The sequence below is a fragment of the Tetrao urogallus genome (genome assembly GCF_951394365.1).
Source record: "Tetrao urogallus genome assembly, chromosome: 2".
Classification (NCBI taxonomy): Eukaryota; Metazoa; Chordata; class Aves; order Galliformes; family Phasianidae; genus Tetrao; species Tetrao urogallus.
The window spans coordinates 106,139,335-106,193,087 of NC_136814.1; the positions used below are offsets into that span (position 1 = coordinate 106,139,335).

General features: G+C 50.9%; 4 protein-coding genes across 6 annotated transcripts; 3 read left to right on the forward strand and 1 right to left on the reverse strand.

Moving 5' to 3' along the window:
* Window positions 1-2,015: 2,015 nt before the first annotated feature.
* Window positions 2,016-23,196, forward strand: GATA4 (GATA binding protein 4; the record flags this gene model as incomplete). 2 transcript variants are annotated; one of them, XM_079532669.1, is made up of 6 exons in its annotated part: window positions 2,016-2,541; window positions 19,417-19,586; window positions 20,530-20,655; window positions 21,466-21,553; window positions 21,813-21,955; window positions 23,014-23,196. In XM_079532669.1, the coding sequence occupies 6 exons, from the start codon at window positions 2,016-2,018 to the stop codon at window positions 23,194-23,196; spliced, it is 1,236 nt and encodes a 411-aa protein (XP_079388795.1). The 2 variants fall into 2 exon arrangements, with proteins under 2 accessions (XP_079388795.1, XP_079388796.1); XM_079532670.1 differs by having other exon boundaries at window positions 19,420-19,586.
* Window positions 23,197-28,872: 5,676 nt separating this feature from the next.
* On the forward strand, window positions 28,873-31,559 carry NEIL2 (nei like DNA glycosylase 2; the record flags this gene model as incomplete). The annotated part of the gene is made up of 4 exons (XM_079550407.1): window positions 28,873-29,010; window positions 29,499-29,830; window positions 30,598-30,794; window positions 31,243-31,559. 4 exons carry the CDS (start codon window positions 28,873-28,875, stop codon window positions 31,557-31,559), a joined length of 984 nt encoding a protein of 327 aa, XP_079406533.1.
* A 947-nt stretch (window positions 31,560-32,506) lies between these two features.
* FDFT1 (farnesyl-diphosphate farnesyltransferase 1) lies at window positions 32,507-42,368 on the forward strand (the record flags this gene model as incomplete). Of its 2 annotated transcripts, XM_079532668.1 has the most annotated exons (8): window positions 32,507-32,608; window positions 33,690-33,787; window positions 37,499-37,682; window positions 38,468-38,596; window positions 39,199-39,390; window positions 40,322-40,498; window positions 40,924-41,076; window positions 42,147-42,368. In XM_079532668.1, the coding sequence occupies 8 exons, from the start codon at window positions 32,507-32,509 to the stop codon at window positions 42,366-42,368; spliced, it is 1,257 nt and encodes a 418-aa protein (XP_079388794.1). The 2 variants fall into 2 exon arrangements, with proteins under 2 accessions (XP_079388794.1, XP_079388793.1); XM_079532667.1 differs by lacking the exon at window positions 32,507-32,608 and having other exon boundaries at window positions 33,492-33,787.
* A 2,971-nt stretch (window positions 42,369-45,339) lies between these two features.
* Window positions 45,340-50,224, reverse strand: CTSB (cathepsin B; the record flags this gene model as incomplete). The annotated part of the gene is made up of 9 exons (XM_079532671.1): window positions 45,340-45,437; window positions 45,526-45,654; window positions 46,064-46,180; window positions 46,792-46,938; window positions 47,506-47,591; window positions 48,346-48,464; window positions 48,708-48,822; window positions 49,899-49,984; window positions 50,099-50,224. 9 exons carry the CDS (start codon window positions 50,222-50,224, stop codon window positions 45,340-45,342), a joined length of 1,023 nt encoding a protein of 340 aa, XP_079388797.1.
* Window positions 50,225-53,753: the final 3,529 nt, after the last annotated feature.

Below are 53,753 nucleotides of genomic sequence, written 5' to 3' on the forward strand. Positions count from 1 at the left end.
CGGCTGATGGTGCAAGAGGCACCAACCCCCCCTAACCCCCCCCCCCACACACACACACATATACACACACACACCCTTCCAACACCACCACCTCTTTCCTCTCATCGCCGCCCACTTCCACGTGACGTGGGCAAACCACTCAGCGAGTGGGACTGGGGAGCTGGGCCACACTGGGGAGAGGGGAAAAGTTTGGGTTTTTTGGGGTAGGGGGAACGCGGACAAAACCCCATTACCCCTCTGCACCCCATCGGCGCAGCAGGAGCCCGGCATCCCTTTGCCCTCTGCCTCCCCGAGAACGAGGGGTGCCCCAAGCAACAGGGGCTGCCCCACACAGCGAGGGGACCCCCCCGGACCCCCCACCACCTCCTGCCCCCAGCATTAAGGTGGGTCTCATTCCCCATCCCCTCTCCTCCTGCTCGCTGCAGCCTCGTTGAGCCCCTTCCTCTCGGCCTCCCCCAATAACTTCCTCCTATTGTTTCTTCGGACTCAATTTTGGTTTGGGTCCTATTATTATTATTATTATTATTATTATTATTATTATTATTGCTGACAAGACAGGAATTTACTCCTTTTCCCACCCCTCTGTGGGATCCTGCTCCTCTTTGGAGACCCCATGGGAACCGGGCTCATGCTAAGCCTGCAACACAGCATCCTATCCGCCCTCTGCACTTTGGGATGAAGCAGAGCCCCCCTAAACCCCCTTTTTTCCCCCACCCCGCTGCCATCCTTACCCGCTCCTGAAGCACTGCAGGACTCGGCCTCCAGCTTCTCCCCCTTCCCTCGGCCGGTCTCCTGCTGTCCTGCCGGGTATCAGCCCTTATCTCCTGGTTATCTCTCCCGCTGCTAAATTCAGCCCGGCAGAAGGGGTTCAACCTGGGGGATCTGCTGGTTCAACCCAAATCCGCCCCAGGAGTTGGTTCTCTGGCCGTAGTTCTCCACTCCAGACGGCCCTGGGTTTTCTAGGATCCATCCACTGCACAGAAAACAGCGGCTCATTTTGCTTTGCTCCCCTTCCGGCGGCGTTTGGTGGGGTTTCGCCTTCGCGAGCAATGAGTGGTGAGTCCTGAAACTGAGCTTTCTGCCCCCAAAACCAAAGGACCAAAACGCAGTGCCTGCTCCATCCTACAGCCCAACCTCGGCGTCCCCAGTGGGTCTCCCTCGTGTGAAAAGAGCACTGCAACCCTGTGGGAGGAGGAATTGGGCAGGGGGCTGCTCCCCACTGAATCAGAGGCACCGTTCAGCCCCCACTCGTGGCTGTGGGGTGACACGGCCACACGTGGGGCAGGGCAGCTGGAGGCCAAGCAAAAGCTTAATTTAATTCCCACCTGCTCCCCCCCCAGAGCCCTCCCTGCAGTTCTCAGCCTCCCCACATCAAACACCAGCCCCGGGGGAGGGGGGGGGGGGGGAGTTGGCCATTAGCAGCTTAAAGCACCGGCCCTACCTGCGGGACAAAGGTTTTGCTCCAGGGCTTCTCTGTCTCTCACCTTTCCCGGCTGCTCCCCCCTTCCCTGACTTCTCCATCTCACCTCCCCCCCAGCCCTAGGCCCTGCTCTAACCTCCTTACCCCCCCCCACCTCGCCCCGAGGTGGGCTCCTGCATCCCCTTCCCATCGCCCGGTGCTGGTGTAGGACGGGCCGGGGTGGGGGGGTGGGGGGAGGTTGGACGGGGAGGAGACTGCCCGAGGGTTTTAAGCAGCCCGGCCCCACTGTTGAGGGGGGGGAGCCGATGGATGGATCCCGGTGGGAGAAGCTAAGGCCAAGCAGAAGCTAAAGGGGACCGGGACTGCTGGCTGGGGACCTGCTGAAGGTGGGGAAGGTGGGTGGTGGGGAGGGGTGGGTGAAGGACAAAATCCCATCACCGGCCACAGTTCGGTCAGGGCTGCGAGGTTGGACCCACGCAACACCGCTCCATCCGCCTCCAGCGCTGGAGAAGGGAATCGGGGTGGTTCGCCGGCTCCCCATCGCTCTGGATTGCACTCGGACACCCATCTGGGGTTTGGGGGGCCCCGCTGCGAGATGTACCAGAGCTTAGCCATGGCGGCGAACCCTGGCCCCCCGTCCTACGAAGGGGCAGGTGGCTTCATGCACGGCGCTGCCGCCGCGTCCCCCGTCTACGTGCCCACCACCAGGGTCCCCTCCATGCTCCCCAGCCTGCCCTACCTGCCCAGCAGCGGCTCTTCCCAGCAAGCCAGCCCCGTCTCCAGCCACTCCATCTGGACTCAACCTGGAGCTGAAAGCGCCGCATACAACCCCGGATCTTCCCACCCGCCCGTGTCACCTCGCTTCTCCTTCTCCACCAGCACTCCCATCCCCTCCACCTCATCACGGGATGCAGCGGCGGCTTACAGCAGCTCCTTGAGCCTTTCTGCTAACGGGAGGGAGCAATACGGCCGGGGCTTCGGCAGCTCCTACTCCAGCCCTTACCCAGCGTATGTGAGCCCCGAAATGGCCACCACTTGGACTTCTTCGCCCTTCGACAGCCCCATGCTGCACAACCTGCAGAGCAGAGGGACGCCCGCGGCCGCCCGGCACGCCAACATCGGTGAGCAAACCACCCTGAGCCAGGGGTGGGGTGGGAGAAGGGAGAAGGGAGAAGGAAGAAAGGAGAAAGGAGAAGGGAGAAGGGAGGGTTTCACTCTGTGTGCTCCCCAAATCTTTATCCGTGCATCCTTTTCTCTGGCGGGTTTCGAATGCATCTCTGCTGGAGATGCAAAATTTTGGGCTTCCCCGTAGGTTGTGCCGGGATGGACGCAGCCCAACCGTTGCAAAAAGTCCTCAAGGGATGCGATTCCAAAAGAAAAAAAATGTGAAAGTTAAATGGAGGTAGGCCTGGAGCGGCCAGAAATCACGTGCCGAGCTCCCATGGAAGGGTTTGCTCTGCAAATAGCTCCGTGAACATTCTGGGACCATCCCATTGCAGTTTGCAGGAGCACACAGGCAGCCCCTTCCCGGGCTTGGTTTTGGTGCAGAAGGGGGAAATTCAGGGACTGAATGCATGAGAGAAGTTCAGTGTGTGAATCTCAGCTCTCTGCTTTGTGCTGTGTCCTCTTTGTAGTTTTTGGGAAAACTGGGCTGGGAAAAAATGACAGAGGTGAAGCAACGTATCCACTTTCATTCTTACAGCCGCTGGCACCTGGTTTTGCTATTTTGGGGTCCCCCCAGGTGGCTCAGCGCAGCTGAGTGCCCCAGAATTGAATTTCAGAGCCCCCATTGCCAAAAAGCCATCCGGGATCCCTTGAGCCGATCCCCGCCTGCGGCCGACACCCGAATCTCCATAAGCAGCCCCGTCCTAACACCAAAGAAATCGCCCCACAAGGCTTAACATATTGCTGCTGTATTTTGGATAGAATAAAAGGAGAAATGGAGAGAAGAGTGGGGCCGAGGGACTGCCCTTATAAATCTCCTTCTGTTGCCCATGGTCTCGTTGTGGAGCTATTGCTGTTAGCTTTGGGTTTAACAAAACGAAAGGCGAACGGCTCGCATTCGTCGGCTGATAAATTTCAGGATTGCACTTTTTAACCTGCGTTTTAGAGAGCACTTTTCCCACCTTGTCCCATGGGATTTTCTCAGTCTTTTGCATTATTTTTAGGTGTTATCAAAGTGAAAGTCGGGTGTCGGCGAAGGCTTGGCCTTGCCGATGCCTTTTGCGTTTCTTCGAGCATTAAGAGATTGCTCAAAATGGGGAGCAGAGCAGGGATAGAGGCCATTGAGGAAGGGATGTGGGGAAGCTGTGCGATGGTGGGTGTGCAGGAAAGCCAGGAGCTGCCGAATTGGATCATTTATGCATTTGTATTTGACTACCGTGGCATCTCTTCTCATGGGAAAAAAATATACCGCCTTTATGCAGCGGTCACGAATGACTTCTGAGCCATAAAAAGCGCTTAAGAAAATGAAATGATCAACAGGAAGACTTGCAGTTGCAGAAATACCGGGCAACATTCAGGTGATTTGGGGGTTCCAAGCCCTGTGCTGAGCAGAGCTCTGTGCTGTTGCCCCTCGGCTGTGGCCTCCCCGTGCTTTGTGCCGAGCTCTCACAGCACCGCGCCGATGGCACGAAGCTGCCCAAAATTCAGGGTGCAGGCAGAAAGGGGGATGGCGTGGAAGGCAGCTCCGTGGTGGGCAGCTTGGGGTCCAAGCTCCTTCCTTGGCCTTTCCTTAGGATATTTCTTTCTCCGCACAATCTCTGGGTGGAAGCATTGCCCTTGGCGCAAGGCTCTGTGAAACCGAGCGGTCCTTGCAGCACTTTCATTTTCCTCCTGTGATTTTGCTGAGTGGAAAATGCCGCCCTACGACCGCTTTAATTGCAGAGCAGTCCGTCAATACCATAATATTAGTTATTATTATTTCTAACGAAGCTCAAGCGCACGCATAGTTGGGATTGCAGACTCAGACATGTAGTCTACGCGATTGGGAACGACATTTATTTCCCACTGATAAGCAGGGCTGCAGGAAAAGCTCAGTGAAACCGTACTCGAAGGTGATAGAAAACAATACTAAAAGAAATGCTTTCTTGCTTTTCCCTAATAGGAAGGATTTGGGGGGCCATAGCAGCTCTGTGGCATCAAACAGCAGTCTGGGAAGCGTAAATAAATATAGGGAAAAATAAAACTGATGCGTGTTCACGATGCCCCATTTGGGCTTCTGGAGGTATGTCTGGGGAGCACTTCATTACCCCGCAGGGAGGATCAGAGCTGGCAGCCCAAGGCCGTGAACTTGCTGCAGGTGTGGGATGGGACATGGGCAATACCCCTCCAGGAGCCCCTCCTGCTGCTCCCAGCTGCCCCAAAATACCTGAAATCCACCCTAAAACCAGTGCAGGAGGGTAGTTTGCCCCTTCCCCCTGGCCAGGCAGAGACGAGTGTGGATTGAGGCGATTTGCAGCAAGGGGACGGCGGACAGATGCTGCTTCCCCATCCCACTGCAATTTCACCGCAGTGTGATTATGTTTCTTTCACTGCAGCCGGTGCAAACTTCTGCAAAACAGAAGAAAAATGGAAGCAAAATAGAAGGGATTTTTGTTTGTTTGCTGCTCCATTTCTTCTTCTCGCTGTTTTTTTGATTTTTCTTCACTTTTTGCTCCAGCGTCCAGAGGAGGCTGAATTTTGCTGCCGTGCTTGGGAGCACTTCAGGGCATGGGACATTTTGTAGAATTATGATGGGATCATAGAATTGCAGAACTGCAGAACCACCGAATCACCAAATTACAGAATTGTAGAATCGAAGAATTGTAGAACTGTGGAGCGGTGTAATCATTGAATTGTTGAACTGTAGAGTTGTAGAATCATAGGAATGTAGAACTGCAGTCAAAGGATCACAGAATCACTGAATTGTAGAATTGTAGAGTCATAGAAACATAGAACTGTAGAATTGTAGGATCATAGAATCATTGACTCGTAGAGTCACAGAATCATAGAATTGTTGAATCATGGCATCACAACCATACGTAGGGCAGCTGCTGGCCCTTTGCATTTCATTCCATCTTTTGCCAAGTCCCCGACCAGGCACTGCAAAGATCAAAGCCCCGAGCAGGCGCTGTGCTCAGTTGGAAAATGTTTTTTCGGTGCTGTTGGGAGATTGGGAACCAGATCTTAACACTTTCCCATAGGGATGCGAAGAGCTTTTCCTGGTAGCATCCCCAGGCCAGCATTTCCAGTGACTCATCGCTTTCGGACACCCCCTGCCCTACCCGCAGATGCCCCGGGGCAACATTGAGAAGGATGAGCTTTGGCTTTTGCTCAAAGGCACGGCTCTGAACGCTTTGGCTTTGGGCTGAGGAAGGCATTCCAGGATGCTTTATTCCTCAACTTCTTTCCCCTTTGCAAAAAAAAATCACCACTAAGAGCAAACTGATCAATCACAGCCCTCCACAATTGTCACCGCGGCCATAGAGCACGGTGTGGGACTTGAGGGCAAAACCAAACAACTAAGGGATAGGGATGCAGGATTTGAGCGTGCTATTAATTTCTTTACCCCCCAGGCATCCCCAAACAACATATTTAAAACTGCAAAGAAAGTGGCAACAATAGATCAATGATGTAGATCCGTCATTGGAAACGGCGCTCGATACAAACAGGCATGTTGCACAGAACAGCTGCGGCGCAGTACGTGCTACATATAAGATCATGTACTACACATTTTGTATATATATTTATGTGTATATATTTGCAAAGCAGAGGAATCGAAGGCAATGGGAGGTGGCTCCAAGTCTAACACTTTAACAAACCAGGATTTGTTATTTTTTTCTCCTTTGAACACAAATTTCAAGGCGCGTTTTTATCCCTGTAACAAAAGCAATGATTTATTTCCTCAGAGCACAGCCCATCATTCCCTCTTTCTGCATTTATCTCCATCAGTTTTGGGGTGAAAAATATGAAATCCTTGGAAATAGAGGAGGGTTTATCTGGGGGTGTTTAGCAGAGGGAATTGGACCCGATCCTGTTGCTCCTGTGCTCTTCTGATGATGGAGGAGCCTTGGCTCGGCTGGCAGTGGTGCTCTTTGCTTCTCTAAAATGGAGAAATATCCCTTCCTTTTTTTCTTTTTTGAATGGAAAAACCCAGTGGTTGCAATGTTTAGGGAGCTTGGTACCATTGGCTTGGAAAAATCTTTCCTTTGCAGCAATGCACGGACCAGCAATAAATCCCAAGCCAGGTGAAAAAGCAGCAGGAGCACTGAGAGGTGAGCAGGGATCCGTGCCTGGAGGTCGGCAGTGTTGGGGCTGTGAGAATAGGGATGTGAAAAAATGCAATTTTCAGCATACACGCACACAAAACCAAGAGTTAAGAGCTTTGTTCAAGTATAAAACTCCAAACTTTCAATGCTTTTTCATTGGCGAAGGGCTCTGCATTGAAATTTTTGCTCCTTGAGACCCGCTGAGCTTTGGGCAGATCGGGAAAAGAGCTGCAAGCAGGCCTCTTTTTTTGGACATTTTGTCCCCAAATTCCTTTCCACATCTATAAGCCTGGCGTGCCCTTCGGTATCGTTTGCTTACCAAAAAGGGGTGCAGAGATGGGGCTCGTGGGGCTGCTGGGGGCAGAGGCAGACGCGCCGATGTTTGCAATGCGGCCGCGCTGCCGAAACCCGAAGGCCGAGTTGTGTCAGGACGGCTGGCTGGGTGTGAGGGACGTGTGTAGTTATGCAGAGGATGGGGAATATTCAGCTCTTCCCCCTGCAGATGGGTCCCGAGCTCCCGCTGCTTTCGGGCTGTCTGGCAGGAAGGTGTAAATCCGCCTTTTGCACGCGCCTGCGAAACGCCGCTTAAATAAGCGGGGAAATAGGAGAGAACGTGCTTCTGCATCCCAAATGATGCCAAATAACGCAATCGAATTTCAACATATTGTTAGAGGGGGGTTTGCTCATTTGGGGGGGTGAGGGAAAAAGCAAACCCTTGGGCCAACATTGCCCAGAGCTGCCTATTACCGTCCTGAAGCACGGCGAAATACTAAACCCCTCCAACCTTCCACGAGCTGTCCTCACATGATCGGTCACGGCGACCGGTCCGAGCTGTAAATACATCCATAATGACAAATTAAAGCCAATTATCTGCCATTCCTGAGCAGTGAGGTCCTCAGACGCGGGTGCTCACATGTGCGTGACAGCGGCCGAAAATAATTCCATCGTCATTGCCTCCTGCAATGGGGGACGAGTGAACGGAGGGCTCTTCTGGAAATCCCTGCGCTGTGCACACTTTGCAAGACCTCCTGTGAGGTGACTGCAGGGATGGGTTTTTTTCCTGGGGGTGTTCAGATTTTTGGGGTTTTGCTTTGGGAAAGCAGAGCGCGGAGGAGAGGTCCCGGCAGCTGGGCTGTGTTTGCAGCATTTCCCGTGTGCCCGAGCAAAGCCAAGCCATGCACTCAGCTGGGATTTCTCTCTCTGTGCACAAGCAGGAGTTGGGATCTCTCCCCCAGACAGAGATTCCTGAGCCTAGCAGGGATCTGACCCCGTCATCGGCGCTGAAATGGCTCAGCCTTCCTTCTGCTGTTGGCAGCGCCTGGGTTTTAAAGCCAAGTTTGGGGCAGCACCAACTGGAAGTGAAAAGTGATTTTTTTTAAATTTTTTTTTGTGTGTGTGTGTGCTAAGATGTGCTTAGTGATATTTCTTTTTCCTGGCTGTTTTCCTGCACGGTGATGGGTTTTGGATAATTCTCTTTGGTGGCTCTGGTCACCCATAGCCCCTGTAGGACTCAGGAGGGGCAAAACTGTGTCTTTCTGCTGCTGAAATAAGGAAAGTGTTGTGAGCTGAGCACCCTGCCCCAGTGCTCAGCCCCTGTGCGCTGCCCCGTGCCTCAGTTTTCCCACTGGCTCCATCCAGGTATTCCCCGCCCGCTCTCAGGAGGTGTGTTGTGCTCATCACGGGCACCAAATTTCCTTTTGGATTTGCATCTGGAATGCAAACATTTTAAAAACTGAAAACAAAACAAAACAACACCACCACAACACCTTGCCTGCTCTGAGTTGAAAGCATTCCCATCTGAAAGCAGGAGGCTGGGATCTGGCGCAGAGGTGCAGACCATTGCAAACAACTCAGGGACCTGAAGCTTTTCTCCCCATAAACCAGAAGCACTTTCTTTTTCCTTTTTGGAAAGTGGCCGCAGGGTTTGCATGGTGCAGCACGAAGGGGTTTTCTGGTTTATTTTTATTTTTCACGACCCGTAAAGCTGGTGAGCCCCTTATCAGAGCCAGCTGGGCTCCACAGCTTTGGGAAGGAATCGGAAATTCAGCTTGTTTGTGAAGGAGGGGAAAAAAAATTCATAGAAAGCCAGGGAAAGTGAGTTTTCCATTGGTGGGGAAGAGGCAGCTGGAGCAGGGCTGCGTGGGGCTGAGCTCTTCCCTCCTGGTACTGGCTGCTTCTGAATCTGGGATCACAAAAGCCCTGTCTGGAAATGGCTCCTAATCCCTGAGGATGAGGTGTGTGTCTGCTGGGAGCATCTCAGGAGGAATCCTGCCTCCATCTTCTAGAGCCGTGTTATTATTATCTGGCTGTAGGTGTCCCTGTTCATTGCAGGGAGTTGGACCAGATGGCCTTTAAAGGTCCCTTCAGCTCAAACGATTCTGTGATTATGCACGAGGCTTTGCTTTTCCAAGAAGGGGAAGAGGCAGATTTGGGGGCAACAGGAAAGCTGGGAAACCTTAATTCCTGTGCGCTCGCACTCCAGAAGAAACAAAAAATGCATACATTTGTTTGCAAGCCAAGCTGTTGGGTTTGTAAGCCAAGGAGCCGCCGTCATTTAACATTCAGGACTCAAAGTGCTGGGGCTGTAAATAAGAGCAGCAAGGAAGTGAGACCCAGCCATCAGGGCTCCTCTGAGCCACCCATTCGGCTCCAGGTGTCTGCAATGGGTTTGGGAAGGGCTTGCTGGCCACAGGGCTGGCTGCTGGGAAGGCTGCTGAGCTGGGACATGCTGGGTGCTGCAGCTGCTGGGGGGTTTCTTCTCCTCGTGGTCTCCTGGGCTGGGAGGATCATAGAATCATAGAATAGCTTGGGTTAGAAGGATCATTCAGTTCCAACCCCCTGCCACAGGCAGGGCTGCCAACCACTGAATCAGGCACTAGATCTGGCTGCCCAGGGTGCCCTCGTGCCCTGAATTCTGGGCACAACTGAGGTTTTTCTGCACGGCTTTCTCTATTCAGTCCTTCCTTTTGTCCCCTCCCAGAGGACGGGCAGGCTGCGTGCCCCTCGCCCCCTCTGCAGCCATTTCTGTTTCCAACACCCCGTCAGACTCTGTCACCTCCCTTCACACGCGATCAATAACAACGAGTGAGCAGGTTAATTATAATCACAGAATAAACGCCGCGGTCTCAAAGTTCGCTCCACTCGAGCAGCATTTCAAAACGAGTGGACGACGCCAAGAAACTTTCATTGATTCGTCCGGGACAGGTGTGGGAGTTTGAACCTGTCCCCAAGCTGATCTGATTCAAGACTACTCCATGTTGGTCCTTATCTCGACTTTCGCCTATCTTATAATGCCTGTTATTTTAGATAAAAAGTCCAATCAATTGGGTTAGAAAAAACTGCGAGTTGCATGATGCCCTGATAAGTCGGGTACCTGCCTGGGCTGCACTTTCTGAGCGCTGAGCTGACCTCTGCAGATACTTTATCACAGAATCGCTCCGTCCACGGCCCCGCTTGGCTCTGAGCTGCCTTCCTATCCAGAAAGGCATCAAACAGGAGAAGGGACAGGCATTAGACAGAACCACCGTCCTGTGTAACACCAGGAACTGTAGACAAAGGCTCTGCTTGTGCCTGGCTGTCTTCCTCTGGGGGTCCTATGTCCCTAGTGGGACTTTGAGCTGGGCTCCAAGCCCTGAAGTCCAAATGAGTGAGCTAAAAATATGGGGCAGGGGCCTCAGTGTGCACACAAACATCACATTTAACACTGTCATGGGGCTCTGACATATCAAGCAATATATAGCCTCTGCAGTTCATCTATTACTACACATGGTATATACATATTTTATAGCATGTAAGACAGGCATTTATATATGTGTGTATGCATTATATTTGTGTATATGTAGTATATATATCTAATACTACACATAGTTATGTTCTGTATAGCCATAGAATAATAATTCTAATAACAAAAGCAAGGAGAACTGATTAGCAATGCTCCCTGCTTGGCTAAAGCAGCATTCTGTAGGATATAGTATATCTGTATGAATGGATATGTCTATGAAGCTTGTATGTGCATACATACAAACATGCACATATAATACACATACAATAATAATAATACAGCTAGTTTTATTCCTACAAGCAAGATTGACTCAGATAAATATCCTACATAGAACTGTAGAATCATTAAGGTTGGAAAAGACCTTTAAGATCATCTAGTCCAAGTGCTGACTGATCTGCACCGCTCTGTACAAACAAAATCTAAAATAATGAGTATCTGGAATGGCAGCGTGGCAGAACTGCAGGTTGCAAGGGATGCCTGGAGATGTCCAAACCCAACCTGCCCAAAGGAGGGCCACCACCTTCATTGGCTGTGATCTGCATTAGCTCTGGCTTTGTCTTGATGGAAACGCCCAGGAGTAAAAATGCTCTCACCTCTCTGGGTATCCAACTCACCTCCTAATGAAACTCTTACCCTAATGCCCAGCTTGTCCCATGTGTCTTCTCCCACTGCTGAGTTTGCCTGTTGTCAGCATATACCCAGATAACTTCTCCCTAATACTTCTTTGTCATGGCCCTAAATAGCATCAGTTTCCTGGCCCCAGAACTGGCTCTGGCTTTAGTCCACTCAGGTCACTTCTATAGACAGATAAATGGCTACCATCAAACAGATGCTGCAGTAGATGCATGAGCACAGAGCATTGGGTTCCAGTGGTTTAAGGACCTTCAGCTCGATCTGTTGGGCTCCAGCACCCAAAAGCACATGAAGACTGTGTCATGCTGGAAGATGAACCAGAGGCATTAGAAATCCAAAGTTTTCCTTGGCTCTGATGCTCTACATTTTTCCACCATCATCCTTTCCCCTGCAGTCAGCAAAGTAAAGCCTCTGCTAAGGCTCTTATTTGGAGATGGGATGTATTTCAAGGAGGAAAGCACTGGCTGATTTTCCTTTGTCTACTGAGAGAAAGACCATTTCCAGGTCCCTGCTGCCAAACAGACCCCATCCATGAGCTCTCCATGCTAATCTGAGATTTGTTAAAAAATATTTGGACAGTCGATAAGCAGAGGAATCTCCTGTTTATCAAAGAGCCCCAGATATTTACAAGTGTAAGAACTGTAAGTAGGATGAAGAAAGGGGAGGTCACCTTGGTGGGTGGGATCAGGTCTGCATCCCAGCAAAAGAAAGCAGACCTTGGAGCTCACTTGTGAATGCCTTTGCCATCAGCACAAGTTGTCGTTGAAGGGGCGGCCAGCGAGTTCTCTGAACAGCAAGAGCTTTTGCTGTGCCCTTTTGGGATAAGCTTTTTGCAGGATGTGATGGATGGGTTTGTGCCTGGTGGTGCCAGCAGCTGCTGATGGGGCAGGAGTAAGCAGGTAGGAATGGGTGGGGGGAACAAATGGGTCTGCTTATTGCCTCTGTTGTGCTCAAGTAGGGTGCTGATGTGGCTGTGATCTAACATGTGTCCTGTCTGTCTGTCATCAAAATAGCCTTCGTCTTGCACGTGTATGTGCACTAGTGTCTATATGTGACATATAGTCAGTGGACACGGGAAAAGGATGGCCTTACTCTAATGTAGCACAAGGAGTGTTTGCTGGACCCCCAGCCCATGTGCAGACACAGGACCTTACATCGTCAGGAGTGTCTGCATATCTTTCTCCTGGACAGCAGGCTGTGTGTCTTTTGGGTTTGAGCCATGGTGCTTCAGCGTGTGTGTGTGTGTCCCATGCAGCTCTGGTACGATATTTAGGCTTGAGGGTTTGGGACCTGGTGATGCCGGAGAGCTTTTCCAAGAAACCAGCTTGTCTCCAGTACCACCTCTTACTCCTTTCTGAAACCATATGCTGAGACATTCCTGGAGCAGTGCTTTAGTTTTCTCCACTCTCCCTTGCAGTGGACACACAGTGGGGCATGGAACAGCCTTTGTTCCTTCACAGTAGGTAAGATCAGTGTCACAAGGAGATGACTTGATCAAGGGAAGCTTATTGCAAAGCCAAGGCTGAACCTAACTCCAGGCACAGGATTTGACCAACCTTCCTCTCATGTCCCTCTAGCACATGATTTCAGCTGGTCCTTTGGCTGCCTCTACTTCTACTGTCCTTCAAACTGGGGAAAACATATCCACGAAGGAAAGGAATATGCTTGGCTATTGGCAAAGCTCTGTGCCATAGACCTTGGCTCACCACAGGCAGAGCAGGGAGCTTTGCAGAGGAGGGACACAATGTTCCCTTTGCCTTGACATGAAACATTTGGCCTGGGAACAGTTGTGCAGGAAGAGTCTCGCTCTGGTGTTTCACAAGGCAGAGGGGAAATGCATTTTGCCTTCTCAGAAGTGGCATGTGGCTCAGCCAGATTGTAGGTAGAAAGCTTCCTATGCAATGGAGTGGGGCCCTTGGGCTTGCAGGGGTAATGCTGCTTAGTCTAAGCAGCCAGTTCATGGTGGGGAGTTCTCCCCTTCCACCATTCTCTGCAGATCAGCAACCACACAGATGATGTCAGCTGTTCACACAGATCACAAGTGAGTGGGGAACTGCACTCCCAGCAGCAACTGGCTCACTGATGGGGACTCTCAGGCAGGCAGTGTCCTGCTGTCTCCCTGCCAACCACATATCTGGGTCCCATTTGTCTCTAAAACAGTGGGTAAGTGGGCAAATCTTGCCCCAAACCTCCCAAAGGGGAATCAGACAGAGAATAGGAAGGGGGAGAAAAAGCCAATGGGCAGAATCTGTTTTTACGGAACCATGCTCAGCTCCACTAGCTGATAAAGCACAAAGGCTTTCTGTTTTCCTCCATCTGCATGCCAAGCTGATGATGCCCCCATAGAAAAGGGAAAGACTCACTGACAGCTTTCTCTTGGCTGCAGATCTCTTTCAGGCATAAAAATGGGCTCTTTTATTTACAGTCATTCCCTATTTCTTCTGCTTTTGTCTCTCCTTGTTTTTCTGCTGCTTTGTTTTCCTTCCCAGTCCAGCGCTGCTCAGACACAATACTGGAACAAGAAGCAGTTTGAACAGCTGTGATCTGAGCAGGATGTTTCTGGTGGTTTTCTTTAGCACATAAAGCTTAAACTCCTGGAGTCCCGTGCAATTCATGGGAGACTCAACCCATGTAAGAGATGTGACTTTCAGCTCCAACAGCTGCAGCAAAACACTGATTAAAAGGACCCCAAAAGGGTAAAACTGCAGGAAGGACTTCCACAATGTCACTTTTTTGATGGAAACTGTTTTGGGATTTAGGACAAATTATCCTGAACAGACAGGAATGGTAAATCCCATTTCTCTCTACCATGCTGTTGTGGCTGTCCCTTGAATCAGAAGGTTCTGGTGACTCGGGACCTTCTCAGAGCCCAGTGTGTCCACGTGCCTGAGTGCCCAATGTCCTGTGCCTCAGCTGCCAGTGCCCCCAGGAGTCCATTTGGGATTCTGTATACACAGAAATGCGGCTCTCACCTCTTATCATAACAAATTGTTTTAGGAAACCGCTTCTCTGCAGAGAAAACTGCTCTCAGGCTCTGTTTAGAGCCTCTAAGTGCCTGCCTGTGTTTGAAGGACAGCTTCTCTTTTTCTGAGTTGCTTCACTGGCTTGAGAAGACACTTCTGCAGGGAGAAATGTTGATATTAAATATCCCTCCAGCTGTAAACAAAACTCCAGTGCTATATTAATGGAAGTCTCTTTCTCCCTAGCAAACAGAGAGGGGTTGAGGGCAGGAAGGGGCTGGAGGGCAGAAGAAAGGAGATGACCTTGTTGCTGTTTCTCATGCAGGTCTGACCTAAATGTGTGCAAGGAGGGCTCTTTGTCTCCTTCTAGAGGCTGGTTTGGGAGCAAAAACTTACAAACTGGCTGTTGGTTCTGGAGGAGTCAAAATCTCTCCACCAGAGGTGCTTCTACTGTTTTATTCCTTTGTGTTCACCTGCTGAAGGTGATTTCTCCCAGGATGTGAAATTTAAGGTTGTTAAAGAAAAGCCCTTCCTCACAGTCGGAAGGTCTGGGCCTAGGGATGGGTACACTGGCAGAGTTGGGGCTGGGAGAGATGGTCAAAGGACCCAGTGAGGGATGTGCAAGCTCTCTACAGACTCAAGCCTTGGGCAGCCGCCCCTTGATCTCCTTGGTTGTGTGAGAGCATCTCATTCTCTTGCCTGGGAAGGCAGAACTACTCAGATTTCAAGAAGGCTGTGTCCTCTGTGGAAGGAGATGCTGCCATGCCCCAGCCATGCTGGCTGTAGATGTGGGCTGCCTAGCATCTCTGATCTGCTTTCTCCTCTAGCCCTGCATTATCCTCACTGGTTGCTCTCTGTGGACCTGGCGGTGGATGTAAAGAACCACTCCCAGTGACTAAGGGCCATATGCATGAATGCTTTTTCCCCAATAGCCCTCACTGCCCCACTTAAAGAGTTGCTCCCAGCTCGTTAGGGACAAAATGTCCCATTGTGGAAAGTATTTCTGCCATTAGCGTGCTCAAGACGTCACCCAAGATTAGGAGACTGTTGTGCAATACGCAATTGACATTTCCTGCCCTGGGGACCTTGCAGCCTTCATAAGCAGTAGGTGTAAGGGGAAGAAGATCTGTTGTAAGCTGGTGACTGGGACCCGGCCAGGACCAAACCCACCCACTCAAGCTGGCTCATTTAGCATGGTTCTGTGATCTGCTCTCATGCGAGCAGCTCCTTCATGGACTAGGGGCAGGGTTTGACAAAGCATTAAAATAGAAAGCCTTTAGCATTAGCCAACACCAGGCTTAGGGATCCAACCCATAAAAAAAGGCCCAAATGATCACAAGACCGATATAATCTAAGATAAGGGTTGGGCAAAGTCACTCTGGGAGCTGAGCCTTCAAAGAGGAACACGAGACTTTCTAGCACACGTGGCAAGGGAGGCTGTTCCAACACAGGACTGTTTCTCTCCTAGCCCAACTGGCAAATGTTATCCTTTCCTTAACCCTGCTCCATACTTGGCTTTGGGAGGGGGACTCAATCTTTCGAGGAGGACCTCCTAGCAGAAAGGCTATTATAGAAGTCACCGGACGGGCCCATAAATCTCCATTATCAGCAGTGGCTCCTGCACCATGAAACGGAAATCATTGCCCTGAGTGCAACTGGGGGAGCCTTTCCTTCCATTCCATTGTTCAGGTCCCTCTGGGAGCCGTTCAGGCAATTTGCTGCCTGAATAAACGTTTCCTTTCTCGGCTGCTAGTACAAGGTGAGGGAACGAATAAGTGTCAGGGGATCTCATAATGCCAGGATTTAGAGCTCCAGCCCCAACACAGCAGCCAAGAAAACACATTGCTGCTTCTCATGAGGAGCCTCCAATCTGCTGTGCCTTAAGCCCTGTAATTTACAACAAAGGGCAAATGAAGCAATCAGCAAGCACGCCCCAAACTGGGTGCAGATTTGGACACCACGATATAAGAAGGACATAAAACTATTAGAGGGTCCAAAAGAAACCTATGAAGATGGCTCCAGAGCACTAGGAATGGCCTTGTCTCAGTGATGCTGTTCTCACAAGAACCCATGCATGGGAAGGGGTTCTTCATCCCAGTTATGCCCCTGAGGGAGGGAGGCAGGCGAAGACCATTGCCCAAACCTTCAAAAATGAGCAGCTGTTTTGAGTGCTTGGGTTTCCTGTGTCTTGGATGTCTGGCCACGTCAAACTGCGTGGGTTACTGCTGGTAAGGTCATCTTATTATTTTACAGACCCACACATAGGGCCAGTTCAGAAGACTCCTCTTCACAACTTCAGCCCTGAATTTAGTGATGCTGTGAAATTAGAGCACCTCTTTTAGGGAGCAATCTAGTCTCTTGCCTTTTCTCCATTGGTGCCAAAACGTGTTAGCCTCTTATTCACCGAAAGGTGCTCACTAAGACTGCATTGTCTTCTCTGAGCCAATCTTGAGCAGTTTCCAAGACACATCCTTCTAGAGAACATCCCTGCTGAGAGGAACTTGCCATCACCAAGCACGCCTTGAAGAAAGAGGGGCTATTTCTCTTCCAGGTGAGACTTGTTGAAGTCAAGGAGGCCTGACACGACTCTAAGAGTGGCTTTAATGCACTCCACAGATGTCATGTTGTGACTCAGCGCTGGGTGGTGCATGCAGGGGACGCACCCTTCTGCTATCTCCCCATGAGGCTGTCATTAAGGAGAGCCACCCTTGCACGGAACCTCAGCGTGACCTGGGAACAAAGTCTGCTCCTTCTCCATCTCTGGTTATTCCTATTTATTAGCGTTTCACAAGGCTCGCCTTTGTCTGCAGCTGAGAGTGGAAAACCATATTTGTGCTATCCTAACCAAGGGTTAGTCCAGCTCTTGACATTTCCAAAGTTTTTGCCTTTTTCTTGCTTTGATTAAAAACTCAGATTTTGGTTTTCTAGCATAAAATTCTCCAAGAAAGATTTTGTAATTATTATTCAACGGCACAACTGAAATCAGCCAAGGGTTTTAACTGTTGTCTTTGGATTACCCCTGCCATGCCCAGTTCTCCCTGGATTGTGTCAATGACTCTCGCTGACCTAGTTTTAAAGAGGAAAGCATTTTCTCACAAGATGAAAATCACTCTGAAAATAAAGTTGCTTTTTTTGGGAAGAGGGGGAAATGATTAATGCAAAACCTCAGAAATTTTGTAAGATGAAAAAAAAAAAAACGGTGAAATGTTTTCCTTTCTTGAGATTTTTCAAGGAAATGAGTTCCTTCCTGACCAACTCTTCCAATTCCTCCTCTTTTCAAAGGAAGTTTATTTGATCTGGATTTTGGCTGTGACTCAGTGATGATTTTAAAGGGCAAAGTGAGGCATTATGGTTGTAGCATCCCTGAGTCCACATGTACAAAAAACACTTGGAGTGATTCCCATCTTTCCTAAAACACCAGCATTGCTCAAAGGTAATGAGGTTTCCATAAGAGGCTGAGAAGATACTGGATTCCTTCACTTCTGGTTCCTGAGCTCTTTAGGTATACCCATTTCCTGTCTTCTAGCGTTTCCCCATTGCCACATAGTGTAATCTCTTGCCATTTTTAGCCTGGTTCTCTAGAGAAAACTAAGCTCCTATGAATCCTTTTCCATGCCTGGTTACCACTCCCACCTCAGTCATTTTTTAATCCTTTGGTTGCCCAAGGAGGCTGTGGATGCCCCATCCCTGCAGGTATTCAAGGCCAGGCTGGATGTGGCTCTGGGCAGCCTGGGCTGCTGGTTGGTGACCTGCACACAGCAGGGGGTTGGGACTGGATGAGCACTGTGGGCCTTTTCAACCCAGGCCATTCTATGATTCCATATAGACATATAGTTTTCTCCTGATTTTCCAAAAAAAGTTCATAGAGCAGGAGAAAACATGGCTGGTGTTTGAATGTAACCCTCACTAGATGGCAGAGAATCCACATGCGACCGAGACATAGATCTGCAAGAAATCCAGTTCTGTTGGTTTGCTGTTTGGGGAACTGACTTCCAGCAGAAAGCTGAGATTCTTGTACAGGCAGCAGGGGGGCAAGCACAGTGTATAGCAGTGTTGGTACCAGCATGCTGTGAGTTAATGCTATTCTGGTATGTGGTGGTTACAGGTCTCAGTGCAAAGCTTTTGCCATCCTCCAAAAGTCTCCTTTGTGATGCAGTATATTGGGAACCATGCTTTTTCAGAAGCCTGGTTTACTCCCAGTCTACACCAAGTGATGGAGCCTTTTGTTGCTATTTGTTCTTTTCTTCTTCTCTCCAATTAATTTCTTATCTAGCCTTCCTTTCTGCTGCTGATAGCAGAACATGTGAATGCCTTGGTTACTGTGTCTGGGTGGACGGGAAATCCAGAGGCAGGAATGGGTTTGTAACTCCATTTTCCAGAATAAATACCCTCCCCAGCCTGATCTCAACAGCTGATATTCTTCAAGTGGGATCAGCAGCAGCAATACGCATTTTCAAGGGCCTTGCCAACTGGATGTAGCTACATTCTGTGCTTGTATTTCATTAGGTGAAGTGTGTTGGGCTGATTGAGTTCTTGGCTTCTAGAGGGCTTTGTACATGAGGGTGAGCTGTCTCCCCAAGTGGTGACATTGTCGAGGTGCCCTGAGCTCTGCAGCAGCCTGCAGATGACAAGGATGGGACGCAGCCAGAAGGATGGGGCTGCCCCAGCCTTGGGCAATCACCTTACCATCATGTCACAGCCACAGCTGAGCCACGGTGGAGGGTGAACCTGGACTGTGGTGAGTGAATGCACCAGGATAGAGATTTGCATCCAAATCTGTGACACCTCTGTTTAGGAGCTGCTTCTCGCACCAATAGGGCAAAGGCATGAGAACATCTCTTTTCCTTGGCTCTCTACAGCAATTCTGCAAAGGGGCTGAGTAAGGAGCAGAGCTGTCGGGAGCACAGACAAGATTCTCTCTGCCCAGTGAGGGATGCCTGGGCAATTCTGCTCTGTGAGTCCAGGCTTGTGTTTTTCCATAGTCACAGGCAATTTGTCTGGACTGTAAACACAGCCGTTTGCCTGCCCCAATCTGTTTGCCCTGGCTATGTCCAGTTTTGAAAATTGGATAACGTCAGAGCAGAAGGGAAGGTTTCTATTTCTGTCTCCTTGTATCCGTGTCCCAGCACATCCCTGCTGCCACAGAAGCCTTCCAGCCAACACTGTGACAGGGAAAGGGGTTTCTCTTCCCAATAATTCTGTTGGCTTCCCTGTGGAAGGAAAGCTGTTTCTTGCACTTTATAAACTCTGATTGCTGGTGATTTCTTTGAACATCACTGCTGGGTTCAAATATTGAGAACCAGAGCAAAAAAAAAAAATCACGTACAGTTGCTTAACTAACCAAACATTTTCCTTTCTCTCCCATCATGGCAGCAGAATTTTTTGATGACTATTCAGAGGGGCGAGAATGTGTCAACTGTGGGGCCATGTCCACCCCGCTCTGGAGGAGAGATGGCACAGGGCACTACCTCTGCAACGCCTGTGGGCTCTACCACAAGATGAACGGCATCAACCGGCCCTTGTTCAAACCTCAGAGGAGGCTGGTAAGTCAGCAGCACACGGCGTATGCGGGGTAAGGCTGTGTGCAAGGATGGAGACAGCCAAGGTCAGGCTGGATGGGCTGTGAGCACTGGCGGAGCTGTGGGTGTCCCTGTTCAGTGCAGGGAGTGGGACGGATGGCCTTGAAGGGTCCCTTCCAACTCAAATGATTCTGTGATAAACCGGTGACAGCTAGGTGGTGATGTCAGGCATATTTCCATTCCATGGTCTCTATGTGCCTAACGTAGGTGGGTTTGGTCCAGGTTTCCAAACTCAGCAAAATTACATTCTGTTTGATGAGATATTGATCTAAGATATTGTACTGTTCAAACTAATTGTGCTCTCACTTCATGGTGGTCAGACATCTTTTCTGGACACCCTGTTTGCTGCCGTAATTGGAAAAGCTAAAGCAGAGCTTCTGGGGCAGGTGATCATCCCAAAGGCTATGGGGTCGGGATGGGACATTCATGGGGAATGGGAATATCTTGGTGTTGATATTCTGCCCATCCCAGCCTGCTTTGGAGGGGAGTTTTGGGAAGGGCTCTGCATCTGTGCCCCAGAGACACGGGGTTGTCACGGCCCCCAGGCAGCAAGGAGCCAGCAAGCCTTCCCTCACAGACTCATCTTCCATGTGGCTTCATCCTAAGCCTGCTCTGCACTTCACGTAGCACAAAGCTGACTCTGCTCAAACCCAGCCATTCCCTGCAAGTGCCTAAAATGACACTTGTGGTTTGAGCACAGCCACGGCCACCCAGCGCCCTCTGGTGAAAAGCCCTTCCAGCCATAGGCTGAGCCAAGCTGGTGGCGAGTTGGACTGGATGTTCCTTGTAGGTGCTGCCCTTCCAGCACTGGGTATTCTATGATTCTGTGACTTGGAGCAAACTCGCTGGGATCTGAGATGCTGCCGGAAGGCTGACTTGTTTCTTTTCCCTCTATTTTCTCTCACAGTCGGCTTCCCGTCGCGTTGGCCTCTCTTGTGCCAACTGCCACACGACCACAACCACGCTCTGGCGCAGAAACGCCGAGGGAGAGCCTGTCTGTAACGCCTGTGGGCTCTACATGAAGCTCCATGGGGTAAAACCTTTATTCCTTTTTATTCTTACGGGGAGGGTGCCCAGAGCACAAAGGTGACCCACAAATTAGGCCCAGATTCTTCCCTACCTAAAAGTCCTTTAGTGAAATACCTGCCAGTGGGGACTTTGTGCATACAGGGAGTGTCTGATGTATCTAGAATAGTCCCGTTGGAGTCAGAGGCAAGCAGAACTTCAGGATGCAAACCTCCAGCCCTTCTCCCACCAGTCAGTGGCAACCCCAAGTGGCAGAGATAGAGTCCCATTCTGATTCCCATTGCTACTGCTAGGGTTTTTTTACTCAATTCCATGCTCTCAAGGTTTTCCTGCTTCAGAACAGATGAAAGTGCGTTCATGGGAGAGAGGCCAAAGCTGGAAAACAAGATAGATGAGAGGAAGCCACTTAACCCAACAAATTCTTTCTATAAATCCCAGTATGTTTCTGACTGTGCAGTTGGTGAGCTCAGTGGGATCAGTTCCTAAGGGAGATTTCCCCATGCAGATTGGGTAGCTTTCCATAAATAGGTATTGGCCAGAAAGACATCTTCATCTCCAAGCTCAACAGGAAAGTAAAAAATCACTCAATATCTGTGCTGTAAAAAAGCCCATCTATTCCCATTCGGAAGCACACTTTGTAGCTTTGACATATCTGTCCATACAGCAATGCTAACCAGTGGCTTTGGGCTCCATTTTGTTGTTGCTTTCAATTAAATCAGCCGGGTTTTGTGGAGCTGATGAGGTAGAGCTGGAGTCGTGTCGTAGGTGACTGTATGGATGTACAGAAACCAATGCACTTGTATATCTGGGTTGACAGGTTCCAAGGCCATTAGCAATGAGAAAAGAGGGCATTCAGACAAGGAAGCGTAAGCCGAAGAACCTTAACAAAACAAAGACGCCAGCAGGTAAGCATTAAAAAGGAGAGCCAACTGTGTGTGTACACACGTGCAATCGTGTTTCTGGCCACTTGGATTTATGCTGCACGATTCAGACACCCAACGACAAAATGGGCTGATTCTTCAAAAAATGGGGAACGTTGGCATGTCTTTCAGCAGTAACAAAGGCCTTTCTGCTACTTTTTTGTTTTTAACCTACAGTAACTTTGAGTGCTTTGAAGTGAAAGGCCCTTGGGAAAAGTCCAATTTACCACCTGCTTTCCCACAGGTCCATCCAGCAGTGAGAGTCTTACCCCGACCACGAGCTCCACGAGTAGCAGCAGCAGTGCCACGACCACTGAGGAAATGCGCCCCATAAAAACAGAACCAGGGCTCTCATCTCATTATGGGCACCCCAGCCCAATTTCTCAGGTACAGAGGGCAGTGGGACAGAGATGGAACTGAGAATGGTAGATAAGGGGAGAAGAACATCTTAAAAACCTCTATAGCAAGAGGTTGCCTCTTTTCAGTGAAGTTCATAGTAGGAAATCTGGGATGGGGCAAAAAATGCACATTCTCGTCACCATGTTTACGGCACAGTGTGGATGCTCAGTGATATGCAGAAGTTCTGAATGGCCAAAATTTGTAGCAGCCCTGTTGAAAACGTGAGATTTCTTGTAGCTGGGCAGCTGCATAAGTCACATCACAATAAAATACCCATTCTCTTTGTAGGACTTGAGTTGTCCTGAGCAAGAAAAGCTTGGCAGTAGGACTCTAGTTTATCTGCACTGGTTGGATGTGCATTGAGAAATGTAGTCACACAGCCCTAATCTAACCCAGTCCCTGCAAAGGTAAATCCAGGCAGCAGGATGGCAGGGCTGTAGGGTACAGTGGGTGCTCTGCACCTTATCCACCACTAGATGTCTTAGGATCAGCACTGCATCCACGCGTGGTGAGTGTCCTGCTGAGCAACACCCAGGTCTGGAAGCTGATCTCTGTGAGCCTCTGTGGGTTTAATAATTATGCCTTGGCTAAGGATGCCCTGCAGTGTAGCACAACTGATAGAACAGAAGTGATAAATGATAGTTGCTCTCCTCTTGAGTTCGTATGAGGAACAGCAGTGTTTAAAAAGAAACAACCATGGAGAAAATGGTGTGTCATTGGGCTGGACTGACCCTGTACCTGCAGCCCTTTGCAGCAAGGTTGTTTCTCCTGCAGTCCACGGGAGGGCATTTGTGATCTAGGAATACCCAGGGCCAATGAATCCTCAAGCCTTGGGTGGTAAAATGATCGCTTGTGGCACTCAGAACAATTTGTCCCCTATGCAATACTGGTAAAAGGCAGGGTCTAGAAAAAGAAGGAGAGTCTGCCCAAAGCATCACGCATAAGCTACAATCTATGGCAAATCCTCAGACATGTTACTACTCCACATGAAGGGCTCCTCTATTATTTGAAGCTTTTTTTTTTACCAGGTTTTTCTTCTTCTGCAGGCATTCTCGGTCTCTGCCATGTCTGGACATGGATCTTCAATTCATCCTGCAATTTCAGCCCTGAAGCTTTCCCCGCAAGCTTACCAGTCAGCCATCAGCCAGTCTCCACAAACCAGCTCCAAACAGGACTCCTGGAACAGCCTGGTCTTAGCTGAAAACCATGGGGACATCATAACTGCATAAACTGGTCTTCCACCCATAGACTTGAGGCTGATCCACTGGAGAGGTGAAGAAGATGCCACGTAATAATCATGTCCATGTTGTTTCCCTCCTCCCCTGCTCTCCTGCCGTGGTGAGATGTTCCAACAAAGAGGTAAAGAGGACTTACGTGAAGTGTAGGAGAGCTCTTACAAAACAAGCCAAGACTCAAATCTCAAAGTAACTAATGGATTTGAAACCCTTTTCCTCCCTTCAAACAAGTTGCCTTTTATTTGATTGCCACCACCTTCTAAGAAATAGCCAGAAACACAAAGATGAACATATTTTTTTGTGGGGGGTTGTCTATTTAAAAACATTTGCCATTTGAGACTTGAGACAATGGTGGCACAGACACATCTTTTTCTCCTGTCATCATCCATGTGTTTCCTGACCAGAGGGAATGCCATCGTCGTTACCCCATTTCAGTGATCTTCCACCAAATGGAGCCAGTTTCAGAACAGTTTGTTGAACAGACACGCTGCGGTGGCTTTAGTGGATTTGATATGATCTAGGGCAGAGAAAAAAAAAGAGACCCACATCCTCATGCTCAGCTCATGCATCTAGAGCATTGCCTTCATTTCCTTAGGTGGTCTGAAAACCTAATGAATGTCTGTATTTAATAGTAACTCCTTTCCTATTTATCACTACAAAATCAAGGGACTGTGTTTCTAAAAGGCTGAGCCTGGAGAAAGTCTGTCTGAAGTCAAAGGGGGATATTGGAAGGAGAAACTTACTGGAAGCGGGTAGAGGAAACCCACCTTGGTCATCAAATCCTGGAGGAAACTGTTGGGCTTTTCCCTTACAAATAGCTACAAGCCAGGCTTAGAGATTATTGTAGAGCACAGCAAGTGAAAGTTTGCTCTTTAACACTGCTGTGCTGTTGCTTTTGAGACAGTTAATTTTTTCGCATACTTTTCTGTTGTCTTCATTGTCACTGATGAAATCTGATTGTCATTTATTTCTCACTGCACTCTGAGTGCCCACTGTTCCCCTAGCAGCTGGCTCATGATCATTTTCCATGTCTTAAGGATTTCACCTTTCACAACAAGAAAAGTCCTCAGCCTCTAATGGATGCAGGCAGGGGCCATTCTCTTTACTAAGCATGTGCATAGACTTGCTTGCCTGCAAGAGAAGCTTAACTCCATTCATACACAAGTATTAAACAAAACTCATGTGTTTACCTAACCATAAGCCTCTTAGCAACCAGAAAATTCTGGAAAATTGAGTTGGAAGTGATGCTAAGAGGCCACAGACTAATTCCCTTGCCCAAAAGGGATCAGTTCAACCTAACCTACCTTTAGTTGCTCTTTGTCTAACATGTGCTTAACAAAATCCAGCAATGCATACGCTACAGCTCCTCTGTGCAGTCTGAATGCTTCCACAGATGCTTGCCAGCATGCTTCCATCAGCGTTTCCAAGGAGGGACAGCTTTGCCTCTACAGGTAGAGAATTTCTGGGAGACCTCATCCTACAAGATTCTCCAGCCTTGCTTCTGTCTGCTCCCAAACTCCATTACCCTTCTTCTTGCCTTCCCAGCTCCTTCTTTTCCTCCCTGCATCCAGAACTTGACTATGGAACCAGGTGATACCAGAAGAGGGATGGTGCATCCCCACAAAATATGCTGAAGGATGTAAGGTGCCACCCTCCATCTTACACTCACACTTCACCATTCCCACAAAGAGTGTTTCTGACAAAATACCAAGATACGTGGCTTGGTGAAGAGGAAAGCCACAGACATGGTTGAAGCAAAACCACGACCTTGTATTATCTGTGTTTAACTCTCTATTTTCCTCCTCATGGTTGAAAAGTTTCTTTAAGGAGAAGGATTCAACTGGACTGGTTGTGACAGAGAGTTGAAATGGAGCACAGTAGAGAGCTGGACCCCTCCACAACCCCTGCGCTCTGCTCAGAACTCAGATTTGCAGGGGTTTGTAGAGGTGACAGAGACTCTGCACTACCTGGAGAAAGACACCATGGCAGTGATGCCATGTCTGGATGGTGTTTGCACCTTGAGGCTCCTCACTGAGCTTCCCCATAAGAAGTGTGGTCCTCCCATTGACAAGGAGTGCCTTTCAGCTGGCTTATGGGAATGAAACTCCTGATCTGGAAAGTTTCTCCATCTGCCACTTGCAAGATAACCACAGAATTTGCACTCTGTCCTTCAGAGCTAATGTAAGGTCTAACCTCATTAGTTTATTAACTACAGACAAGGAAGAGCCGTTCAACGAAACATGAATAAAACATTACCATGAAATCCTGTGATTCTGCTGAAGCCCAGCAGCCTGCAGAGAAGAGGCCAGAAATAGCACCTAAGAACATGAATTTGGGGTGAAAGAAAAAACAAAGGTGTTTCTCCAAGAGCACACAGGTCATTAGTCAGCCTCCTCCTTGTACTGCATTGCTTTGCACTCAGCAGCCAAGATCTCTTGGGATGCAGCTGTGATCTTGTCTGTGACAGAGAAGAACACACCCCAGAGATGCCTCTTGGCTTCTGCACACATTTCAGATGCTTAAAACTACCCTGAACAGCCTGAGGAAGAGAGAAGCAGGCAGCCTCCTGGAGAGGAACAAAGGTCCAGACCAAAAGCACAGCATTTCTCCCTCTGTGCTTATGCTCCCAAAGGCTTTTTCTGCCTTGCCCTTCTACTGTGCTCCTTGTATTGCCCTCAAAGCCAAAATCCCCGGCTGAAGTTCTCTCCTGCCCTGAAAACACACTCTTAAGTGCCATAAAGGAATCTGTTTGCCATGCCAAGCAGAAAAACCCTGTGAGATGTAAGTCTGGTGGTTCCCTGGCTCACATTCTCTTAGGTTACCTAAACGATAGAATTTGGCTAACTGGTTTTCTGCTTCCCACACAGCCTTAAAAATTGAACACTGAAACTCAGTGAGGAGCATTTACAGGGATCCTGATAACGAGACGTCTGCTTTCATGAGCCTCTCGGCCCTTTCATAGCAGAAATGAGCTCTTCTGCCACTGCTTTTACAAGTAGTTGAAGCTCAGATGTGCCTCACATTGCCAACAAAGCATGCCAACACCAGAAGTGATGCATGAAGGGATACTTACAGGACATGAGAATGACAGTCCTACCAAGAGGTTCAGCTCAACCTAGCTGTGGGGCAACCCCTTAAATTTGGGGTTACATTTGAGCTTTGCTTTCCTTCAAACGATAGGAGAGGCACGGAGAACTTGCCTTGTTAATGAAATAAAACACAATTATCAGAGACTTAATATAGCAAAACAATTGTTGCTATTATTATTGCTATAATTTGTTCCATTGCAGCATGTCTGGAAGTCCAGCTGAGGACCACCAGCCAGATGACTTCCAGAGGTCCCTTCTAGCATCAGCCACACACAGTGATAGGCCTGAATTTGTGTATTTGTACACAAAAAAAAAAAGGACAGAGCTGAGAACCATCTCTTCCCCGAAGAGTAAGAGCAAAGTGCCTGGTCCTGCAAAACACTTGAGCACATCTACCAGTGTATTTGCAGAAGTTGTTCCCTTAAAGCTCACCATTAATCACACACATAAACTGGGATGCCTGAGGGTTTGCAGCACATATCTGGGTTGTGCCAAACCAGACCATTGCTATGGCTCCATGGCAAGATGAGAACTGGGATGGAGAGAGAGAAAGGGGTGAAAAGGTCATTTATCATTTTAAATGTCTTTCCTCCTTGTGAAAGTGCAATATCTTGAATTGCATCCGTTTTTGTTTCATAAGTTAATCCAAAGAGATCCATATTTCACTTGCAATTACATGGGCTGATTAAACCTCCTCCGATCAGGAGGAGCTCAAGAGCATCGTAAGGGAGCTTTGAAACCAATCAACAACTCTTAATATAACTGAATATGACAACAGTTAACATGACTGAAGCTGTGACTGTGCCAGGGGTGGTGTTTGGTTTTGTTTGTCGGTTTTGGTTGGTTGTTTGTTCTTTTCTCATGCATTAAGTTTGAGGACTCCCGTGTCAGCTGAGGAAATCCCACAGAAACAGACACTGATTCGTAAGGGGGAGAGGGAAACCAACCAACTGAACAAGCTGTAATTATTTAAAGATGTAAAAAAATATATATTATGAAGTAGTATGGCTACCAATCCACATAACGTCTACACCTTTAGAACGAATGGAAATAAAACAATAATAATAAAACCAAAAGCTTGGGTCTTGACTTTCCTGCTGGGCATCCTGGGGAGAGCTGGGGGTAACTGCTCTCATATTTAGTGCACCTGGAAAAGCAATGCTTTTTTTTAATGCATAAGGAGAAAAACAGCCTAGATGCTTTCCATCTTGTAATACCGTTAGCACAGAGGAAAAAAGATGAGCTCCTACACTAGGATGGCACCTCAATGCCATCACAACTTATCTTTTTGCTCTTTTCACAGACGTGAGTTTGTGGAGCACATTGCTAATTCAGTCTAATTGCCTTCAGCTGAGCTCACAGATGCCACCCATTAGCTGAAAGCACACACAGCTCTCATACAATCACCTCCTCTTTCTGATGGGGGAATTCAGACCTCTTCCCAGTTCAACCAGTCCCTGGGTCTGGTGTAATCGATGGGGTGGGTGGGGTCAGCACTTGAAACCTCATCCACTTCTCCTTTACCAGCCAGCAGAGGAGCTCTCTTGCTGCTTATATGTTAGTGGCTGGAGGGCCTTCTTTCTCTGGAGAAGGGTGGTAAGGAGATTTTGGGGTGTGAGGGATAGGAAAAGGGCAGTGCTGGTTTGGGCTGAGAGTGTTGAGAAGTGACTGAAGGCAGGGGAATGGTTCAGGAGCATGAGGTAGAAGAAGCTGTCAATGAAATAGGGAAGAAGGGAGGTGGCTGCTCAGTCTGTTGTGTGCAGGGTAATGGCCTGGGGGCTGGGTGCAGTGTTTAGGGTAGGGGGGTGTGCAATGTGTGTGTGAAGGTGTTGGGTGAATTCCTTGTACTGTGCTGTTTGACACAAATCCAGTGCCTGGATAATCAGGGTGAAGACCTGGAGGGCATGGTCAGAGCCTTTGGTGTCAAGAGCTGATCCTAGGGATTTGGATTGCTGCTGGCACCTTTAGCAGCAGGAATGTCTTCTAGGTGGCTCTTGACCTGTTACTGGCTTTTGCCTGTAGTCTGAATGTGGTATGTAGCTAAATGGAGCTAGGGTGTGATTTAATTACCTCCCGCCCTAGGAAGCGTGGGGATTGAGCTCAGTCTTCTGTTGCTGCTAAAGCAATCGTGTTTGTATAAGCAGTTAGTACCTTTTTATCTCATGTTTTAGATCCAGATAATGTTCTCTGACATACATCATCTCTTGGAGCTTTTCCTGAAAGGCTTTGGCCCACTGCAGCACATGAAGGCTTTATAGCTGTGTTACCTTGCCCAGCCCTATTGAGGGTACATTCATGCAGCACTGCAGCTCACCACCCTGTGTAGGTGGCTGCTACACAGGCTGCTTCTGCCTCTTATGGGCTGGGAGCTGCAGTGGGTGAGCATGTGTCCTTGCTCAAGCAGAAGATGGGTTGGAGGGCTGGGGCTGAAGCAGGCCCTACTGAAGGCTCTGGTTTCAGTTGCTGTGAGCTGATGCGAATGTGGGCTGTTGCTTCCTTGTGTTTTCTTGCTCTTTTTCTGAGCTTTCCCTCAGCTCTAAGGCACCAAGTGTGAGAAGTTCCTGCCTTTTAGCTGGTAGAGATGCCAGAGGGCCCATCAGTGAGGAAGTTCCAGCTGCTGACCTCACGTTTTGTGGGACAAGTGGTGGCCAAGGTGGGGGGAAGCAGCAAGAAGATTAATGTGAATGACCTGAATGCCCTGAGGCTACAGGATTCCCAGGTGAGCTGTGCTGAAGGCGACCCATATCAATCTGTGGCAGGTCTGAGAGGGAAGCCACAGCTACCCTGCATCTGTGTCACAGAAGGTGCATGGCCTGAGAGTGGCACCAGGGTTGTGTGTGAGGCTGTCATGGAAGGTTTATAGAAGATGAGTTGGTTTGTTCAGTATGTGAACGTCAAGAGGAGCAGCAGGCTTGTTCCTTTCAGCTGTGAGCTGGCATAGAGGCATCCCTTAGACCAGAAAGCCTGGTTTTACTTGGCTAGGTGGATGTCAATGCTGTAGGTACCCATAACTATCCAAGCCACACTAGCCTCACCTCAGACTGTATTGTGGTTCCAACTGTGGGTGCAGGTGTGTGTTGTTCAAGCCACTTGTGGTTGGTCTGAGTGTGTCTGTGTGTCTGCCCTGACATTTCTGTCCTGCCAGGAGCCTCCAGAGTAGCATCTGAACAGAGATCCTCAGGACATTCCGCTTTTTTTCCCCCTCAGGTCCATGGGAAGAACTTATTCCTAGCGTTTGTGGCAGCCAGCTCTCCCTTAGAACCAAGCGTGGAAGAGACAGAGCTGCAAAAAGAGGCTGCCACAGGGTCTAGGTCCCTTGTTCAGGGAAAGCAAGAGCAGGTTTGTGCTCCATTGACTCTGACCCAGGAAGAAGAGCTGCAGGAACTGCAGAACTCCAGACCTGGTGCTCCAAGCGCAGCAGGGGGCCCAGGCAGTTGGCTGCGCTTCCACTTCGGTTTGTTTGGCAGCATTCGGGCAAACGAGTTCTCAAGAGCAAGCAGAGCCAATAAGAGGGGGGACTGGAAGGACCCTATACCCAGGTATTTGGCAGAGGCCTCTTACAAATGTTTCTCTGTCATTCTGGAGAGGCCCTGTTCAGACTAAATTGCTGTGGAAGCGCTTTCAGTCCTCTCCTTCTTTCCCCTCAGTGTTAAAAGCAAGCCTAAGTGGTGATATTGTGTCTTCAGTAGATGTGAGGTGTATTCAACCAGGGAGTCAGCATTGGGTGGTTTGCTGTGGACGTGCTTCATTGTCTTGGTGTTGTGTGTTGTATCCTTAGTGAGAAGTTTTCTGCCCTTCGCCTTCTGCCTCCTCCCAGCTTCAGCATCTGACTATTAGACTCATTAGTATTATATTGGATAATCACTGGATTAATAGCATGCATCTAGGGTATTTGAAACAGCAGTGAAAATACCATTGTAGGAGCCCAGGTCACTGGTGGTATATTAAGAGCCCCTGGAAATGTGTTAAGGGGTAAATACTGAAGGACAGTGCAGACCCAGCTCTTATGAACTGTTTAATTTGAGGTTGTGGAGTCTCCTCCTCTGCACATGTTCAGAATCTACTTGTATGTCTTCCCATGCAGCTGGCTGTAGGGAACTTCTCTCTGCCTGCTGTTGTCTTTAGAACCTGCAGGGCAGCAGGAGGGATAACTGTCCATGAGTTGTGCGTATTTAGAACCTAAAAGCTAAACTGCTTTCTCTGCACTTTCCATTCTTTGCAAGTCTCTTCAGCTAAACCAGAATACAACGAGTGCGTCAGGGTGTTTGTGGCTAGTGATCTCACTCATCTCCTCTGCGTCTCTCAGGCTGGTGCTGTATTTTGAGAGTGGAGGCTTCCTTGTTTTCTACAACTGCCGAATGCACTGGTGCTCATCTCCAGTGGCTGATCCCACTTCTGACATCCTGTCTGCAGAATTCCACCGTGGCCGGGCACTGGATGCCCTCTGCACATCCCATCCCATCTGTTACACCCTCTTGGACCAGAGATACTTTTCAGGGCTGGGTGAGCTCCAGAGCACAGTGGCAGAGCAAGAAAGAGGAGGGGTGGGATGCCTGCACCCAGATCTGCATGTTGGAGCTTCTGCTCCTTAAGGTTATGACGTTGGGTTGATCCAGCTGAGAGGGCACGTGGTGGTTTTGGGGAGGAGAAGGCTTGCAATCTCTAGCTGCAGGCTTCAGATGCTTGAGTGCAGCCTTTGTGTGCAGTGAGCTGTCGTAGCATGGGTGGTTGGTACTTGTGAGAGAAGGATCCACTTGAAGCCTGGTGGGAAGAGACTATCCTCCAGTTTATTCCCAGCTGAAGGTTTACTTCTTGTAAGCCACCTCTGATACAGGAAAGGGCATTGCAAGGCGTGGTCAGTCAGGCTGAAATCAGAGTGGCTGGATATATGAGTCTGTGTCGTCTTGCACAGAAACAGCCTTATGATCTCCTTATTTCTGACCCTTTGCAGGGAACATCATTAAAAATGAAGTCCTGTACCTGGTGAAGATCCACCCATTAACACGAGGATCTCTCTTGGCTCAGTCGGATCTGGAGCATCTGCTTGATTGTGCCATTCAGTTCACCTCCGACTGGCTGCAGAGCAAGCTGCAAGGCAAAGGGCTGCACCTGCAGATCTACCAGAAGGAGCAGTGTCCTCTTGGGCACGTGGTGATGAAAGGAGCCCTAGGACCCCCGGGTGGCTGGAAAAGGCTTACGTGGTGGTGTCCTCAGTGCCAACCTGCAGTGCTGTCAGGGGATGGGGATCTGGCCCTGCGCACTGAGTGACGTGGCTCTGTGTTCCTATTTTTTTTTTTCCTTGTGTAGTTCAGCGTTAGATAATCCTGTGCCTGCTTAGAGCTGAGTATGCGTTGTGTAGTGATTAGGTGTGGTTAAAATTAAATGGTTGTTCCCTCCATCAGCTCTTAGCAGCTTCCTTCCAAAGGATGAAAACAACCCTCCGCAGTGCTCGGTGCTGCTCATCTCTGCCCGCCTCTGAGCTGTCTGCCCCATTGGCAGGGGTGGCAATGCTCATTAAAACTCACCGTTAAGCCATGGATCAGAAGTATGGTGGCTCTGGGGGTGTCGGTGCGTGACATGGAGCGCGTAAAACTCATCTTCTCAGACATCGGGTTTGGATTTTGGCTGGCCCGAGGGTTGGGCTCCTTGTGGGTCCCCTCTGCTGTGGGCTGCTCTGTGGGGCTGCTGGCTGTGAGGGAGCACAGAGGGGAAACACCATGGAGGGAATGCACGGTGGGTGACTGAAGCCAAGCAGAAGCACTTCAGCTCTAGTTGGGAGTGAAGCAAGAAAGAGCTTGGGGGCACGCCATGTCCCCAGGATGGCCGTGAGGATGCTCCAAGAGGGGGTGAGGAAGGCTGAGAGGCGGGGCAGCCATGGTGAAGCCCCGCCCCTCGCCCCCTCAGGGCGGCCACGCGAGTGCCGGTGGGCGCCGTCACCCAATCAGCGCCGCCCGCCGGCCGTCACACCAGCTCCGCCGCACTCCTATTGGCTGGCGCAAGGCTGGTGCGAGGACACGTCTCCCAATGGGCTCGCCTCGCGCTAACCGAGCCATGGGACGAGCGAGCTGATTGGACGGGGGGGCGGAGCGGCCCCGCCCACCGGCTGTTAAGCGGCGGTTTGAGGTGGCGGGAGGAGGAACAGGCGAGGGGGGGGGGGGGAGCAGCGCGTCGGGAGCGCGCGGAGCGAGAGCGCGTGTGGCGGCGGTGCGGCCGTCATGGAGCTGCTGAGGAAATGGCTGGGGCACCCCGAGGACATCTACCACCTGCTGCGCTTCAAGATGGGCGGCTACCGCGTCGTCATGCCGCGGATGGACCCGGTGAGCGGCGGGGAGGGGGGTGGCTCAGGCGGGTGTCACCTCGCGGGGAGGGGTCGGCTGCTGTGAGCATCGCCAGACAGTAGTGCTGTACAGCAGCTCCCTGCTGCCGTGCGTTGCACCGGGCCGGCCTTTGCTCGAGTTCTGAGCATTGCATTGCTTCGGAGCATCGCCCGGCTTCAGCGTTGCGTTGTGCGTCGCGTCGTCTTTGGGACGTCACACGGCCGCGGTGCTTTGCAGCAGCTTCCTGCTTCTAGCTGTGCTTGCATTGCACAGCCGGGATGCTCTGCATACATCGCATCTGCTGGGAGCATCGCACAGCCAGGGTGGTTTGCATGTATCAAAGCTGCTGGGAGCATCGCACAGCCAGGGTGGTTTGCATGTATCACAGCTGCTGGGAGCATTGCACAGCCAGGGTGGTTTGCATGTATCAAAGCTGCTGGGAGCATCGCACAGCCGGGATGCTTTGCATGTATCACATCTGCTGGGAGCATCGCACAACCAGGGTGGTTTGCATGCATCGCAACTGCTGGGAGCATTGCACAGCCGGGATGCTTTACATGTATCCCAGCTGCTGGGAGCATCGCACAGCCAGGGTGCTTTGCATGCATCGCAGCTGCTGGGAGCATCGCACAGCCGGGGTGCCTCTCAGCAGCATCCTGTGTGCTGGATCAGCCCTGACACGCAGTTACCCCACACCGCTTTGCAGCACCGTGCAGCTTCCCATGCGTTCACACGGGCTCTGCTCCCTCCGTGCATCTCCACGGCCCGCGGTGCTCTGCACGCATGGCGGTGCTGGCAGGGGGCGCGCCGTTCTTAGGGGCCGGTCTCGGGGCGGAGCCCCCCTCCCTCGGCCGGCCCTCCCCGACACCCCCCCGCCGTGCCCATGGCGGCCAGCAGCAAGGCCACGGCTCTGCTGAAGCGCACGTTGGCTCTGTCCCCCCCTCGGGGCGCTCCCCGGACGGCTTTAGGGCGGCTGCGGGGCGGAGGGCGGCGGGGACAGCGCAGCGCTGCCGCTTCCTCCGGGCTCCCTCCGGCCGCTCGCCTTCAGCCCCCCCCGTTGTGCCCCCCGTTGTGCCCTCAGGACTCGCTGGGACTCGGGCTCCGCACCTGTTACCGCTACCTCAACCAGACCAGCCGTAGCTTCGCCGCCGTCATCCAGGCGCTGGATGGAGAGCTGCGGTGAGTGGCGTTGGGGGTGGTTTGTGCGATGCCCACGTTGGTGGCTAAGGGGGGGTGTGCGGTGCTCCTGTGCGCTGGGGTTGTGATAGTAGCAGGGGTCCATGCTGCATCCCCGAGTGCCGGAGCGGCGTGGCTGAGCAGATCTGGGTGTCTGTGCACTGTCTGCATGTGCTGGGGGTGTCTGGTTGGGATAGCAGCAAGCATGGATTGTTAATAGTACTGGGGATGTTGAATTGGGATAGCTGTGGAGTTTGTATAGTGCCCCCCAAGTGCTGTAGCTGCTTGGTTGGGATGGCAGGAGGTGGCTATGCTGTGTCCCCAGGCCTTGGGACTGTTTGGTTGGATGCTGCGTCCCCAGGCTTTGGGATGGCTTGGTTGGGATGGCAGGAGGTGTCTATGCAATATCCCCAGGCACCAGAGCTCCCTGTCTGAGCTGGTTGAGGGTCTGTGCAATGTCCCTGAGTACTGGGGATGCTTGATTGAGCTGAGCTGAGCAGGGGGTGTTGAGCCCATGCAGTGCCCCCAGGTGCTAAGGCTGCTGGTTTGGGATGGCCAGGGGTGTCCATGCAAGTGTCTTGGGCACCAGGACTAATGGGCTGGATTGGGTGGGAGGTGTCCATGCTACACTCCTTGACTGAGCCGCTGGGAAGTGCTCTACCACGCTGAGCAAAGCTTTCCAGGGGGTGCTCAGTGCAGCCCTACTACGTGCAGCAAGACATGTGCGTTATCCCAGCAGAGTTGCTCAAGCATGATGCCTCCATTCTGCTCCCTACCAGCAACAGAACTCCTGTGTTCTTCAGCCTGGGCATTGCAAGCTCTCAGCCAGCAGATGGTTAAATGCAGCACTGGGCAGCGTGCTGTTTGTGACACCCTGGGAATGTGTGTCCTGGCAGCTACGGGAGCTGGCTTTGGGTGCCTTGCTGGCTGCGAGGGCTGGAGAGGCATGGTGGGAAGCAGCAAACAAAACAAGGGGTCTGAAACCTGCAGGAAGGGTGCATGTGGGATCAGCTGCCTCTAAACTTCACCTGAGAGTTCCTCAGAGGCTTGCTCTGTGCTCACTTTTGCTTTACAAGTTTTGATAACCTGTGCAGGAAATCTGCACGTGGTAATAATAGCAGATGATGCAAGACTCAGCTTGCCTTGAGATTTTGTACATACCAATGCACATTTTCCCTACTTCGTTATATTCTTGCAGAAATGGCTATTTTCAGTACTGATCTTTTTCCATTTAATCCCAAGCCAGGTCAGTAGTTAAAGCCAGAGGTTGCTGTAGGTTTCACTCTGTGCTTGCAGCTGAACAGCTTTGCACAGTGTCAGCCCTAACACTGTGCTGTCTGTGGGTTTCCCAGCCCTGGGCTGGTATTTTGGACGCTGACCCATAGTTATATCCAGCATTTGTGAAGTGTCTGCAGGCTGTTTTGCAGGAAGGCAAAGAAACCCAGTGGTTTGGCTCAGATTGCATAGGAAGGCATGAGCAGAGCCAGGAACTGAACTTCTTTTTCTCCTTGCTTGCTGTGTCTGCTAATACAGATATTAAGATACCAAGCAATAACACACCTTGTAACCTGCTCCCTGTGTCTGTATGCAGTGCTTGCCTCGGTCATCCCACTTTTATCTCCCTTGTCTGTCTTTCTGCTCTTTATCCTTGCATTGTAGCTTACTGGGATCATGAAGGCTCGTTATCCTGAGGGCTCAGAAACTCCATGCCTGGCATCCTAAAAACGTTGTTGCTGGATATTTGCAACCTACGTGAAGGGATTGTTGCTGAATTACAGGCTGGATGTGGCTCTGGGCAGCCTGGTCTGGTGGTTGGCGACCCTGCACACAGCAGGGGGTTGGAACTGGGTGATCATTGTGGTCCTTTTCAACCCAGGCCACTCTGTGATTCTGAATTGCAGCTGGCTCTATAGAGAAATACATTATCAAGGCACAGTAGTTTCACTTCAAGAGTTTTTGAGGCAAGAGGGAGAATAGGAAGGTTGTGATTTACGGGGCTTGAACCTGATTGGAACAGCAGGGCTTCCCAAGGAATTGATTTTGCTAGCTCAGGTCAGAGGAGCACTGAGTCATAACAAGAGTAAAACTGGCTCGTAGCAGAGTTACAGTGCTTCCTCTGAGTACTTCATAAAGCAGAGCTTCTGGGAAAGTGCTTGGAGTGATGCTCCCCAGGCTCAGGTACTGCCAGCTGGGCTAGAAGGCATTGGTGTCCTCTTAGTTTCTTTTTGGTTGGATAAATCTTGTGCCACGTGAGCCATAGAATTATGTCATAGAACCACAGAATGGCCTGGGTTGAAAAGGACCACAATGCCCATCTAGTTTCAACCGCCCTGCTATGTGCAGGGTCTCCATGACCTTATGCAGCCCATTTCTTTCTTGGGAAGTGGGAGGCTCGAAACTTGGATTTCATCACCAGCTGAGCCAGCATCGTAGCTTCTGGTGGTGGGAAGAGGAGAGAGAGGCTGCCTGGTTCCTCTGCTCCCAGTCCAGTCCTCCTTTGGGATGGATGCTGCGGGTTCCTGTGGTCTGCAGAGAAAGGAGACCTTGTCTGGGGATGGGAGAGCTGCAGCTAGGACAGAAATGGAGAAACAGAATCATAGGATATCCCAAGTTTGAAGGGACGCACACGGATCATCGAGTCCAACTCCTGGCTGCACGCAGGACCCATCCCAGGCGCAGAACTCAAGCTCCAGCACCAGGCTGAAGTCAGCCTTGCTTTACAGAAGCCATCACTTCTCATTTGTGAAGAGGAGGAGGTGCTGCTCCTCTGCCCAGCACTGCTGTGTGCTTTTTGGCAAGGATGACACTGCGTTGTTGGCTTTGGCCCCTCACATCAGCCTCGGTCTGGAGCTGCTTTCACCTAGTAATGAGTGCTTAAGCAATCCCAGCTCATTTCCATTTGTCATCCATTTAATAAGTACATCACCCCTTTGGAAATTCACTGTGCTCATTAAGAGCTAGGGGATTATTTTACATACATCCAGTGTTTCTCATCGTCAGGAAAGTTTTCTGTGCTTCTTTTTACAGCAGTACCCTTTCTGGTGTGCTGGAGCACCTCTCCTATGAGGAAAGGCTGAGGGAATTGGGATTGTTTAGCTTAGAGAAGAGAAGGCTCTGGGGAGACCTCATTGTGGCCTTCCTGTACATGAAGGGAGCGTATAAACAGGAGGGGGAATGGCTGTTTATGAGGGTGGATGGTGATGGGGCAAGGGGGAAAGGTTTTAAAGTGAGACAGGGGAGGTTGAGGTTGGATATGGAGGAAGTTTTTTTCCCTCAGAGGGTGGTGAGGCACTGGCACAGGTTGCCCAAGGAGGCTGTGGATGCCCCATCCCTGCAGGCATTCAAGGCCAGGCTGGATGTGGCTCTGGGCAGCCTGGGCTGCTGGTTGGCGACCTGCACACAGCAGGGGGTTGGAACTGGATGAGCACTGTGGGCCTTTGCAACCCAGGCCATTCTAGGATTCTATGAAGCCATGCTTTTCACCTTTAACCTGTTCTTATTGCCCCAGGATTTGAGCATTCCATTCTAAGGCATTTTATTCTTACCTTCTTTCATGGCCCAAGATAAGCAGTGTCCTCACAGCAGTGCTGGAGGGGGATTGGACGCGAGTGTCTCCACGCTTGTGTTGAACTGGAAATGCCACACTGAACACTGTGTGATGAATCTTAGCTGTGTTTCCTGTGTGACAGGTGATTGTTTCTTCTCTCCCCACAGGCATGCTGTCTGTATATTTTACCTAGTTCTCCGTGCCCTGGACACCATAGAGGATGACATGACCATCAGCTTAGACGTAAAGGTCCCGATGCTGATTGAGTTTCACTCTTATCTCTATCAACCGGAGTGGAAATACATGGAGAGCAAGGAGAAGCACCGGCAGGTGCTGGAGGACTTCCCAACAGTAAGGCACCCACCTCCTCCTTCAGCTGCATGGGTTGCCTTGCGTGCAGCCATCTCCATGTTGCACGTGGTTCTGTAGCTCTGCGCGTGGGGTTGGAGGGCAGAACCCTCTCACTTTCTGTGCTGCTTTATGCTTTTCGTCCTGTGCAAAGGGCACCTGTGTGCTTTGCAGAACCAAAACCAGTGAGGGCTTAGGAGAACAGAGCACCAGGAAAACCCAGAGGGTGGGGAGGCACTGGAACAGGTTGCCCAAGGAGGCTGTGGATGCCCCATCCCTGCAGGCATTCAAGGCCAGGCTGGATGTGGCTCTGGGCAGCCTGGGCTGCTGGTTGGCGACCTGCACACAGCAGGGGCTTGGAACTGGATGAGCACTGTGCTCCTTTTCAACCCAGGCCAGTCTATGATTCTATGAACTTCTTACCTTCCCTATGGTCTGCACAACATGGTGCTCTCATAAATTAGAAGAAATTTTGTGTGCCAAGTGTAGCTAGTTTTGTCCTGTAACTCTCAGATTATACCAGTCCAAGGCCACAGAGGCTTCCCAAAGATATTGTTGTGTCTGATCTGCTGCCAGAGATTGTAGCGTTTAGATTGAGAACAGATTGAGCCTGTGCTTTGAGGGCCTTGAAACAACTCTCCTTGTGGGAGTTGTCCTGGATCTCTAGCCAGGGATGTGATCCTGGTAAACAACTCTTACTCTTGTCTTCTAATAAAAGGTGAACTCTGATGTTGTTTTTTTTTGTTCTTGACACTGTCTTTTTTTCCTCTTGTTTGTATGTGATACAGATCTCCATGGAGTTTAGGAACCTGGCAAAGGTCTACCAGGATGTGATTTCTGATATTTGTCACAAGATGGGTGTTGGGATGGCGGAGTTCTTGGAAAAGAAGGTGGATTCTCAGAGTGAATGGGATCGGGTAAGTCTGTCCATACACAGTGAATGACAGAAGTGCAGTGAGTCAGTGGGAGACCCCAAGAAGACAGGGTTTCAGTTACCTCTGAGGAGCGGGGCTGGCCATTGCGTCTCTTCCTACATGATATTCATATCCAGGAGCCTTCTTCTGAAATCCAGCATCTTTCATGTCCATGTCTCTAGGGAAAGGGCATTCCTGTGTGAAGTGGGTTCAGCAGGGCGAAGGAGGCAGGCTGTATGGGCTTGGAGAGAGTGGAACTGCTGGTCCTGTGGGTAACAGGAGGGTGTGGATGACTGGTGTAGCCCACCAGCACGTTTTGGGTGACCCAACATGTCAGCTGTTCCCTTGTGGGCAGCCCATTTGGTGCTGAGAGCAGAGTAGCACCAGCAGTCACTGACGTGGCAGAGGACTTCCTTGGCAAAGTGTTTGCTGAGCACGGAAAGGCTGAGATGGAGCAAGGAGAGCCATGCAAACTTGCAGAAAACGTAGTGTGAATTACCTCCTGAGCTGTGAAACATGCTGTGCTAAGTAGGCAGCTCTTAGTAACTGATCCTTTTATCTTGGTTTTTTTTTTCCCTGCCCTTTCCCCTCCTGGTGCCTCACAGTATTGCCACTATGTGGCTGGGCTGGTGGGGATAGGCCTTTCCCGACTCTTCTCTGCATCAGAGCTGGAAGATCCTATTGTAGGACAGGACACAGAGCTGGCAAACTCCATGGGCCTCTTCCTGCAAAAAACCAACATCATACGTGACTATCTAGAAGACCAGCTGGAAGGAAGGGAGTTCTGGCCAAGGGAGGTAAGGGAAAACATTGCCTTTGGGTGAGCATGTCTGCTGTGCTTCTCAAAATGCTTGTACTGTGCTAAAAAAGACTGAAAGTGCTGTTGTTGCTGCTCTGACAGTGAATTGCAGCTTCTCCTTGTAACAGTTCCTTCAAGAGTTGTCTTGAAAATCCCCATGGCTGGGGTTTTTCCATCACTGATAATTTTGTTCCTGTCCCTTTATAATCTTTTGTGCTCCTATTCAGGATCTGTTGTGGGTGTAGCCAACGAGCCATGCTTTCCAGGACATGTGTCTCACAAATGCTCTGCAGGGTGCATAGTTTAAGGTGCACTGCTAAAATTATAGCATCCATTGTGTCTCTTTAAATCAAAGTTAATGGGAAAGGTTCGACAGTCTACAGGTCTGTCTGATAGAGCATTTTGTGATACCAGCCTGGCACATGAGCTGTATTTCTTTGCCCTGCCTAGAGAAGACATGAAAGTGCACCCTTTTTCCTCATAGAATCACAGAATGGCCTGGGTTGAAAAGGAGCACAGTGCTCATCCAGTTCCAAGCCCCTGCTGTGTGCAGGTCACCAACCAGCAGCCCAGGCTGCCCAGAGCCACATCCAGCCTGGCCTTGAATGCCTGCAGGGATGGGGCATCCACAGCCTCCTTGGGCAACCTGTGCCAGTGTCTCACCACCCTCTGGGGGAAAAACTTCCTCCTCAGATCCAACCTAAACCTCGTTTAATGTCTCAGTTTAAAACCATTCCCCATCTATACAAAGGTCCCATCTGTATGAAGGTCACTGTCACGTTTCCAGAGCCCTTCCTTTAGCCTACTAAGCCCCAGTCCTCCTAGGCTCTTCTGATCATTCTTGGTTCCCTCGACCTCTCACTGTGACTGATGTCGCCTTTATGATATGATGTACCCTCCAACTTCTGAGTCCTTATCTTGCTGTTTAGGTTTGGAGCAGATACACAAAGAAGCTCTCTGACCTTACCAAGCCAGAGAACATAGATATGGCCGTGCAGTGTCTGAATGAGCTCATCACCAATGCTCTCCGCCACGTACCTGATGTCCTCACTTACTTGTCTCGCCTGAAAAACCAAAGTGTCTTCAACTTCTGTGCTATCCCTCAGGTAGGTTATTACATACAGGTGGTTATTCATCATCTGCAGCCCAGATGATCTGAAGTTGGAGGTGGGAGGGTTACGCAGTGTGTGATAGCCTGTATTATGCTGGTACCTGCCACTTCTGCTGTAGGTGATTGAGATTGCAGCTTCACTCCAGTGTGTTTTGCCAGTGTTGTCACTAGGACCAAGGTTATTTCTGGAACAGCACTGGAACAGGTTGCCCAAGGAGGCTGTGGATGCCCATCCCTGGAGGCATTCAAGGCCAGGCTGGATGTAGCTCTGGGCAGCCTGGTCTGCTGGTGGGAGATCCTGCACACAGCAGGGGGGTTGAAACTAAATGATCATTATGGTCATTTTCAACCCAGGCCAGTCTATGATTCTATTTCCTTTGCAGTCTGCTTGTAACGAGGGCTCTTTGTGTTTCTCCTTAGGTGATGGCTATTGCCACTCTTGCTGCCTGCTATAATAACAAGCAGGTGTTCAGAGGGGTAGTGAAGATCCGGAAGGGACAAGCTGTCACTCTGATGATGGATGCCACAAACATGCAATCTGTCAAAGCCATCATGTACCAGTATGTGGAAGAGGTAGGTTGAACAGCTTGCTTGGAATCATTTCTGGCTGTTGTGTTCTCATTCCTGGCGTGGAATTGTCTGTCCCTTGCAGACCCATGAATCTGTTAATCTTTTCATTACATTTCTATTAGTGCCAGGACACCTGACATGGTGTTGGCATCAGCCAAACTGGCTGCTTGGTCCTTTAAGCATACCCTTGGTCTGTGCCTGTGCAAAGAGGCAGAGACCAATGTCTTGTCTTGATTCTGATTGAGAGTAAGATGAGTCAGCTTTCAGAGCACCAGAGCTTCCCATCTGACCAGGCAAAATGACTGTTCCAGCAGTGCTTTTCTTCTAAACAGGTTGCAACATCTCCCCAGAGACAGCTCTGCAGCTAGTGCTCTTGTTTACACCGTGTCCATAGTTGCAGCTAATGTGGTGCAGTTTGTGTTTGCACTTCCTGGCCAGCATTAACTAAGGCTGGCTCTTTGCAGGTATTTAAAGCAGCAGAACTCATGGCTTCAAGGTACTGTGGGTGTTAAAAGTTTACAGAGAAGAACAGCTAGTGAATGGATTCATGGGATTCAGTGGGGAGTGTTTAATAAAAACATGTCATGTCGTGCATCAGGGAGACCCCAAACCATGGGCTGTTAGAGCTCCCTTTGGAGGCAGGCCAACCCCATGACAATGGGATTTTCCAACCCCAATACCACAGTGTTTTCCAGTCGAGGTAACTGTCTGCAGTCACACCAGCTGCTGATCACCCTGGGGTGTCCTTGCTGATTTGGGTGAGCTGCAGCCCAGCAGCAGTTGAGTGAGGCTTGCTGGGCCAGAGCTACTTGCCCCAGAGCACTGCTTTGTGGCTGATGTTTGTATCAGAGGCGTGGTAGTACATCTCCCGTCATGGGGTGCCCTCAAGAGGCTGCCTGGCTTAATGCACTTCTCAAGGGAAGTGGACTTTGGCCCCGTGCAGCAGCTGAGCCATCCACCATGAGGTTACTCTTGAGGATGTGGTGCCTGTGAAGCTCCCTCTTCCACGCAGAAATCCCATTTATCTCCTCAACCACGTGTGTAAACCACGCTCTCCCTTCTCCCCTCCCCAGATCTACCAGAAGATCCCCAGCACGGACCCTTCATCCAACAAGACGCAGCAGATCATCGCCTCCATCCGTGCCATGAGCCTGCCCAGCGGCCCCATGGCCTCACGCCATCACTATTCCCCCATCTACCTGTCCTGTGCCATGCTCCTGGCTGCCCTCAGCTGGCAGTACCTCAGCACCATCTCCAAGGCCACCGAAGAGTACGTCCAGGCGGGTGAGAACTGAAGAGCAGGAGGGTGGCAGGAGTGAGACGGTCAGTAGATGGGCAGCAGAGGCTCCTTGTCCCCTGGTGGTGGGGATGGCCGGGTGCCACCGGGTCCACGGGCAGTGATGAGGATGGGATGCTGGTGGGGTTGGAGCATCGGGGTGATGGTGTGGCATTGTCAGACCCCGCTCCTCCCCAATCTTTCTGTCTGCACAGATGGTTACAAATGCCAGTTGGAGTCTTAACTGTTTGGGGTTGCATTTTTTTTCCTCCTTTCCTGTTGGACAGTTTACCTGATTATCATTATTACTATTCTTATTTTGGTTAGGATGGTTTAAATAGAAACTTCAATTGCCTCTTTTCTTGCTTGAGATTTGAGACCCCTTTCCAGCTCAGAACTGGGATGGGAGCCTTTGGGTTTTGCCTCCCTTACATAACCCCTTCCCCCTCACTTCAACACTGGAAGCATATGGAGGGCTCTGGCTTCAGCAAGGAGGGACAAGTCTTAAAAGGTCTGGCCGTTTTCTGGCCACCAACCCAGGCTGGGTGACATCCTGCAGCCTGGAAATGGGCAGGGGCAATCTTCACTTTTGTGTTGTACTGGAAGAGGCTGCTAGGCTTGAAACAAGCCCTTTTGTTGTTAAGTATGTTGGAGATGTTAACATGCATCCTGCTAAAAGCCATCTGCAGCATCTCCTTCAAGCACTGCGCTGCGGAGTTGTAGAGCTTTGTATTTTAGCAGCTGAGGGGTGGTGAAAGGGAGGGGGAAGGAGGTGCCACCTACCCTCTGCTGTCTGGGCTCTGCACTTCTTCAGCCCAAGGGGATGGGTGGCCTGGGCAAGCTTCCCCGGCCCAGGGATGCAGCTGGGGATGCTTAGGGTTCTGCTGGCACATGAACTGGAAGAGTTCTCCGCTGCTCCTTTGAAAACAAAGCAGCCTGGACTTTGAGTGGGCCATGTTTCTAATGTGAACAACCAGGGCTGAGAAGAGGAGACAACTGTTTCAAGTCTCATTTTCCTGGGGTGTAATTGTTTTCAGTGTCCCTCATTCTCCACTGCTGCTTTGTGTGATGGGGGGGGTGGGGGGACAGCCTGGTACAGGACAGAGAAAAATCTACCAGGTAGTAAGGCCAAGCCTGTGTGGCCAGACTGTTACTCGAAGGGAGGATCCCTACTCTACAAGGACTGCTGTAGATAGTTTTAAGCTGTTGTTCAAAAGAACTTGTGGTAGCTCCCTTTGTGCAGCTTCCTGTCTTGTTGAAATTAAAGTTTTCTTTGGAAAGAAAAAAAAAAAAGAAAAATGTGTTTTGTGCATTTTTTTTTCGGCTCTTCTTTCTTTTATTGAGGTAGTTCCTTGCCCTGTCACAAGCTCTAGCCCTCAGCTCAGCTGAGTGTGGATGCTTCCTAACTCACACTGCATTTCTGTATTGGGACTGCAGGTGTCCTGTTGGCTGCAGCCACCCTGTCCCCAGCACAGCCAGAGCAAGCACAGGCTGCACTCACATGAAGACATGCATGAAAGGGTCACACCTGGCTTCCACGACAGCAAAGTAACAAGAAGAATCATAGAATGGCCTGGGTTGAAAAGGGCCACAATGATCATCTGGTTTCACTCCCCCTGCTATGTGCAGCTTGATGTTGTTTCAGCTCAGGAAGCACAAGTGACCACCAGGTGTTGGAGAAATCATTTATTGGCACAGTCGTTTCATTCAGATACACCAAAGTTCTGTTTCAATGAGTAAGCAGAGGTATGGGGCTATTTTACAGTACAAGGGGAGAGCCTGCTTCACTCATGTCAGCTGTGTGTCCTTAACTCACCAATAGACTCTGTGCTTTCAGAGAAAATAAAAGGTTCTTCCATTACATTAGCACGGGCAGATCATACGATTCCTCCTACAGTTATTACACCTCCCACCCCCCCCCCCCCAGTTAAAAAAAAAATAAGGGTATTTCTTCCTTGATACTTGTGGCTCAAAGAAAGCTTTAGAGGTGTGCAAATAAGCAAGATACCTGCAAGCATCTGTATGAGCTCCCTGCAGCAGAGCTGGGGAACACTTTGCAGCCGACATTCAGTGTCTGCAGTCCCAAAGCACCATGCCAACATGCTAAAAGCAGCACCCTCACCAAGGCACGACCCAAAGCACAACCAAGCTGCCTTTGACAGACGCAGCTTCTCCTTTCTAGCAATGCTGCAGGACATTTGATCAAAGGCTCATGGAGCTCAGGCCAGGCCCTTCCCTAGGATCAATAACCCCAGACTACAGCAGGAAGGAGAAAAAAAAAAAAAAAAAAGAAGAAAGAAAAAAAAGAGTTAAAAAAGAAAATGAGTGGTTTAAAAAGCAGCCAAAATAATGGAGCAGAGCGAGCAGTGCACAGATGACTTGTTACAGGCAGGAGGGGCTCTATGCAGCTCCAACCAGAGCCAGCCCCACATCAGGTTCTTCAGTTTCCTGTCATTACAAAGTCCTAACCCATCCAGCAAGGCACAGGCTCTCTTGCACACCCTGCTCCTTTTGGGTGCCAACAGCAGCCAGACCAGCCCAGCCACAAGTGCACAAGCCATGCATGGACACAACCTGCATTTCCCATCTCTGCTGCCCCACCAAGTCCCTGTTTCCAGCACAATGATTCCCATCCTCCCAGCAATACATCGGGCTGGAAGGGTTTCAGGCTACCCAAAGACCACAGCACGTGGGGTCACAGAGCCCTCCAGCAGTCCTCTGAGCAGGGAATGCCCTCCAGCTGCGAGCCACCAGGAGCAGAGGGCTTGCAGACAGCAGCTCGCAAGAACATAGAACCTGCCACCTCCAGCTCCACCGTACAACTAAAACCAGAACGAAATAAAAAGATAAAAAGCTTTAATTAAAGGAACCTCAACTATAGTCTCTTAAGAGTGGGGGCTCTGCGCCCAACCCGCTATCAGTTAAAAGCGTCAGGGACTTGGGATTATTTGTGGTGTGATCAACTCATCAGCAGTGATGCAGGAGGGTGGTTACACCCTCGTCCAGTATTGCTCCGTCCTGGGGACGCCAGCCACGATCTCAGACTCAATGCCACAGTGGTCCTCTCCTCGGAGGATTTTGAAGAAGCCTGGAAGGACACCATGGAAAGAAGTCACCTCCCTCTGCACCAAATGCCCAAGGAGACCCTGCAGCACCAACAGCTGTGTGCTCCTCACCGTTATCTCCCCAGTCGGTGTTCCAGGAGTTGGCAGCCAACCAGTATGGGGTCCCATTCTCGACGCCCCAGCCCAGGATCCGGATGGCGTGGCCTCCAACCTGCTCCCCTGACACGTGCTGGTACACCCCTGCAAGGCAACACGTCAATGGCCTTCTGCTGTACAGCACCAATGGCTGCCAAGGGATTCTATGTAGAACCCCAGAGACCTGATGAGAAAGCGGGGTCTTTTTGTTAAATGCACTCAAACAAAAAGCTTAAAAATGGAATAAAGGAGAGTCTGGAAACACTGGCACAGGTTGCACAGAGAGGCGGTGGTGCCCCATCCCTGCAGACAGCCAAGGTCAGGCTGGATGGGGCTGTGAGCACTGATGGAGCTGTGGGTGTCCCTGCTCAGTGCAGGGAGTGGGACAGATGGCCTTGAAGGGGCCCTTCCAACTCCAGCAGCTCTACTGTGAACTTGAGAACTCCTTTCAGACTTGCAAACAGGGAAAGAGCCACACAGATGAAGCAGGTGAAGCCCTGAAGCTGATGCTCACCAGATTTGTACATCAAGAAGTCCTCGTAGACAATAAAGGCTCCTTCCACTGGGCCATTCTTGTAGATCTCAGCCATGATCTCCTTCTCGCTGCGAGGGACACCATAGGATGTGATGCCTGGCAAGGTAAAAGAAGTCCTACTATCAGCACAGCACCACTGAGCCCATCAGACCTTGGGATGGCTGTACCATGACTCAGAGAGCTCATGCCAAGATGGTTTTTCCTACTCTGGAGATCATGACACAGCCGAGCAGGGAAAGTGGGCCCCAGCCCACGTGCAGAACCCCAAGCCCTACTCTGTACCTCTTGTCCAACTTCATTTCCAAAACAAAACAAATTACTTGGCGCTAAGACAAATCTCCAAGCAGCAGCCAGACTACCACACATATAGAAGAATATCACTACCAGCAGTGAGTAGGAAAGGGAGCAGCTTCAAGGCCATCCTCTTGGGGGGCTCAGAACCTTGCCATTTAACCCAGACATGGGCACCATCACAGCAGTGAGGGGTCTCACCTTCCAGCAGCTGCAGTGAGGCCACAAGGACCCACACCAGCTCCCCCATTAATACAAACAAGCACATCTGACAGGCTTATGCGTGCCCCAAGAACCACCCATTCTGAAGGTGCCCAGGAACCCAAACCAGCTACCATAGAATTGCTTCAGAAGAGGTTCAGCCCCTCAGGGAGCAGCTCTGGAGCTCGAGCAGCATTGCAGACCACGTCCCTTACCGTAGTGCTTGTCCTCCTTGTAGGAAGGTGAGTAACCAGGTTCACAGTGCCGGCTGCACCTGGGGGTTTCTCCTCCCTCCCCAGTGCAGGGTGGCCGGGAGCCATTGACGTGGTGCTCACAGGGTGGGATGGTGTAGGGCCTGCAGCCTGGCAAGGGCAGAGGTGCCATGAACTGACAGTCCCCCAGTGCCCCCATCCCCAACAGCCACGCTAGAGAAGACATCTGAAGCCATGAGCAAGGATATGACCCTTCTGACCCAGAAAACCTATGGATCAGTGGGTGCAAGCAGGAGTAGGTCATCACCAGATGAGCAATCAGGGCAATTTTCCAGCCTGGAAATTGCTTTTGAAAGAGGAAATCTGTCAGAAGGATTCTCGCTCTCACTACAAGCATATTAAACTGGTTTAAAGCCACCCAAACCGTTCACAGCCTAGTTCAGGCCTGCCCAGACTATGAAAGCAAAGACCTGTGGGGCTGTAGCTCTGACCACTGTGTTGCCTTCTGTGCAGGCCTCCTGCAGGTGAGTACTGCTCAGGGACCTTTGTCCCAATTGGGGGACAGTGGGGACAGCAAGAGCCAGATGGGCCCAAGGCTCAAACCTGAAGGAAGGAGCAGCCACTAGGATGCAGACCAGCATGCCCTCAAGGAAATGATCCTATAACCAAGCTGAGATGCTCCTCTTTGCTTTCACCAGTGTATGCACCAGGACTTACCCACATGGGAGTCGTAGAGACCCCCAGACACGAGGCCCCTCTCTGTCCAGTACCTCCATGCACCAGAGGGGTAACCACCATTGCACCTGCAGAAAGAGGCAGCAGTATGAGCTCCAGCTCAGAGCCAAAACCATCCCCTTCTGAGAGAGGAGGGAGCAACTGAGCCCATCTGGGACAAATAGAGGGAAGCATTCTGCATATCAATGCTTTAAAGCCTCACAGCAATAAGCTAAGAGAACCTATGCCTCCAAATCCCAGAGCTGCAGTGCCTGGAGTCGGAGTCTCCTCACCATCTCCCTGATCACCTGCTACCAGCAACACTCAGCTTGAAAAACCCCACTCCCAGCCCTGCTCCCAAAGACCACAAAAAGCCACAGGTAAAAGGGCTAGTGCCTGACAACCAAGGCTTTGTGGTTAGCAGAAGATCCTTTGGCCAGCTACTGTTATGTGCTTGCCCTCTCCACATGAGCCACCATCACCAGGCTGCTGCTGGAGGAGGGATGTGGCCCAGAGAGACCTTCAGACCCCATTATGTCCCATGTAACTCTAGAACCTATAAATGCCTGGAGTGGCTTCTTGTTGATGGGGAGGATTTAACAGATCATAGAATCATAGAACGGCCCGGGTTGAAAAGGACCACATTGACCATCTGGTTCCAACCCCCTGCTGTGTGCAGGGTCACCAACCAGCAGACCAGGCTGCCCAGAGCCACATCCAGCCTGGGCTTAAATGCCTGCAGGGATGGGGCAAGGTGAGATGAATCAGTATTAGGCACCTCTGGGTTGTGTCCCTGCTCCTCCCACCCACCCTCGAAGCAAACAAGTCCCAGGAACAGCTCACCCCATGCCACACTCGAAGCCACAGCATGACAGCAAGTCCTCCGCCGACACCTCCACGCTCACCTTGGCATTGGTGTGAACACAGATTCTGTCTGAAATCGCTTCCACAGCACCAAAAGCCTGTGGGCAGCCCCCAAAAAACAAGGGAAAGCCATTAGAGCCGCCCATGGGAAGAGAAACCAGGCAGATTTCTGTCCCTTCCCGGGGACGAGCTGAGCGTGGCAAGCATGAGCCCGGCTGGGACAAACCCCATTGCAGGATCCCTCGTGCCCACATTTTTATGGCTCAGTGAAAAAACTCAATGGGATGCTTTTTGTCCACCAAACTCTGCACCAACACGACTCAATGACAATGTGTCCTTACCCAGCAAGAGCCACAGGAGCCCTGGTCTCTGATCTCGCTGATGGTGGGACAGTTGGGCCACTGCTTCCGCGAGTCAAAGGTGTCTGGCAAATCCATGTCTGCAGCAAAATCTACCCTGCAAGGGAGAAAGAGAAGGCATGTTATAGCTTCTGAAGGTGACCTGGAGGACAAGTGCTCTTGTTATTTGACTACTGAAGGAGAACAAACACTTCTGAAGTCTTCAGGCCAGGTTGGCAGCTCCTCCAGTGCTTTGAGTTTCAAGGATTACAACTTACACAGTCACTCAAGTAGCTGGCAGGACGCACCACACAGCGCGGTGGAGCATGGAACAGGTTGCCCAAGGAGGCTGTGGATGCCCCATCCCTGCAGGCATTCAAGGCCAGGCTGGATGTGGCTCTGGGCAGCCTGGTCTGCTGGTTGGTGACCTGCACATAGCAGGGGGTTGGAACTGGATGAGCACTGTGGGCCTTTGCAACCCAGGCCATTCTGTGATTCTACGAAGGGCTGTAAGGAGGATCTGGAGAACTATAGCCTGACCTCAGTGCCAGGGAAGCTTATGGAGCAGATCAGCTTAAGTTAGATCACATGGCATGTGTGGAACAACCAGAGCATCAGGCCCAGCCAGCGTGGGTTCATGAAAGGCAGGAGGCTACTTGACCAACCTGATCTCCTGTATGATGGAGCGACCCACTGAGTGGACGAGGGCTGCCCAGGGAGGTGTGGAGTCACCATCCCTGGAGGTGTTCAAGAAACATGCAGATGATGTACCGAGGGACACGATTTAGTGGGGAAATACTGGTGGTAGGTGGATGGGTTGGACTGGATGATCTTGGAGGTCTCTTCCAACTTTGGTAACTCTATGATTCCGTGTTCCTGTGCCTAACCCCATGCAAGATACCCACCAGTGAGCTGCATCCAGAGGAACCCCACTCACAGCCTGCAGGGGAAGATCCACTGGAACAGTGGAGGGAGGTGGTGGAGTCTCCTTGTCTGGAGATGTTCAAGACCTGCCTGGATGCTGACCTGTGCAACCTGGTGTAGGGAACCTGCTTCGGCAGGGGGGCTGGACTCGATGATCTCTGCAGGTCCCTTCCAACCCCTACAATTCTGTGATTCCCCTCCCCTACAGACACTCCAGGAGCACCCACAGCAGCTCCCATAAGGCTCTCCCCACTCTCTCCCATAACTCACCTTTCAGGGAGCTTGGGCCCACCCAGGAAGGTGCCACACAGCTTCTTCACATAGCTCATGTCAGTGTTGTGGAAGTTGTGCCCTGCCTGGGAAGAGACACAGCCTTGATGCAGCCACCGTGGTGAGACTCCCAGTTCACACCTACCGAGTCCCACTGAGGTTGTCCCTCAATGCACCCCCAAGCACACGCCAGTACTCACCTTCCAGGTGGTGTTGAGCTTGTTTATGTGGTTGACCAGGTCGCTGGAGAGGGGTGGGTAGTAAGGAATGCTGCGGGCATTGGCGAAGGCCACCAGGACACACAGGATGGACACGGACGGCCACATCTTGGCTGCAGAACGGGACACTGCACCTGCACCCAGATTTGGATGTTGCTGGAGGATGTCCCCACGTGAGCTCCGGTTGACAGAGCACCACGTGGGAGGAAAGGTCAGGAAGGACATAGGAGCAAGATAGTAACTCCCTCCTGCTGCTCAGAAGCGATCAGACATGGCAACCCTGCAGGATTAGCAGCAGCAGGAAAGTCCCTTTTGAAGCAGATCCAAGGGATTGAACTTGGAGGGTATTACAAGCTGCCCTTTACTTCCACAAAACCAAAGGATAAGGGCTAGGAGACAGAAACACGTGATTGAACTGCAGGCCTGCAGAACTCACTGGAACATCCTCCAGTTGGATGGGACACACAGGGATCGACGAGCCCAACCTCTGTCCCCACACAGCACCCCCAAACCCCATCCCTGTGGCTCAGAGCAGTGTCCCAGTGCTCCCTGAGCTCCAGCAGCTCAGGGCCGTGCCAACCACCCTGCTTCCCCTCTTGCAAGCCCAGGCTTAAGCCCTGCTGGCCCAACAGGCCAAAGCAGCCCCGCAGCTGCAAGCAGAGATGGGGATACACACACAGCCCCATGCAGACTGCCTCCACCCACATGCAGCCAAGTTCAGCCCTTCCAGAGAAGCAAACCCAGCAGGAGTGCCCTACTTTCCACCAGCAACAAGCCCAGACGGCTGTGGCCGACTGTATAAAGGAGTTCTTTGCTTCATTTTATTTTATTTTCCCGCTATTTATTAACTCTTCCCCCCAACCCGCAGCCTCTCGATGCTTTCAGCAGGACTGCACATAGCAGTGCATGGCTTGTCAAATCACAGAATGGCCTGGGTTGAAAAGGACCACAATGATCACCTAGTTTCAACCCCCCTGCCATGGGCAGGATTGCCAATCACCAGACCAGGCTCCCACCAGGGTCCTCTCACCCCAAATATCACTTCTACAAAGCAGTTCCCTACACATTTGCTCACATAGAGGTTTCTCCCAGAGCAGAAACTTGCTGCCAGAGGATGGGGTCCCTGAGGTCTCCCAAGCCTCTGTGGTATAGGATGGTTGCAAAATGGCCATTGAAACACTGGTGAGCAGGGTGTGGATATATCTGTCAGTGTCTGGACAACAACGGAGCGTTTCTGCACCTGCAGATGCCCCATACAGCAACAGAATTCAACCCCTCTGCCACCCCCAAGATGTGCCCAGTCCCTCCACACTGCCTCAGCTGACCGGATCACAGCCTTCCCCACCACTGGCACAAGGACAGCTCTGCTCCAGGGCTATAAATACCCACCCTCACAGCAGCCAAGCTTGAATTTCCTGGAGCAGAGCACAGAAGGGAGGCAGCCACCTGATCCCCATCTGTTTGTGAGCAGGGTGCTCACAAATGTGACCACACAGCCAGCCCACACGGGCTGCACACCGGAGCTGCAGCCAAACCGAAAGCAGACACCGCTCCTTTCCTGGCGCTTTCCCCTTCGAGCAGCACTTGCATTTCATGCAGCACAGTTTGCTTACACCCCAAAACGTGGCTCGAGGCCAGAAGCAGCCACATCTCCCCATGGAAACCTCCAGAGCCACTGCAGTAAGCAAGCAGCCCCTCCCCAGCCTGCAGCAAGCTGTGCTAGCAGGGACGTCAGGGGGTTTGGTGCTTCCAGCTGGATGATGCCGAGCACCCCGTGACTCGGTGTAGGGTTGGGGTGAAGATGGAAAGGGAAAGCCCTGCTCTCATGTGATTCCTCCCTCCCAGCCCCCAAGGATTTAGCAAGAGGCCCAGTCTATCTATAGAAGAGCCCAAGATGCACTTCTGCCTGGGGGAAGTCACGTGCAGCTCTGCCACAATCTCTCCGTGCCCGCAGATAAGGCTGAGCACAACAGTTTCCCCAGCAGCGTTATCATGCACCATTCTCTCCCCCCACAAACACTCTCTCCTCCCCCAGCCCTAGAGCTGTGCAGCCATTTCGCATGCTGCACACCAGCCCTGAAAGCAGCGCTAACACCAAACTGGCATCAGCCACAGCGCCTGCAGAAATCTGCTTTTCCTTCTTCCCCCTCCTACCCCCAATCTTTGCCTGTAGGGTTGGTGTCCCACCCGACCTAGCACTGTCCCCAAGCACAGCAGCTCCAGGTGCGCCTGCATTCTGCTCCTGCTCAGCTCCTGCAGGCTAAATGAGCAGCAAAAGCCACACCTTGTGGCTTGTTTAGCAAGCAACACAGAAAGGTGAAGCTCTCCATTCAAGCAGCAGCTGCATTCACTTTTGGAACAGGCCCCTATCACCAAACCTCCCTGTTCCTTTCCTATGTGGATGGAGGAATCCATTGCTGCCAGAACCCACAACGGCTCAAAACCCGGCATGGCCGCTGAGGGCTGTGGCAAAGGTGGTCTTCAAGTCCCCCGCCTTTCACTTTGTGATCTGGGATCCTGGAATGACATTTCTCAAAGCAAGACCAAGCGAACCTCCCTCCTGACCCCACACAGAACTCAAAGAATTCAGCCCTTCAGATGCTTGAAAAGAGGAAATGTCTGAGCACGAAGCCTGACAGCACTCTGAGCAGCTGCAGCAATGAGATCTGCCTTCAAGGAGGACGCATTGCCCCTCTCTATCCCTGCTAAAATTCCCTGCCCTCCTTCCACAGACAGAGCTATGAACACACAGACCAGAGATGCTCAGCCTCCTCCCACTGCAGCTTTCTCTGCAGCAGCAGCAGATGCTGAGCAAACCTTTCCACTGCAAACCGCATCACAGAGGCCTTCCCCATGTCAGCCCAGCTGAGCACGCAACTCATTTCCCTGCTCTCCCTGCACAGGCAGAAAAGAAACCACACCAAAATAAGCAGAGCGCAGCTCACGTGATCTCAGGCTGGGCGATAAGTCAGAGCCCTGAAGCACCCTCAGCACAGGGCTCAGACCCCTCCAGACGAGCGGGGAAGCACCCACACACCCATCCCAAAGTGTCTGTGGGAGATAACATCTAACCCATCACCAACCCCTCCAGGGCACCCAAGTCATGTGTCCTCTTCCTGCAAGAGCCCTTGGCCCCGAAACGAGCTTTGTCCTTTGTTCTGGCTCGGGTGTTTGTGTATGACTGAGCCACAAAGCAGCATGCAAGCAGTGAGCCAGTCCAGCTGGCCACCCTGCTTGGCTTGCTGGCTGGGGGCAAGCACCAAACCCACAGCCTGCTGACTGCATTACAGCTACCACTGCATGACGGGGATTTTTTTAAGCAGGCCTCTCTTCTCTACACCAATTCCTTCCCAGGAAAGCCAGCACATGGCTGGCAAAAGAAGAGAGTCACAGTAGCGCTCGTGTTTGGAGCAGGCTCTGGACACTGATGGAGCTGTAGTGATCACTGCAGGGGAAATGCACCAGACGGCCTTTAAAGGTCCCCCCCAGCTCAGTGCAACCCTATGATGCAATAGTCATGTGTGTTCCCATACAGAGAACTGCTCCCAAATGCAGCTACACTGATTTCTCTCTTCCCTTTCCCACAAACTGCACAGCCAAGCACTGCCCAGGCTCCTCACTCTTGCCCAAGCCCCCC